Source organism: Taudactylus pleione, unplaced genomic scaffold (assembly GCF_031769625.1).
Source record: "Taudactylus pleione unplaced genomic scaffold, aTauple2 ptg000087l, whole genome shotgun sequence".
Classification (NCBI taxonomy): domain Eukaryota; kingdom Metazoa; phylum Chordata; class Amphibia; order Anura; family Myobatrachidae; genus Taudactylus; species Taudactylus pleione.
The window spans coordinates 2,040,909-2,112,997 of NW_028284489.1; positions in this window are offsets into that span (position 1 = coordinate 2,040,909).

Genomic DNA, 72,089 nt, shown 5'->3' on the forward strand with positions numbered 1-72,089 from the left:
TACCTGTTATAAAAAAAATAATTGCAAACAAATATTTTTTTCCCCATTGTTTAAAAAAAACAAACCTTCAGCATTTTCTAATTATAATTTAGATATAATTTAGCTGTCAGCTGTATTCCATGTTCAGAAAATATTGCAAAAGGGCACCCATTAAGCTGAAAGAAGTTTTGAACAAAGATGGTGGCTAATGTTGTAGCAGATAGTAGGCCTAAAGGTGGTATGAAATATGCCATTCTGATAAAAAGGTTAACCACTACCCAGAGAGATGTATGACTTTTAGAAGATAGAACGTCCATAGTAAAATCCAAGGACAACTATGACCAAGGTTTCTTAGGAGTAGGTAGTGGTAGCAATAGAGCTAGAGGTTTTTGAGAAGAGGACTTATGTTGGGCATAAATTGTCAAGTTGATGCAAAGGAATCTATCTTATAGTTTCTAAATAAGTTTCAGAGTTTTCTTGGTTCCAAGATGTGCAGCAAATTAGGTATTTTGAGCCCAGAAAATAGGGTTATAGCAGTTAAGTAGGTACAAAGGTTTTCCCAGGAGATGGAGATGTGTTTATGGTAGTCAGGGATGCCCATTAGTAAAGAGGGGAGCAGGAAGGACACATGTCTGGGGGGCCAAGCAGGTCAGGAAGGCCCTGCACAGTCTGAAGATATCTGTGCCACCTTCCTGATTAGCATTTATATAAACCACAGTCCCTATATAAAACTTTGTGTGTGAGCCCCTGTGCGGAATGATATAAACAGGCATGTGTACACTGCGGGCTGACACTGGCTCTGTATAGGATTATAGCTAACACAAAAGCAGGTCTAGGTACAAGCAGAATATGGTGTACTTGTTACTGGTGTGAGGCATGGAACAGTTTAAGAGAGGTCCATAGCAGGTCAAGGCACAAATAGACATTGGTATGATATTAGGCATGGTACAGTTTAAGGGAGGTCCAATAGCAGGTCAAGGTTCAAGCAGGAGTTAATACATTTGTTAGACTGGTGTAAGACAGGGTACAGTTTTAAAAAGGTCCAGAGCAGGTCAAGGCAGAAGTTGGTACATGTGTTAGGCTGATATGAGGCTAGGGCAGGGGGAAGGATTAGGAACAGTAGGAACTGGTACTGCGAGCACAGGAATTTTCAGAGAAGGCACCGTAGATGTCAGGAGCTTGCTGTAATAACTGGGTACTTAACTACTAGGAGGCAATAGGAGCAGTTAGATGATGTCAGCAGCAGAATGAGTAAGAGGCTGGCAGGAGCAACAAGGTTAAAACAGGAAATGGTGAAAGGGCAGCAGCAAAGGGCGGCAGCAGAGCATGTGTAAATACTTTCTATTTTTACACCATTAACCACACACCAAAAGCCACCAGGGTTGGTAGTTTGCTGGAAACGGGGACCATATTTTATTTTTGTGGCCCCCACTCTCCAAGGAAATCCAGCCCTGGACTGACCAATTTGGGACTGGTTAATGTGATGGCAAGGGGACACCATGCTGTGTGTCCCCCTACTATTGCATTACACCCTTCTGCTCCCCAGATGGGTCAGCCTGGTGCTGGTTATTGGAACATAGGGAGAACTGAGTAATATTATTAATAAAAAATGTTTTATGGTCATGGCAACTATATGAATGCTATTTTAGGTTTTAAATACAAGATTATTGCTGGCATTTCCCCAAATTTATTTATGTTCAGAGCACTTATTATCCGGTTAGGTAGGGACGGACATAAATATATTTTCACAAATATTTACCTCTGCTTTTTATTTTCAGAAGTGAGTGTTCCTTTAACAATGGCCAAATCATTATACTAAGTTTTATGTTCATTCCTAAATCCTCCCTCCACAGCTCTAAATTGTCAGATATTGGAAGGAAGCATATATTGCTTACAAGAGAACACTCTCGCACTGTGATACGGAACAAACTGCATTATCTTGATATATTATGCTATATTTCATCATGTTCTGAAGTGTAAGTGTGTGTTTTGCATACTACATGAAACCTCTATAATTTAAACACTCCAACATATCATATGCAGCGTTTGGTGATTTCTGGTCCAAGGTTATCAAAAGGTCATTAACTTTACCAGTTGCTGAAATGTGGTGCCAATTTAAATATTTATACATGCAAATGAGCAAGTGTATTCTCTTTTTTTAGCTCTCATTTTGCCATTCTGCATCTGTCTCATACGGCTGCTTCTTTAGTGCCTCCCTATAAAATGTAAATGTGAGCTATCTCTTTGGAAGACATATACCACACTGACCATCTGCTGCGTAGCCATAAAACTTTATTTTCTCTCATCTCAAAGATTCCAGATAGCATAGAATTGAGGGATGCTTCAAATCAATATGTTAAATATGAAAAATGTAAAACTAAAAGTACATTTATACATGACCGTTTTTTACCTCCTGCATAAAATCTACTCTTTGCAAACTGGTCAGCTCTGACTCAATAGATCTATTGGTTCTGGTTGTGCATTGTTCATTTTTACTGGATGCATTTTAAATATTTCTGTCCTTGTCTGTAATGCAGTGGAAGTTCAGGACATCATTTAGATAAATATTATATGGAAACATTACTCCTAATGTTTTCTTATGGTGCGTACACACGGTGCGATAAAAATGCACAATATGAACGATATCGATATCGTTCATATCGTTATCATTCAGATCATTCATTGTTTTGTGCCTTCCAACCTTGAAACGACCAGGGCACGTATGTACGATAACGATATCAACCATTGGCCATGCATGCAGGCCAACCTGGTTGATATCGTCCAGGTTACATAGGGACGCGCAATCGTTGATCGTGGGTCGCTGGGCCGTTGTTGGTGTGCTGGATGATCGATATCGATCATCCAGCATACCGGGAAGGTGCAGGGATATCAGTCAGTGATATTGTTATCGCTGACTGAACGTACCGTGTGTACGCACCATTAAGCTCTTACAGTGGCAAGCCTGGGTCAGCTTTTGGAATATTAGCTGAAGAGGATGAATGAGGTTGGCCAAAGGTTAAGCTATAATTCATGTGGTCATATATAACATTCGTAGTTTCTGGTATGACAATGTACAATGTACAATACAATAAATTATCTGAGGTGAAAAGGGATGTAACCTCAGGCTTTATCGCCTGAGGCTATTCAATTAGGCTCCCTTTTTCCCCTGATAATGTACTTGTGTTAATGCCCATTAAATGAACATGTTAACAGGCGTTAACACTGGTTATTGGGCATTAGCACACTGAGGGCCTGATTCAGAGCTAAACGCTCTGACCAGAGCACTCGCTCTGAATCAGGGCCCTCCTACCTTTTTTTGGAGCATCCTCATGGACGCTCACATAGCTGTGGGTTACCACCCACAGCTATAGCGAGCGTCCCTGATGATGGTCGCGATGGTCTTGACCATCGGGCTTGCGATGGAGACCCTGCGGTAGGGTCTCGCTGCCGCAAGCTCTGGAGTGATTTTGGCTCTATCAGAGCCAAAATCACTCCCACTGACATCACTAGTGATGTCAGTGGGGCCGGCTTCAGACGGTAGGCGTTCCCATGGGAACGCCTCCGTCTGGCAGGCACGCCCCCGGCACGCCCACCAAAGGGGGCGTGCTGTCAATCAACATCGACAGCACGCCCCCTTTGGTGCGAGCCCCGGAGCGACAGCTTGGCTGTCGCAGTCCGGGTCTCGCGCATGCGCACGACGGAGCTCCCTCCGTCGTGCGCATGCGCAGTGGGGAACATCGACCCGCTTGCGAGCATACTGCCGCTCGCGAGCGGGTCTGAATGACCCCCTGAATCCATGAAAAGTTCACAGATTTGTGCATTAACTGGCTGTTATCACCAGATAACAGCACAGTTATTGGGGATTTATTTTTGGGTCTCATGAGACCACAAAAAGAAGTTAAGTGGGGCTAATTGAATCGCCATCGGCGGTTAATTAGCCTGTGGTAAATACTGTCAAAGTCAACCAATTGGAAATGATCGCTGTACAATTATTATCTGACGATATAGTCGTCTATGGTCTGATGACATATTACTAGGACGCTACTTTGCGTTGGTGCAATCCAATGCGCACAAATGCGTATCCACAACACACATACGCTGATACACATACCGCACACATATATAAATACATATACACACAGACGCTCATATGCGGATGCACATACTTACACATGGACGCTCATCTGTATATATTCAAGTACATACACATAGACGCATATTTGCTATTTCAATACACAGACGCAAATATGCGAACGCATACATATAAAATGGTTCCCACACATTATAGTTAATAACCAGAGTTATTAAAGGTATTGTTAGCTAATAATTATGATGCAAGATGTACTTAAAAGAGATCTAAGGTTCAGAATATATTGGACATGTAGTGTTCCCTCTAGCTCCGGCGGCAGGCAGGGCGCCGGAGCTAGAGAGGGCAATCTTGTGCGCCTGAAAAGGGGGCGTGGTTATGAAAAGGGGGCATGTCTATAAGACGCGTCCCCTTTTCGGCATACTTGGGGGCGTGCCCTGCGCTTACGGACATGCCGGGCAGCCCCCAAGCGCTGCAGAAAGGGAGAATAGATGCCAGGCGCATGCTCCCGGCATCTATTCTCCGGCGGTGACCGGGTCACCGCATGTTTGTCCACCCGCGGGACACTGCGTCCCGTGGGTGAGAACGGCTCCCGCAAGCTGTTTGGGCAGGGCGCTTTTTGCCCTCCTCCTGGAGGGCCGGGTGCTTTTTGCCCTCCAGAAGGAGGGCAGGGCGCCGCGCCCCGCTAAAACAGCCTAGCGGGAATGCTAGACATTTCATGTTTGGTATCATACTAAATCCCTGTTTATTTGCAGACATCCGTTTCTATCGGCAAAGAAGTCGCATCATGCGTCCGCTAGTTATGGATGATAGGGAGTTATTGAATAACATGTTATAACTTGTATGCAGTGTTGTAGCTAGTATTAAACAGTTCTTCGGTGGAAAACTACACAATGTGACTGTTGGAGGATTGAGCCATACCCCTGATGACACCGTATGAACTGACCAATGACCAGATTGACCAGAAGCAAGAACCAATGAGAACCTGTCAATTTGTTCCATTGTTATATTTGAAACCTGTAAGGTATATAAGCTGTGTGCTCTCCTCAGTGTACAGGCACCTTCTTGCGACTGCAGATGTCTGGATTGATGACTGTATACTGGGACCAGTGCGCACACGTATGTATCGGGCTGTACTATTTTATTGCTTTTTACTCTAATTGTTAAATCTTACATCGTGTTAGCCCTTTTACATAAATAACTTTTTGTGTTTTGGAACCACACGATTGGGCTGGAAAGCAATTCTTTCTTAAGCAACTTGCAGCGCTAAATAGCGACTAATAGGAATCAATAATTGATACATGTAACAAGTTTGTTAAATGTCAAACATGGTTAACATATGTGTAAGACATTTTCAAAACATAAAACACAGTTCATGTAGGTCTAGCATGCACAGCATATGACTTCTGGCTGCCATTTTAAATACAATTTCATTATTTAGGCTGAGCCGTGACCAAACTGGCCAAAAAACACAAGTGAACCATAAAAAAAGTTTAATGTCATGTAACAAATCTAGTTCAATTAGATAATGATATTGCTTATTTTTACCAATCCAAAAGAAACCATTATTGTCCTTATGTAAGCATTGCAAAGAGGAAGTTATGCCCAATTATTGTATTTAGTTTAAACATGATGTGGGCAGGTCTAGGGTGTCACAGGGGGTTGATTTAGACCCGGACGCTAAGTTGCGCTCTCTCGCAGCCAAAAGGGGCCGGGTATGCAAATTCCGCAATCTCACTGTCTTGTGTAACAACGCCCTCTATTTTTTAGAAAGCGACAGCAAAGCAAACTCATGTCGGTCTAAAGACGCCCACTTTTCTTTCTTAACACACGTCATCTGCAGGAAGTGTATGATTAATCAGAACCATTGAGAGCTATCGGAGCAGCATGCAGCGCTTGAGGCAGACCCTACCCCGCCGCAAGCATTGCGATCACTGCAGGCTGAAATACAACCAAGTGATGTGTACAATGACACTTCCATGCACGATTCCCGGACGCAGTGACTGGTTCACGCATGCGTATTTTGCCACATGCGCAGATGGGCGACAATCGACAATTAGCATCCGGGTCTGAATCAGGCCCACAGATCTAATTAACTAATCAACCAGTCAGCAGAGACTGGGATGACCTCATCCAGAGTTGTGAGGATTATCTGATAAAAGGACTATGGGCCTGATTCAGACCCGCTCGCAGCGCTGAGCGCTCGCAAGCGGGTCGATGGTGCCCTAGTGCCCATGCACACGACGGAGGGAGCTACGTCGTACGCATGCGTGAGACCCGCATAGCGACGGCCAAGCCTTCGCTATGGGTCTCGCACCAAGGGGGGCGTGCTGTCAATGGTGAGTGAGGCTGCTCCAATTTTAGGTAGGAGGGCCCTGATTCAGAGCGAGCGCTCTTGTCAGAGCGTCCGGCTCTGAATTAGGCCCTGTGTGTTCTGGGTTCAAACTGAGGGATAAATGTCTGCATTGAAGTATGTAACCTGCATTTCTTACTATTCATCTTGGGCCATTTTTATCCATTTTCTTTGTAACATTTTAATAACTAAGCATTGTACACCTTTTTGAAATAAAATATCCCTTTTAGTCAAAGTCATATCGGCTCCAGAACCAGTCTTTGAGGACACAATTAAATCACTAGGGCTATGCTATAAACTGTCAATAATTGCTAGAAAGCATGGGGTTGACTGGCTTACTAACTGTGTGGTAGTCTGGTCACCAAGCCTGCACAATTGGTGATAAAATTTAAGGTATAACTGTTATTAATTACTAGAAGCAGTGGGCGGCCAATTAACTGAGTGGGTATTGTGTCACCGAGCCTGTGCAATAGTTATAGATGAGTGAGGGGACATGTGGTAGTAACAGGAGGGGACAGGTGGTGGCAGTAACAGGAAGAGCTGTACGTCTAAGTATTCAAATTACGGCACTCTGGCCATAGTCAGAGTGCACCCCTTCAGGAATACTTACTGAAGTCCCTGACACAAAACCACTTACCAATTAGACTAGGGTTTGCATGGCTCCTAAGAGAGTTTTACGGCTAAAGTATAAAGGTAAATAAGAGAAAACTACTTTAAAATAAATGAACCTTTTTGGAGGTACTGTACATGGACCTGTGAGTGCAATGTAGATTTCCAAAAGCTGACAAAGCACCTGATAGAGGATGAAGTGTTGGAGTATGTATACATGGATTATTTAACGTGAAAACTTTATTTTATATTATTTTGTTTCTACTCCAAATGACTCAGGCCCTGATTCAGAGCCGGACGCTCTGACAGAGTGCTCGCTCTGAATCAGGGCCGACCTTCCTAATTTTAGAGCGGCCTCCTGGCCGCTCGCATAGCTTGGGTGACCACCCACAGCTATAGCGAGCGGCCAAAAAGATGGTCGCGATGGTCAAGACCATCGCGACCATCGGGCTTGCGACGAGACCCTTGTGGTAGGGTCTCATTGCCGCAAGCCCTGGAGTGCTTTCAGCTCTATCAGAGCCGAGAGCACACCCACTGACATCACTTGTGATGTCAGTGGGCCCAGCCCCAGACGGTAGGCGTTCCCATGGGAACAACGCCCCCGGCACGCCCACCACTCACTCACCATCGACAGTACGCCCCCTTTGTAGCGAGACCCATAGCGACGGCTTGGCCGTCGCTATCCGGGTCTCGCGCATGTGCACGACGGAGCCGGCTCCCTTGTGCGCATGCGCACTGGGCCAACATCGACCCACCAGCAAGCGTTAAGCGCTCGTGAGCGGGTCTGAATTAGGCCCTCAGTCTCAGGGGTATATTTACAAAGGTTCGATTTTGATTTTAGTGTGATTTCACATTCGATTTTCATTCGATTTTGCATTTGGAGATTTACTAAAGGCATAATCGAACATAAAACCGAACTTCACTCAAAATTGAACATCGGTACTTTTACACAGACCAACACACAAATCCCTTATTTACTACTATTTGGTTTGAAATCGAACACAAATTCGAACTTCAAATCCCCAAATGCATAGACCTGCTTTATGCTTTCAATTTTAGCATGAGCAGTTCTATTTGACACAGATACATGCATACATCAGTGAGATGCATGCATGTATCTCACTGTAAAATGCTTGTTAAGTACCTTTAGTAACCATGTGGCTCTCACCATTGACTTCAATGGTGGGAGCCGTTCATTGGTGAGAGATGTGGGGGCTGACCTCTCTCAGCAAATGAACACTCAGACACAGCCCTACAAAGGGAAAAGCCATGTCTGAGCTTTTCATTCGGGAGGTAACAACCATCGTGGTTGTTACCTGGTGCGTGGCTCGGGTTTTTGCGTTTTTTTATTTTCCGAAGACCTAGGATGCCTACAGGGAGAAGTGGACCAGTCCAGGTAATGTAGGTGAGTGTGCGTGAGTGTGTATGTGTGTATTAAAACTATACTGTCACGGTGTGTGTGTATTGTGTTTATTTAAACATTTCTTTACAGGTGAACTACAGGTGCCAGTGGGTCCTTAATGCCCTGCATACTGGTACTTGTGATTTTCCAAGTACCAGCATGCAAGGGAGGCTTGCTGGGACGGCAGTTCTACTCGTAAAGACAATGTTTACACTTATCTTTTTTTACACTACACTTAAACTATCAACCCACCACCCACTGCCTATGTGTCACAGGGATAGCCCGGACTATCTGCCTATGCCTGGGGTGCCCTGGAGAGGGGGACCCCTTTATTGGGGTGTCCCCAACTCCCCAGGGATCCCTGGCCAGGGGTAATGTTTCGGCTGAGGAACCCGGTGGGTTTCCCTGGCTGTGACATTATCCCCCACTAGAAAGGGTCCGGTGCTGGTTGTGGAAATTACAGGGGAACACTATGCATATTTTCCCCTGTAGTTCCAGGGGTGTGGATCATTAGGTCTACATTGTCTAGATAGACAATGTTTGGGTAGACAGTGGAAGATAGACAGGCAATAGATAGACAGGGACTGAAGGTCGACAGGGTCTGAAGGTCGACACACTAAAGGTCGACTGGTGACAAGGTCGACAGATACTGAAGATCAACAGGCAATAGGTTGACAGGTACTGAAGGTCGACAGGCAATAGGTCAACTGGGACTGAAGGTTGACAGGCAATAGGTCGACTGGGACTGAAGGTCGACAGGGTCAGCAGGTTGACTGTTAACAAGGTCGACAGGTATGAACGTCGACAGGCAGTAGGTCAACAGGGACTAGATGTTGACATGGTCAGAAGGTCGACACACTTAAGGTCGTCTGGTAACAAGGTCGACAGGTATGAAGGTCAACAGGCAGTAGGTTGACACTCATATAGTCAAATGTCGACACTTTCTTTTTTTTAGGGTTAGTGTCAAGGTTAGGCACTTACTCCGACGGGTCGACTAGTAACAAGGTCAACAACTATGAAGGTCGATAGGCAGTAGGTTGACACTCATATAGTGAAATGGTTGACATTTTTTTTTTTTAATTTAGTGTTTGTGTCAGGGTTAGACACTTAGGGTTAGGCACTTACTCCGACGGTTAGGGTTAGGCACTTATTCAGATGGGTTGACTAGTAACAAGGTCGACAGGCAAATGGTCGACACTTTTTTTTTGTTAGGGTTAGGCAATTAGGGTTAGACATTTACTCTGATGGTTAGGGTTAGGCACTTACCCCGACGGCTAGGGTTAGGCACTTACCCCGATCGTTAGGTTTAGGCACCAAGAGGGAGGGTTAGGGTTAGGCACCAAGAGGAGGGTTAGGGTAAAGATTAGGGCTAAAAAACAAAACAAACCATGTGTCGACTATTTGCATGTTGACCATATGAGTGTTGACTTAATGACCATGTCAACCTTCAGTCCCTGTCGACCTACTGCCTGTCAACCTTGTTAAAAGGTCGACCCTTAGTGTGTCGACCTTCTGACCCTGACGACTTTCAGTCCCTGTTGACCTACTGCCTGTCGACCTTCATACCTATTGACCTTGTTACCAGTCGACCTTTAGTGTGTCAAGCTTCAGACCCTGTCGACCTTCAGTCCCTGTAGACCTATTGCCTGTCAACCTTCAGTACCTGTCGACCTTGTTACTAGTCGACATTTAGTGTGTCGACCATCAGACCCTGTCTACTTTCAGTCCCTGTCTATCTATTGCCTGCCTATCTTCCATTGTCTACCCAACCATAGTCTATCTAGACAATGTAGACCTAGTGATCGGATACCAATTCCAGAACCAGGACTGAATCTGAGCCTGGTGCTGGTTGTGCTAAATACAGGGATACCCTACGCAATTTTTTCCCTGTACTTACACAACCAGAAATGGATATGAAAAGTCCGGGGCTGGTTGTGTATTTACGGGGGGGCCCCACATAATCTTTTAAAATAAAATTAACACTTAACAAGCATTTTACAGTAAGATACATGCATGCATCTCACTGATGTATGCATGTATCTGTATCAAAATGAACTGCTCGTACTGAAAATGAAAGCATGAAGCAGTTCTAGTCATTTGTGGTATTGAAGTTCATTTTAAAGTGGGATTTGGTGTTCGATTTGTACATGAACATGCAAAATCGAACATCAAATCACTGTTTAAAATCGAACCAAATCGAATTTGAGTTAGAAAAGGCTTCTAAAATCGAATTTTAGTAAATGTGGGATATGAAGAGGGATTTCTAAAATTGAACTTTGATAAATATACCCCTCAGTCTCAAAAGTAGAATAGAGAATAAGTACTTGAGTTTCATGTAGTTAGGGCAAATAGTAGAACATATTTAGATGTACTGTATATCTGTTAAATAGCACTATGTCACGATCCTGACTAATTTTTCCCATATTCTATTCATTTCTCCTATGTTTTACCTCTGTGGCAGTGGCTTAACTAGGGCAGGGTGAGCGGGGCACCCCCCCTGGGCGCCATGCAAGCCCTGCACAGGGGGGTGTGCCGCTGGCCAGGACATCATATCCGCACGCCCTCCCCCCCACCACCATTGTGTCTTGAGTCTGCTTTTTAACGAGCAAGAAAGTGTGCCTACTAGCCTGCTGCTGCTTTGGCTGCCTCTAGTCTGCAGAAGAGGCTCGCAGCCCTTCCTAGGTAGACTTCCTACCAAGCTCTATCCTCCTCCTGACTAGATCTGCCATCTGCACTGGGTAAGGAGTGATTCTTCCCTCCCCAGCACCCTCCATCGCCGCTACCCACTCACCACCAGGGCCGCCGTTAGGGGGGGACTGTAGTCCTGGGCCTGGACCCTGGCTGAAGGGGAGGGGGCCAGCCGGCTCCTACCACCACTGCACAGCCTGCAGCCTGAACTAACCCCTTAAACAGCAGAAAGGGAGCCTGGCCGCCAGTGCCGCTGCTACTGCCTGCCAACCCGGTCCCCATAAATGGAGGAGACAGCGGCTCCTCTGCCAACCTACATGACAGACACCCAGCGCCGGACCTTATAGGCAATAAAGTTTGATTTGAAGTCAGCGAGCATGACGTCATGACGTCACGCCGTACCACTGGAGGTAAAGGTTGGAGGAGCCACAGTTCTAGAGGAGCAGCGTCTGCAGTGCATTGTTGTTACGTGCCCTGACTTGAAGAAGCAGAGGAAATAAGATAAAAGTGGAAAATAGCTGGACTGGATCTAATAACCATAGGAAAAAAATGGCTGGAAAAAAGAAGAAAGTGGGGAAGAAAAATGCTGTGCAGAGCTTGTTTTTAACAAATAGTGGGGGCGGGTAGTGAATTGGGAAAAAAAGGGGGCAGCTGGGCAGAGGCTATAAAAAAAAGTTGCTAAAAAAAAGCTGGCCAGAGACTGGATTTAAACAGGGGGGGGTAAAGTGGGAGGAAAAAAATCTGGGCAGCTGGTCAGAGACTGGATCTAATAACCAATGGGGGGGCCTTGCCTATTTTGTCAGTCCTGGGCCCCACAATTTCTGATGGCAGCCCTGCTCACCACAGGTAAGTTCTCAGGGGGGAAAGTATTGGATGACTAAACTGCTGCGGGGGGATTGGATGGCTAAACTCATTTGCCGCAGGGAGGGATTGGATGTCTAAACTGACATGGGAGGGAAGGGGGGGTGTTCACTTTTTTATGTGGGGGGCTGCTGGCTGCATTTGTGTGTGTGTAAGTGTGTATCTCTGTATAGGCTTTCAGTGTGTGTGTGTAAGGGTGTCTGTAGAGGTTTTGTGTGTGTGTGTGTGTGTGTGTGTGTGTGTGTGTGTGTGTGTGTGTGTGTAAGTATGTTTCTGTACTCTGTATAGGCTTTCAGTGTGTGTCTGTATGGACTGTGTGTGTGTCTCTGTCTGTATAGGCTCTGTGTGTGTGTCTGTATAGGCTTTGTGTGTAAGTGCATGTCTGTGTAGGCTTTCAGTGTGTGTGTCTGTATAGTCTTTGTGTGTGTCAGTCTGTATGTGTGTGTGTGAATAGGCTTTGTGTGTGCGTGTGTATCTATATAGGCTTTGTGTGTGTAAGTGTGTCTTTATAGGCTTCAGTGTGTGTATAAGTGTGTGTGTGTATAGGCTTTCAGTGTGTGTATAAGTGTGTGTCTGTATAGGCTTTCAGTGTCTGTGTAAGTGCATGTCTGTGTAGGTTTTCAGTGTGTGTGTGTGTGTGTGTCTGTATAGGCTTTGTGTGTGTAAGTGTGTTTGTATAGGCTTCGTGTGCATGTGTGTCTGTATAGGCTTTCAGTGTGTATCTGTATAGGCTTTGTGTGTGAGTCTTTATAGGCTTTGTGTGTGAGTGTGTGTCTGTAAAGGCTTTGTGTGTGTGTGTGTGTGTGTCTATCTGTATAGGCTGTGTGTGTGTGTCAGTCTTAATAGGCTTTGTGTATGTGTGTATAGGCTTTGTGTATGTATAGGCTTTGTGTGTGTAAGTCTGTCTGTATAGGCTTTCAGTGTGTGTGTAAGTGTGTGTCCATATAGGCTTTGTGTGTGTGTCTGTCTGTATAGGCTTTGTGTGTGTGTCTGTATAGGTTTTGTGTGTAAGTGTGACTGTATAGGCTTTCAGTGTGTGTATAAGTGTGTGTATATGCTTTCATTGTGTGTGTAAGTATGTGTCTGTATAGGCTTTCAGTGTGTGTGTAAGTATGTGTCTGTATAGGCTGTGTGTAAGTGTCTGTATAGGCTTTCTGTGTGTGCATAACTGTGTCTGTATATGCTTTGTGTGTCTGTCTGTATAGGCTTTGTGTGTGTAAGTGTCTGTCTGTATAGGCATTGTGTGTGTTTCTGTATAAGTGTGTTTCTGTATAGGCTTTGTGTGTGTGTAAGTGTGTGTCTGAATAGGCTTTCAGTGTGTGTGTAAGTGTGTCTGTATAGGCTTTGTGTGTGAGTCTGTCTGTATAGGCTGTGTGTGTAAATGTCTGTCTGTATAGGCTTTGTGTGTGTGTCAGTTTGTATAGGCTTTGTGTGTGTGTGTAGAGGCTTTGTGTGTATAGGCTTTGTGTGTAAGTGTGTCTATATAGGCTTTCAGTGTGTGTATAAGTGTTTGTTTAGGCTTTCAGTGTGTATAGGCTTTGTGTGTGTGTGTGTGTAAGTGCATGTCTGTGTAGTATGTATGTGTGTGTCTGTCAGTATAGGTTTTGGGTGTGTGTCTGTTTATATAGGCTTTGTGTGTATAAGTGTGTTTGTATAGGATTTGTGTGTGTGTGTCTGTATAGGCTTTCAGTGTGTATCTGTATAGGCTTTGTGTGTAAGTGTGTGTCTGTAAAGGCTTTATGTGTGTAAGTGTCTGTCTGTATAGTCTGTGTGTATGTCAGTCTGTATAGGCTTTGTGTGTGTGTATAGGCTTAGTGTGTGTGTGTGTGTATAGGCTTAGTGTGTGTGTGTCTGTATAGGCTTTCAGTGTGTGTATAAGTGTGTGTCTGTATAAGCTCTCAGTGTGTGTGTGTGTAAGTGTGTGTCTATATAGGCTTTCAGTGTGTGTGTAAGTGTGTGTCTCTATAGGCTTTCAGTGTGTAAGTGTGTCTGTATAGGATTTCAGTGTGTGTATAAGTGTGTGTCTGTATACAGACACACTCTTATACAGACACACACACAAAGCCTATACAGACAGACACTTACACACACAAAACCTATACAGACAGACACTCAAAGCCCATGCCGACACAGTTATAAACACACTGAAAGCCTATACTGACACATACTTACACACACATTGAAAGCCTATACAGACACATACACACAAAGCCTATACAGACACACACACACACACTGAAAGCCTATACCGACACACTTACACACACAAAGCATATAAAGACACACACTTACACACAAAGCCTATATAAACAAACACACTGAAAGCCTAGTGTGTGTCTGTATAGGCTTTGTGTGTCTGTGTCTGTATAGGCTTTCAGTGTGTGTTAGTGTGTCTGTATAGGCTTTGTGTGTGTGTAAGTGTGTCTGTATAGGCTTTGTGTGTGTAAGTCTCTGTCTGTGTAGGCTTTGTGTGTGTGTATCTGTATAGGCTTTCGGTGTGTGTGTAAGTGTGTGTCTATATAGGATTTGTGTGTTTGTCTGTCTAGGCTTTGTATGTGTAAGTGTCTGTATAGGCTTTGTGTATGTTAGTGTGTCAGTATAGGCTTTCAGTGTGTGTGTAAGTGTGAGTGTCTGTATAGGCTTTGTGTGTGTAATTGTGTCTGTATAGGCTTTGTGTGTGTAAGTGTGTCGGTATAGGCTTTCAGTGTGTGTGTGTGTGTCTGTATAGGCTTTGTGTGTATGTAAGTGTGTCTGTATAGGCTTTGTGTGTATGTCTGTATAGGCTTTCAGTGTGTAAGTGTGTGTCTGTATAGGCTTTGTGTGTGTGTAAGTGCGTGTCTGTATAGGCTTTTAGTGTGTGTGTATATGTGTCATTGTGTATATGTGTCAGTGTGTGTATATTTGTCAGTGTTTGTGTGTATGTATATATGTCAGTGTGTGTGCATATATATGTGTCAGTGTGTGTCATGGTATGTGTGTTTTAGTGTGTGTATATGTGTCAGTGTGTATGTATATGTGTCAGTGAGTATGTATCAGTGTGTGTGTGTGTGTATGTGTATGTATGTATATGTGTGTGTATATATGTCATGGTGTGTGTGTGTATATGTGTCAATGTGTGTGTATATGTGTCAGTGTGTATCTATTGTAGTGTGTGTATGTCTGTGTGTGTGTATCTGTATCAGTGTGTATATATGTCAGTGTATGTGTATCTGTGTCAGTGTGTGTCTGTGTGTTGAGAGACAGCGCGTGAGGGTTGATGGTGTGCTGAGAGTTGATGCAGGGGGGGAGATGATGGTGTGCTGAGAGAGGATGCAGGGGAGGAGGCGATGGTGTCGCTAAGAGATGAAGCAGTGAGATGATGGTGTGGCTGAGAGACGCAGGAGGAAGGAAGTTACACAGAGGGAATGAGTCTGGTTGAACCGTTATCGTATGATGATGACCTTGTTGATATTCCTACACAAACAGGCATCTTCTAGACGATGTGACCTATATGAATATTGAATACCAACTTAAGATGCCATCATCCCAGGGAGGATGTATTTCTTCAGAGGTTCCACATTGTGAGAAACCACTGTATAGGTAAGGTGCATATGGAATAGAAAGGAATGTTGCCAGACTGACAAGAAATTGGTGGCGTGTCATGTTGGCTCACCCCATTTTTAGTAGCCACGACCCTTTCATTGTTTGACCATGCCCATTTTTTTGCCTATGTGGGGGGGGAGGCTCCAATCTTAAATTTGCCGTGGGCTCCGAAGACCCTAGTTATGCCACTGCTCTGTGGTGTTTGTTCCAGCTAGTGACCACACATCACTCCAGGATGATGCAGAGGTCCACCTGCACTGCACATTGCATCCAGCTGGCTATGAGGTATGTCCACACTGTCCCTGCTCTGTGCCATCAGTGTGAATACTCAGCATGCTAGCACTCAGGCTGCACACCAGAGTTCCCTCCAAAACTCAGTATGGGCGCTGCCATGTTGGATTCAGTCACCTGACTCTCCTCCACCATGCAGAATGCTGCTCCCAGACCAGCTGATCGCAGCACCCAATCCCTGGAGTGCCACCCCTATAAATTCCATTTCCTGACTGGCCCACATTGCCAGTACAATGTCGCTTCTGCTGAAGTTACAGCTCTGTGTTGAGCTCCCAGGTACTCTGTATCATTCCAGTTCCAAGTCTGGTTATCAAGTCTCAAATTCCATCTAATACTCCAGTCTAGTTTTACCACAGAGACTTGCTCATCCCTACCACCATCGGTCTCAGCCAATATCTCCAATCATCGGTCCCAGCCGATATCTCCAATCATCGGTCCCACATGATATCTCCAATCAACGGTCACAGCCAATAACTCCAATCATCGGTCCCAGCTGATATCTCCAATCATCTGTCCCCAATCATCTGTCCCATCTGATATATTCATACATCGGTCTTGAACTGATCCAGTACTTCAATTCATCATCATCAGCCTCAAACCGATCCAGTACTTCAATTTATCATCATTGGTCTCAAACCGATCCAGTACTTCAGTTCATCATCGATCTCAAACTGATCCAGTTGTTCAATTCATCAACATCGGTCTCAAACCGATCCAGTTCTTCAATTCATTAACATCAGTTCCACCCTGACTGTTTCCAAACATCAGTTCCAATCCGATATCTCAAAACATTGGTTCCAATTCAATCCTGCATCACCAATTCCATATCATTGATTCAATTTAATTGAGTATACAACATCGGTTCCCATCTGAACCTGTTTCATCAATTCCATATCATTGATTCTACTCCGTGGATTCTACAGCATTGGTTCCAATCTGACCCTGCTTCATCAATTCCATATAAATCGATTCTACTACATCGGTTCCTATCCAATTCTACCACTATGGTTCCAATTACATTTCCAGTCTAAAAAAGTTGTTCCCTACTGTATCTGCCTTTGGGATCATCACTTCCAGCAGTTCCACTCTCTCTTCCCTCAATGCATTAGTAAGTCCTGGCTCAAGCCACCTAGATTCAATTCTGCCTTCCTGGTCTCATCTTCAGCCTCCAACGCCTGTTCCGACCAACCTCAACCCTCAGGCATGACAATTTGTACTGGTCCAAATGGATCCAGCCGAGGATCAGGCCCAAGCTGCAGGATTTGCATAAGACCTTGCAACTTGCTTATAACATTAGGAGGTGGCACAGGCTTACATGATACAGTTCCTGCAAGAACTGTATCATGTAAGTCTGACCAATTGGCTGGATAATATCCAAGCTACACTCATTGGTCCTGGGATGTCCAGGACAACTTTCCAGAATCCTTCTGCATCTTTTCCTACAGTTGCACTCCATCTTCAGATATTTATTTCAAGCAAACCCAGTGGCACTTATAAAGCAATATTTCCTGAAAAGGCTACTCATCCACTCAATTGCTCTCGCACTTCTCAGTCCTTAATTGCTTTCAAACCTGAACATCTACTGTAGGTTCTCTTCATCAACTGTTAGAACAGTTACAAGGCCTTCTCACCAGAATTTTTCTGATTATTCCTGAGTTCCTCGGTGACACTCCTGACACAATTAAGTCTTCTGCTCCATATCCTGTGTCTAAAGAGACTTTTGTTGCAGACTCCCCTAGAGCTAAGGTTTTTTTTCCAAAGCAAAATAAAGTGAGACATCAGAGTTGCCTGCGCCCCAAGCTCTCCGGCCAGTGGCACAAGGAATTACATCTCTGTCTCTACTGTGGGAGTTCAGATAATTTAATTAAAGACTGTTCCCTTCATAAGTCAAGCAATGTTGACAAGTGTCAGCATCACTGTGTTTGTGTCTAAAATTATTTAAATGTGCCATCTGTGGTTTCAGTTTCCTCAGTCCTGGACAAGGGGGTATTGACTCCCTTTCCAAAGGAGCTTCAAATGTACGATTGGGGTCCCATAACAAGAAGATCCTACTCCAAATTTGGGTATCAAAGGAGAATGTCCAAGTCTCTCATAATCAAAGAGACATCAGGTTTTCCAGACTCAGGAGAGACATATGACTCCTCAGCCTCAGAAGAGGTATGTCAGGGCTCTGCCGGGGATCAGCGCGGCCTTACCTCCTCGCCGGCTTCCTTTGATCTCCCGGGCGGTCAGGCAGCTGGCGTGGCGGCTGAGAGGATGCTGAGCATTCTCCCCATGCGTAGGGGACTGTGGGCGGTCCGGTGTCTGGACTCGGGGTTCCCGGCACGGGCGCGGCCATGTCAGTCGGCCCATGTGACTGTACTTCTGGCCTGGGATAGGTGAGCGTCAGCTGATCGCTGTGCACCTATCAAAGGGTTCTGTGGGGTATATAGCCTGCTTCCACCTTTCTGCAAACTGCCTGAACATCGGTTGTCTCCTAGTCCCTAGTTGAGTTCTGGTCCAGGTTCCTGGCGTTCTATTTCCTCTACAGTGTGTTCCATCTCTGCCTGTGTGCCAAGATGCTACTGTGATCCCTGTGTAACAGTGAGTTACCATCTGCCTGTGTGCTAAACGTGTCTCTAGTGAACTTCTTGCAACAGTGTATTACCATCTGCCTGTGTGCTAAACGTGTCTCTAGTGAACCTTGTGCAACAGTGAATTACCATCTGCCTGTGTGCTAAAACGTGTCTCTAGTGAACCTTGTGCAACAGTGAATTACCATCTGCCTGTGTGCTAAACGTGTCTCTAGTGAACTTCATGCAACAGTGTATTACCATCTGCCTGTGTGCTAAACAAGTCTCTAGTGAAGCAGGTGCAACAGTTAATTACCATCTGCCTGTGTGCTAAACGAGCCTCTAGTGAACTTCATACAACAGTGAATTACCATATCTGCCTGTGTGTTAAACGTGTCACTAGTGAACTTTGTGCTACAGTATTGCCAGACTTCTTTACATTGTTTGTGGATCACTCCACAGTGCCTTAAACCTTAGGCATCTCTTAGTAGGGCCACGGTTATTTGTGTCTCCAATTCCCACTGAGCTCGGGTACCTGGTCAAAGGACCGCGACCTGCTCACAGGCTGCAGCTAAGCCCAAATCCCGATTGGAGGGGTCACTGGCAAACACCATCCTGTGGGTTAGACTCCGCACCATTGCCCAGGTCTCGTCAACACTCGAGAGCTGTGGATGAGGAGAACATATATCCAGGCCCCTCGCCTTCGTTTCCTCCCGCAACCCGGACCCAGAGTTTCCACTCCCCCAGCGCCAAGCGTGACAGTTTGTTCAGGCCACACAATGGAAGCCGCTGGGTCCCAAGGTACAGGGTCCCTTCAGGACCTGGCCTCTCGGATGGATAACCAGGAAGCAGCCCAACAGCAAGTGGCCCAGTACCTGCAGGAGCTCTCTAGACAGCTGGTCTCGATCCAAACTACATTTTCATCTATTCTCCCGGTTCCACCAGCTGCAGCCGCTGCACCCCCTCCACCTGTTTTGCCTCAAGGGGCTTCGGGATCCAAATCTCGTCTCCAGTTGGCAACCCTGGAAAGATTTGATGGTAATCCCAGGCGGTGCCGAGGGTTTATTAACCAATGCGAGATCCAATTTGAATGTCTACCCCAGAATTTCCCCACCTCTCTAGCAAAGGTGGCATATGTTATTTCCCTGTTGACCGGGGCTGCTCTGGACTGGGTCTCTCCCCTGTGGGAATGAGCTGACCCCATTGTGTCAAATTATGAAGGATTTGTTTCAGCATTTAAAAGGATTTTTGACGAACCAGGCCACTCCGCTTCAGCCTCATCCGATTTGCTTCGTGTGCGCCAGGGGACCCGATCTGTTGGTCAGTATGTAGTTCAGTTTCAAACCCTGGCATCTGAGCTAAAGTGGAACGAGGAAGCTCTCAAGGCATCCTTCCTCCATGGACTATCAGAAAGGATGAAGGACGAGTTGGCCTCCAGAGATTTACAGGAGTCCTTTGCTGATGTCATCTCCCTCTGCATCAAGATCGACCTTCGCCACCGGGAACGCTGGGCTAGTAGAGGCAGGGGGGAACGCTTTCAGGTCCGTACTCCTCCTGTGAACCAGTCTTCTCTCTCTCCTAGTAGTGAAGAAGAACCCATGCAGGTCAATAAGTCCAAGCTTACAGCTGTAGAACACAACAGGCGTTTCCAAAATAAATTATGTATTTATTGTGCTGCTCCCGACCACATTTTGAAGAATTGTCCTCTGCTTGCGGGAAATGCGAGACCCTGACTGAAGTAGGGAGCATTCAGTTAGGGGTTATGTCCAAGTCATCCCAAATAACAGACAGTCTTCTACCAGTGTCGCTTTCCCATGGGTCCAGGACAAAGAGGGTTAAAGCTCTAATTGATTCCGGAGCGGAAGGCAATTTCATTTCAGATACTCTCGTTCGGACTCTAGGTATTCCTGTCGTTCCATTACCCAATAAACTAGTACTCTCCGGCTTAGATGGTAAAACAGTGCTAGGAGAATCTCTTTCTTCTCTCTCCCATCCAGTATCCATCAAGATTGGATGTCTTCATCAGGAATGGCTGGAATTATTTGTGTTACCTAAATCTCCCTATGAGCTGCTGTTGGGGCTACCCTGGTTAAAAAAGCACAACCCTGTGTTCAATTGGAATAAGATGCAAATTTTGTCCTGGGGATCAAGTTGTTTACAGAAGTGTTTGACCAAGGTGGTTCCTTTGCGTAAGTTAACCACAGTTACCTGTCCATCCGAGATGTTCTCTCCACCCTCTATCTCTGTGGATCCCTCTCAGTCCAATTTACCAGAACCCTACCAGGATTTAGCTGATGTATTCTGCGAACAAGCGGCAGATAAACTCCCTCCGCATCGACCATGGGATTGTGCTATTGACCTGCTTCCGGGGAAGACCACTCCTCGTGGCCGTGTTTATCCATTATCTGTTCCTGAGACTACCGCTATGGCAGAGTACATTAAGGACAACCTTGCTAAAGGATTTATCCGGCCGTCATCCTCTCCTGCTGGAGCAGGGTTCTTCTTCGTAGGAAAAAAGGACGGAGGGCTCCGCCCTTGTATAGATTATTGGGGCCTAAACCAAATTACGATAAAGAATCGGTATCCACTACCCTTGATTTCCGAACTTTTCGACAAGGTCCAAGGAGCTCAGTTTTTCACCAAACTAGACTTACGCGGGCCTACAATTTAATTCGAATAAAGGCAGGGGATGAGTGGAAAACCGCTTTTAATACTAGGGATGGACACTTCGAGTACCTGGTAATGCCTTTTGGACTCTGTAACGCGCCAGCTGTATTTCAAGGCTACGTCAACGAGATTTTTCGGGACATTCTCTATAAATTTGTGGTAGTTTATCTCGATGATATTTTAATTTTTTCTACAAACTTACAAGACCATCATCGGCATGTACTAGAAGTGTTGTCTCGTCTCCGAAATCATCGTCTCTTTGGAAAGTTGTCAAAATGCCTCTTTAATCAGACCTCGGTACCCTTCCTGGGGTATATAATCTCTGGAAAAATTCTTCAAATGGACCCTGATAAACTGAAAGCTATTGCCGATTGGCCTCAGCCTACTTCGTTGAAAGCTACTCAACATTTCTTGGGTTTTGCAAATTATTATAGGAGGTTCATTCCACATTTCTCCACATTGGTCTCTCCTATCACTTCTCTCACAAGGAAGGGAGCCAGCCCATCCTCTTGGCCTGATCCAGCAATACAAGCTTTTAAAAAATTAAAAATTGCATTTTCCACAGCACCAATTCTCCGCCAGCCTCAGCTGGATCAACCATTTACGGTAGAAGTGGACGCATCATCTGTTGGAATTGGGGCCGTATTGTCTCAGATCGCTGAAGATGGGAAGATCCACCCCTGCGGATTCTTCTCCCGGAAATTCTCTCCCGCAGAGAAAAATTATATTATTGGAGATCAGGAACTATTAGCTATACGCTTGGCACTAGAGGAATGGCGTTATCTTCTGGAAGGAGCTAGATTTCCAGTTACGGTCATTACAGACCATAAGAACCTAACTTATCTACAAACTGCTCATAGATTGAATGCCAGGCAGGCCCGGTGGTCTCTTTTTTTTTCCAGGTTCAATCTAAGGCTTCAATTTCGCCCAGGCATTTTAAACAAAAAAGCGGATGCTCTCTCCCATTCTTTTATGACTATGGTAGAGGAAGAGGACCATCCGCAGATACGTCCAATTCTTGATCCAATTGTTTTCGCTCCTAAACAGATATCCTCTCCGCCTCCGGGAAAAATTTTTGTTATTCCCAGTTTACGTAAAAAACTGTTGACATGGGCTCACGCTTCGTTATTTGCTGGTCATACAGGAATCACTAAAAGTTACCAATTCCTACTATGTTCCTACTGGTGGCCCGCCATGAAGGGTGATGTCAGAGAATTTGTCCTGTCCTGTATTAAATGTGCGCAGCATAAGACACCTCGCAGGAGGGTGATGGGTCCATTACGCCCATTACCGGTTCCAGTTGCCCCATGGACTCATATCTCTATGGACTTCATTTCCGAGCTACCTCGATGCAAGGGACACAATATGGTATGGGTGGTCGTGGATCACTTCTCAAAAATGGCACATTTTGTTCCTCTGGTTGGTCTTCCATCGGCTCCTCAATTGGCTAAAATATTCATCCGGGATATCTTCAGATTACACGGTCTCCCTAAGGAGATAATCTCTGATCGTGGGGTCCAATTCATGGCCAAATTTTGGAGAGCCCTGTGCAATACATGTGGAGTTAAATTAAAATTTTCTTCAGCATACCACCCTCAGACGAGTGGTCAAACCGAAAGAGTTAATCAAGAACTTGAGACCTTCATCAGGCTTTTTGTATCATCTTCTCAGGATGATTGGGTGGACCTTCTACCATGGGCAGAATTTTCTCACAATTTTAAGTATCATTTGTCATCCAAGTCCACACCCTTCTTCACTGTCTTCGGTAGACATCCCCGAGTCCCTGACTTCGAACATCTTCCAGCGGTAGAAGTTCCGGCAGCAGTCAAGGAGATTGAGTCATTTTCAACTCTGTGGAATAAGATTCACCATTCCTTGGTACAATCCTCAAAGAATTACAAGAGATTTGCCGATAGGAAACATTTGGCTGTTCCCTTTTTAAAAGTTGGGGATAGGGTTTGGTTATCTTCCAAGAACATTCGTTTGAAGGTACCCACGATGAAACTTGCTCCACGCTTTATTGGCCCTTATCGCATCATTAAGATAATCAATCCAGTAGTGTATAAGTTGGAACTTCCTCCACAAATGAAAATCTGCAATACATTCCATATTTCTCTTTTACGTCCTCTGGTGCTCAATAGATTTCAAATTGTTCCTCCCAAATTGCCTCAAGTACAGACTTTACAGGGTACTGAGTTTGAAGTGGAGAAGATCTTGGATTCACGCCTTAAGTTTAATACTCATCGATTGGAGGGGCTATGGTCCCGAAGAAAGGGCTTGGGTCAAGGCTTCCGATGTGCATGCTCCACGGTTGGTCCGAGACTTCCATAGGAAATTTCCAAAGAAGCCTATGGGGTGTTCGGTGCCCACCCTGAAAGGGGAGGATACTGTCAGGGCTCTGCCGGGGATCAGCGCGGCCTTACCTCCTCGCCGGCTTCCTTCGATCTCCCGGGCGGTCGGGCAGCTGGCGCGGCAGCTGAGAGGATGCTGAACATTCTCCCCTTGCGTAGGGGACTGTGGGCGGTCTGGTGTCTGGACTCGGGGTTCCCGTCATGGGCGCCGCCATGTCAGTCGGCCCATGTGACTGTACTTCTGGCCTGGGATAGGTGAGCGTCAGCTGATCGCTGTGCACCTATCAAAGGGTTCTGTGGGGTATATAGCCTGCTTCCACCTTTCTGCAAACTGCCTGAACATCGTTTGTCTCCTAGTCCCTAGTTGAGTTCCAGTCCAGGTTCCTGGCGTTCTATTTCCTCTACAGTGTGTTCCATCTCTGCCTGTGTGCCAAGATGTTACTGTGATCCCTGTGCAACAGTGAGTTACCATCTGCCTGTGTGCTAAACGTGTCTCTTGTGAACTTCTTGCAACAGTGTATTACCATCTGCCTGTGTGCTAAACGTGTCTCTAGTGAACCTTGTGCAACAGTGAATTACCATCTGCCTGTGTGCTAAAACATGTCTCTAGTGAACCTTGTTCAACAGTGAATTACCATCTGCCTGTGTGCTAAACGTGTCTCCAGTGAACTTCATGCAACAGTGTATTACCATCTGCCTGTGTGCTAAACAAGTCTCTAGTGAACCAGGTGCAACAGTTAATTACCATCTGCCTGTGTGCTAAACGAGCCTCTAGTGAACTTCATACAACAGTGAATTACCATATCTGCCTGTGTGTTAAACGTGTCACTAGTGAACTTTGTGCTACAGTATTGCCAGACTTCTTTACGTTGTTTGTGGATCACTCCACAGTGCCTTAAACCTTAGGCATCTTTTATTAGGGCCACGGTTATTTGTCTCCAATTTCCACTGAGCTCGGGTACCTGGTCAAAGGACCGCGACCTGCTCACAGGGTGCAGCTAAGCCCAAATCCCGATTGGAGGGGTCACTGGCGAACACCATCCTGTGGGTTAGACTCCGCACCATTGCCCAGGTCTCGTCAACACTCGAGAGCTGTGGATGAGGAGAACATATATCCAGGCCCCTCGCCTTCGTTTCCTCCCGCAACCCGGACCCAGAGTTTCCACTCCCCCAGCGCCAAGCGTGACAAGGTATTTGATGTTTTAACCCCAGGAGGAGTGTCTGATTTGGCAGCCTCAGGAGAGGCGTCCGGGTTTTCAGCCTCTGGAGAGGCATCCATTATTTCAGCCCCAGGAGGGGCATCTGATTCCATAGCCTCAGGAGACGCATCTGATCTTTCAGCCTGCAGAGGCATTCGATGTTTTGACCCCAGGAGGGGTGTCTGATGTTCTAGCTCCAGGAGGGGCAATCAAGTCTCCAACTCCAGGAGAAACATCTAATCTGCTAACCCCGGGAGGGGTGTCAGAGTTGTCAACCCCTGGAGGGGTCTCCTCCTGAGAGTACCACCCTATTGGACACCAGTCTGAGTACCACTTTATCAACTCTGTCTTTGAATTCTGCACAGTCACTCAAAACTTCAAGCATGGGTCAGGTCAAAGAAGGGTCTTCTGAACATTTGGACTCTACCCATCATGGTTCCAGCCAGATTCTACATCCTTCAGTTCCATCTGATTCAAATTCCTATGGACTCAATATGGGCACATCCGTCTGTCCTCCTGTTCCTCCGGTTCAAGAAAATCTGATTCCATCCAGTTCAATCTGTTTCAGTTCGAACTCATTGAGACTAAGGATCCAGTACTTAAACTTCAAGCTTTCTGTAAAGAAGTTAAGGAAATATTTTCCTCCAAGGAAAAATTTAAATCTGCCAAAAAAGGAATCTGATTTTGTTTTGTCAACAGAGAAATCTGAGTCCATAACCTCAGAAGGAGGTGGAAAATGTCTCAACCCCAATGGGGGCTCCTAGAATTCTGTCCCAGGAGAAGACTCCAAGTGTCCATTCCCAGTCGGGACAAGCTTTCACCTCCCAGAACTCATCTAATGTTTCAGCATGTGTCTATTTCGACTGAGATTTTACTCAGTTCTGTGCTGTGATATACCAATACCTCACTCATTTTGAGTCAGGAACATCAACGTGTATTACTCCTGTCTGCTGTTAAACATTTGCTTCTATCCTATAGAGGTAAAGCCTTGGAATGAGCTAATCCACTCATTGAATCCAAAGATCCACTACTAAATGATCTCTCCACTTTCATTAAAGCTGATTCAAAGAGAATTTGCTTCAGAATCAGTCCATTTGAGACCATCTGAGTATCCTTCCCAATCTGCAAAAAATCTGCCTACTGCTCAGTCCTCCCAGGCATCACTGCCTGAGCAAGTTAAGGTCTTACTTGATCAGTGTATTAAAAATCTTCAATCCGTCAAGGGACGAGACATTCCAAAGTCTATACAAAGGTCTCAGTTCGTGGACTTAAGAGTTGTATACACTTCCTTGTCTTCTTCTTATGGCAGCTCCTCTGAAAGTACTACTACTATTCATCATCTACTCAGCCCTTTAAATATTCTTCTAGCATTCAGTTTTCCAATACACTGCTTCCTGAACAAAGTCAACCTCTGTTGGACAGCATCAGAAATTCTCAGGCTCTCAAGAATGGAAGTACTCCAAAAACAGTTCAAATGTCAGTTATGTTTTCTTCAGTTCATCCTCTGACTCCATGGGGTATTCCAGTTAAGTAGATGCGCCATATGTCTTAGACTCTGCTGTTTCCAGAAGAAATAATCCAATGCTCACTTTGGATATGGACTTTGATTCTGATAGCGAGTATATAGATGACTCAAGACTCAGCATGGTAGCACCTCTTATTATGTTGAAAATTAGGATGTGCAGTCCAAGCCTCCTCCCCCTTTCCACTATATTTCTGTGTTTTTTGTACACTTGAAGACTGAGACTTCTTCTGCTTGGTATTTGCACCCCACCCATCTGCCCTTAGGTGCTTTTTATCATCTGCACAGGTTCCTACATTGCTGTCTACATATTAGAATGGGCACTATTATAGGTAAGTCCTAGATAAATTGACATTATGGTCCAAATCTAATAGGATGAGAGTTTAGAAAAGTGAGAGTTTCTGACACTTTTTAAACTTTGCCAATGTAATAGAGTCCAAAAACAAAGTAACAGAGCGAACTTGCATGTTTTTTTAGACTTAAAAAACTCTCACGATTTAAAATTTCATTCAGATGTTTTCCCATTTTGAAGATAAAACTCAACCAATGTGAGAGTTTACTGCTAAACTCTCACATTTTCTAAACTCTCACCCTATTACATTTGGCCCTATGTGTTAGTATTAGGGATGTTAGGGACCCATTTTTGGGGTTCACCTTGACGTGGTGGATAGGCAGACATTTTTGGCCAAACATGTACTAGGAACCTTACTTATACTCCATTTTAATTGTAGAGTTGATGAGGATTATTTTGACTATCATGGTTCTTAGTACTCAGAGTGTGCATCTGTATTCTTTGTCAAGCATAGTGAGCCCAAAATGAATGCAATTCAGGTTGAGTCTCCCATTTCCAAATATTCCGAAATACGGAATTTTTTTGGCTTGACTGAGAAAATGAAACCTTTGACTTTTGATAGTTCAATGTACACAAACTTTATCTAAGGCACAAATTATTAAAAAATATTGTATAAAATCACCTTCAGGCTTTGTGAATAGAGTGTATATGAAACATAAATGAATTTCATGTATGTACACAAACTTTGTTTGAGCCACAAAATTATTGAAAATATTGTATAAAATGACCTGCTGGCTGTGTGCATAAGGTGAATATAACACATACATGCATTCTGTGTGTATATTTGGGCCCCATTCCCAAGATATTTCATTATTATATGCAAATATTCCAAAATACAGAATATTCCGTTATCCAAAATACCCCTGTTCCCAAGCATTTTGGATATCGGAGACTCAACCTGTATATGAAACCCGTCACAATTTAGCCTCTGGCACAGGTATTGTCACTTTCCTAACATGTTACCCTGTATTTTATATTTTGCAGTTGACTAGTTCATCATTAGTTTATGTCCAAATAAACTTGTTATAGTTATCTCTGGCTTTCTGTCTGAACTGTCTGTCTTTTCTTGCTACAGGGAGGAACCAGGTTTCTTTCTTCCTAGTCCCTAGTGAGGTGTCTGGTTGAGTTAGACAGCCATGGTACCAAAAAATATTTACTCTTCTTCTTACCTTTAGGATAAATGTTGCCAGCACTCCACTGAGTGAGCAATTAGAATAAGAGATGTGTCAGTATATGTTGTTGCTCTGATTGATCAATATATAGAAAACTACAGACATCCACATTGCAGTGATCAGTACTTTGGTCATCATCTTACAATGGGGATACTTATTCCTATTGGAGGTATAAGCTACCATATGCATAATTGCAAGCAAGAAGCATTCACTCAAATATGCATTGCACTTAGTAAATTGCTGTAATTAAGTTAATCTGTGTCAACTGATTTTGCTTCTCTTAAAGCCTAGAAGCTGAAATAATTGAAAAACATTTTTTGTTTAATCTCAAACGAATTAAACGAAAAACACACAAAAAAAAAGTAGGAAAAAGGGTGATTTTGGGGTACTTTGAGGGCACCTTGAAAAATAAAACTAAAAAATTATTGTAATTAAATTTGGGGTACCTAAACTAACGAAAAAGTAGATTTTGGGGTAATTTGAGGACATTTTTTTTACCCCAAAAATTGACATGCAATTATTGGATTAATTAAGCTAACTGGAAACTTCCAATTCCCTAATCAGTCATTAGGGGGTTTAAAATGTCAGCACAGTGTCCTGACATTTTAAACTTAAAATAAAGATTTTCCTTTCCTTTTCTCACCCTCAGGGAGGTGCGAGTGGAAAGTTGCGAATTCAGTTTGACTGATTCAGTGCGAGTTGCTAATTGGATTGCAAAATTAATTTGCTATGCGAATTTGAAGTGAAAATAGCAACTTGCACCTCGCAATTCGCACCTAATAGGATTGACCCCTTAGAGCACAGGTTCTCAAACTCAGTCCTCAGGACCCCAAACAGTGCATGTTTTTCAGGTCTCATCACAGAATCACAAGTTAAATAATTAGCTCCACCTGTGGATCTTTTAAAATGTGTCAGTGAGTAATGAATACACCTTTGTACCTGCTAGGAGACGTGGAAAATGTGAACTGTGTGGGGTCCTGAGGACTGAGTTTGAGAACCACTGCTTCAGAGTATGAAATAGGAATAATGCTATATTAGTTTTGACTCAGCATTACACCCTAGTACTGAGATTACAATGTGGGCTTTTTGTGCATCCATCTGATTCTGACATCTAAAATACTATGGGCCAAATGTAATAGGGTGAGAGTTTAGAAACTGTGAGAGTTTAACAGTAATCTCTCACATTGGTTGAGTTTTATCTTCAAAATGGGAAAACATCTGAATGAGATTTTAAATCGTGAGAGTTTTTTAAGTCTAAAAAAACATGCAAGTTCGCTCTGTTACTTTGTTTTTGGACTGTATTACATTGGAAAAGTTTAAAAAGTGTCAGAAACTCTCACTTTTCTAAACTCTCACCCTATTAAATTTGGCCCTATATGACTGATTCTGACATGTTTTTTTCTTACTCGTGTTACAATTTTACCAGGGCAATAAAGATGACCACATTTGTTCTTCCTAGGAGTATCGTACCTGACATTATAGAAAGCATTTATGTATTGTATAGTATTCTGTATTGCCCTACTACTGTTTTCCTGAAGTATGACTTGAGAAATCCACAATTATTGTTATAGCAATGCAATTAAAACTAAGCTATTATACACTATTTTAAAATTAAACTTAAATGGCAGTCTTTTTAAGCCATGCCGTTAGTTTCATAAATAAATGATTTTGATTGTTGAGAAACAGTTAGCTTCTTAGATCCTTATTATTACCATTTAAAAACAAAATACTTTTCTAATGGTACTATAGAGTGGAATTCATAAAGTAGCAGCATTACAGGTTGTGGGTCCTGTTTACAAATATTGTTTACTTTAGGAAGCAATAGCACAACACCATAAATGTTGTTTTGAGAACTAACATAAAGTGTATGTTGCGAATTACATATAACAAATAAAACAACTTTTTGAAAATTGAACTGAAATTGAGAAAGTATTTACAATAAAATGTAGGCATTAAAGAAAAGTTGCACTATTGAATGACGATTAAACAATGTTAAATATGAAGTTCTTAGCAATTTCATATGTATCATGGAAATTCTTATAAATATACATTTGGTATACCTGGCATTATAGTGAGTGTGAAATTATAAAGAGGGAATTGAACTATTACATTTTAATGCGGTTTTAAGTATGTAAACTGGGGTGAGCAAGGATGATGCTAAAGGAGCTGTGGAACAGTATGAAAAGGTAACAGTGAGATTAGATATTTGTGAAGATCATCTCAAACCATTCCAAATTACTTTGCAAGCAAATGGAATAAGAAGACATATATAAGTACTTCTACAATAAATTCTTCAAAGAGACTACTGTGACCAAATGGTGCCCATAACTCACTCAAACTAAATCCACTGGATTTTTTTTTATTTCACTTCTCAATAATTGATTCATTTACCTTTCAGTATGGGGTTATATATTTCTTTGTAATAGTTTAACTTTCACATGTACTTGTTAACGTTTTGATTTGCACCATCTTGGTGTTATGTGGCATTTTAATATATGTTTTATACCTTTTCGGACAGAGATATACTGTATAAGTAGTCTGAAAAGCTTGCAGCTAACAATTACTAGGTTACCGGGTAAAGGTTACACCTGAATTACACTTCAAAAATGTGTTAAAGTATGGAAAATGACAGTCCACATAAAGACCCCAACACTAAACTCATTTTATAGAGAGCAAAAATCTGATACAAAGTGCATTACCAAAATGAGAAAAGAATGAAGACTTCTGGCAGAAATGATTTTTGAAGCCGGTAATTCTTAAGCAGGGTTGTTTGGGAAATGGCTACATAACATAAGCCCAGGCCGGCCAATATACCTCTGCACATTTTATACATTTTCTTTCCATTTGAATATAAAGAATGTATTAATTGCATAGCATATACATTTAACCATGAGCATAATAATTTCCATATATTCATTTTACACAGATGGTGTGTTTGGAGAATTATGGCTGGGGGCAGTGGTGGTTTGGGTTGGTGCAGAAAATGGGATATAGGGCTGCAAAATATATAATCCTACAGTATGCCTGTTCTTACAGCCAACTCACCCATGCCTTGTTTCTTACATATGCTATGACTACTACTATACTATGCTATGACTACTACTATACTATGCTATGACTACTATTATACTATGCTATGAATGCTACAAGCACACATTCACCACACATATGTATTATACATATCAAACCCCCTTTAGAATGTAAGCTCTTAGGAGCAGGGCCCTCTACCCTCTTGTGCTTTTCCTTACTTATACTTTCATCTACTTCTTACTCCCCACTAGGTCACGTAACACTTGGCTGCTTATGCCCTATTACTTATTTCAGTATTATTATCACTAATGCAGCAATGTACAGTCAGGTCCATAAATATTGGGACATTGACAGAATTTTCAGATTTTGGCCTCTATTCACCACCAAAATGGTTTTGAAATGAAACAAACAAGATGTGCTTTAACTGCAGACTTTCAGATTTAATTTGAGGGTAATTACATCCAAATTGGGTGAATTGGTGTAGGAATTACAACAGTTTCAATATGTGCCTCCCACTTTTTAAGTGGCCAAAAGTAATGGGACTATCAACTCAAAAGCTATTTCATGGACAGGTGTGGGCTATTCCCTCGTTATTTCATTATCAATTAAGCAAGTAAAAGGTCTGGAGTTGATTCTAGGTGTGACATTTGCATTTGGAACCAGTTGCTGTCAACTCTCAATATGAGATCCAAAGAGCTGTCACTTTCAGTGAAGCAAGCCATCATTAGGCTGAAAAAGCAAAACAAACCCATCAGAGAGATAGCAAAAACATTAGGTGTGGCCAAATCAACTGTTTGGAACATTCTTAAAAAGAAAGAACGCACTGGAGAGCTCAGCAACACCAAAAGACCCGGATGACCACGGAAAACAACTGTGGTGGATGATAAAAGAATTATTTCCCTGGTGAAGAAAAACCCCTTCACAACAGTTGGCCAAATCAAGAACACTCTCCAGGAGGTAGATGTATATGTATCAAAGTCAACAATCAAGAGAAGACTTCACAAGAGTGAATATAGAGGGTTCACCACAAGATGCAAACCATTGGTGAGCCACAAAAACAGGAAAACCAGATTAGAGTTTGCCAAAAAAAAATCTAAAAAAGCCATTACAGTTCTGGAACAACATCCTATGGGCAGATGAGACAAAGATCAACTTGTACCAGAGTGATGGGAAGAGAAGAGAAGGAAAGGAACTGCTCATTATCCAAAACATACCACCTCATCAGTGAAGCATGGTGGTGGTAGTGTCATGGCGTGGGCATGTATGGCTGCCAATGGAACTGGTTCCCTTGTATTTATTGATGATGTGACTGCTGACAAAAGCAGCAGAATGAATTCTGAAGTGTTTCGGGCAATATTATATGCTCATATTCAGTCAAATGCTTCAGAACTCATAGGACGGCGCTTCACAGTGCCAATGGACAATGACCTGAAGCAAACTGCAAAAGCAACCAAAGAGTTTTTTAAGGCTAAAAAGTGGAATGTTATGCAATGACCAAGTCAATCCCCTGACCTGAATCCAATTGAGCATGCATTTCACTTGATGAAGACAAAACTGAAGGGAAAATGCCCCAAGAACAAGCAGGAACTGAAGACATTTGCAGTAGAGGCCTGGCAGAGCATCACCAGGGATGAAACCCAGTGTCTGGTGATGTCTATGCGTTCCAGACTTCAGTCTGTAATTGCCTGCAAAGGATTTGCAACAAAGTATTAAAAAGTGAAAGTTAGATTTAGGATTGTTTAGTTTGTCCCATTACTTTTGGCCCCTTAAAAAGTGGGAGGCACATATAGAAACCGTTGTAATTCCTACACCGTTCACCTGATTTGGATGTAATTTCCCTCAAATTAAATCTGAAAGTCTGCAGTTAAATCACATCTTGTTTGTTTCATTTCAAAGCCATTGTGGTGGTGAATAGAGGCCAAAATATGAAAATTCTGTCAATGTCCCAATATTTATGGACCTGACTGTATATAAACCTTGCCTTTGTCTTGCATTGTATTGTACTGTAGGTCACTGTCTTCTTCACTTATTTATTTATGTACTTTGTAAGGCACTGCAGAACATTTGTGGTGCCATATAAATAAACTATAATAATAATAATATTATTATTATTATTTATTATTAATAATAAACCATCTTTGTAGTCTGTTTTGCCAGGATTCCACAGTTTAAATTGAGCAAACAGGAGCCTCATGCCTGTGGTAAGAAATAGATGAGGTAGGTGAACACATATGAGAATAATGGGAGCCAGGGAAGTTTCTGAGGCAAATACGATATGAAACACTTGTTTACAGTCTCTAGATCTCACATAAATATCTCAGAGCATACACTCACTCTCTTGACATCTAGTCTAACACAGGCCAGATTCAGCTGCATTCTGAGGCTTTATTTTCACATGCTCACCATGTCACTCCACTTTCTCTTCTCTCTGTCTCTCTCCTGACTTAAGCTGGGTACTGTAACAAGCCACAGTCGTGTCCTGTTGGATGGTGCTTCTCATGGACCGGTTGCTGGGAGACAGAGACGTCACGCTATGAACTTGTAAAGTTCCCCCATTTGGCTGACATCATCGCTGTTGGAACTGGATTGGTGCGTCCTCCTTTTTCTACCTGGCTGATGAATTGTTCTGATGCCGGTGATAGCGTTTCACGTGTTTCTGGTTCAGCTGTGAGTCTCCTGTTTCCAGTTGAGTGTCCAGTTGACCTGCCTGCCTTGTTTAGCTCCTGCCGTTTGTGTCATCCAGGCGGCACGGTCCACATTACAGTTACCTGTGCTTGTGTCAGTCAGGCGACACGGTCCGCATTACAGTTACCTGCCACTTGTGTCAATTCAGCAGCACAAGTCGCACCTCTGCATCAAGTGTACACAAGCCTCTGTACTGCCGCTTGTGTCAACTCGGTGGCACAAGCCGCACTTCTGCACCAGGTGTACGTGAGTTAGTGTACTGCTGCTTGTGTTAACCCGGCGGCACAAGCTGCACGACAAGGCCCCATCTTGCCAAGGTCTACCAGCCCCAGGGCTGCTTCATGGCCCAAAGGCCGCATCTTACTTCAAGACCCAAAGGCCGCATCTTGCTTCATGGCCCAAAGACCGCTTCTTGCTTCATGGTGCAAAGGCTGCATCTTGCTTCACGGCCCAAAGGCCGCATCCCACCAAGGCTCGCCAGCCCCCAAGGCTGCTACATGGCCCCAAAGGCAGCATCTTCTTTTACAGCCCAAATGCCATTGGTTGCAACATCCTTTCAGCCCTGAAGGCGGTAACGACTGCAGCTTGCGAAGTGTTCCAGCCCTCAAGGCTGTAGCAGTAGTCTTCTATTATAATACCTCTGAGTCTACTATAGCTATATTGCCAGGGGCTGCATATCAACCACCTTTCCTCAAGGGGTACCCCAACCATCCGCTTAGCACAATCCTCTGCTCTGTATTAATTCAGTGTTGATTCCATCAGGGAATTGTGACATGTACACAGTGGAGCGATGTGTACCCGGACAATATGGCGGCCAATGGGCTGACATATCGTAACCGCTGTACACATTAGAATGCTGTAATGAAGGACAGAATGCTCCTTCGTTCTATCTGTCATCACCTGAAACATCACAAAACTTTCATGTTAGAAACAACTTGTTTTATTATTATTAGTATTATTATTATTATTATTATTATTATTATTAATAATAATAACAAGTTAACAACATATTCGCAAAACACAATTTATTTTTGTGAAGCCTTGGGATTTTGCTTCTATGAGGGAAACACACCAAAAGGGGTATAGCTGGGATACTCCGAGAGGTAGTAGTTTGGTGGCATACAATATAGCACACACGTACCAGTGGCGGAACTAAAGAGTAGTGGGCCCAGGTGCAAGAATATGCTTTGGGCCCTCCTATGCAGTGCCCCCAGCAGTGGTCCCCCTGTACTGTGCCACCAGTAGTGCCCCTTATACAGTGCCCCCAGTAGTAGTCCCCCTATGCAGTGCCCCCAGTAGTGTCCCATATACAGTGCCCACAGTAGTGGCCCCCCTACATATATAAGACAAACACACACACACAAAAAAAACAAAAACACACTTACCTGGATCCCCGCTCGTGCACCCGCCGACGTCAGCTCCTCTGTCCTCCCGCTCTGCACGATGGTAGAGATGTCATGACATCTCTCCCATCACCCACTGTGGGAGCTAGAAGGCGGAGCTCATGAGTGAGCTCCAGCCTGGCTCCCTCAATGGATGCAGCAGCCAATGACAGTCTGTCTGACTCTCATTGGCTGCTATAACAAACACACCGCCGCCGGTGGCATCAGTGTGTTTCTTACTGTGTAGTGCGGACCGCTCTCACTGCGGTCCGCACAACACAAATACTGTGGGACCCGGGAGACACTGGCGGCAGGTGCAGTGGCGCTGTTGAATGCAGGCAGCTATGGGCCCCTGCACCACAGTGGGCCCTGGTGCAAGGCACCGGCTGCACCACCGCTAGTTCTGCCACTGACCGGTACACTGGCACTGTTTGCACAGTGCATAGCATGTAATATGGTAAACGGAGGTGTTGACACAGTGGAAACAGCATGTATAGGGCAATGAGAGGCACAGATGTGTTGGCACTGTGGGAACAGTGCATAGAGGGCCTGATTCATATAGATTGAACAATTGTTAGGCATTGCGCATGCGTGGAAGCCGCACTGTGCACGCACAGCGATTGTGTCACGATTACGCTCGCACAGAGGATTAATTTGCAAAGTGAGTGACAGGTAGTCAGCATTTGTGGGAGGAAACCGGATGGCTGGAGAAACACAGACGTGTCAGGACCATTTAAACACTGTTTTCTGGGCATGCATACATTAGCCACTGCACTGTTGATAGCAGCAGGAGAGTCCTCTGCGTGTCCGGAGACCCACTGTGTCTGCGGCAGCCTAGACTTAATCAGAAGCTGTGTGGCTGCTAGATCTGTGTCGATGTTCCTGATTGTAACGCTGTTGCATGTCTTTAGATGAGAAGACAGCAGTGGGCATCCCTATGCTCAGATAAGCTTTGGAGACATTAGCATGTTTCGCATTTGCGATCCATGAGAGATGGCAATTGTGATGGCATTCATGTGCTGATCTGAATCAGGCCCATAGTGCACTGAGATACAAAAATAAGTTGGCACTGTGAGAACAGCATGTAGCATGCAATGAGAGTCATAGATGGGTTGGCTCTGTGGGAACAGCACATAGCGTGCAATGAGATACACAAATGCATTAGCACTGTGGGAACAGCACATAGCGTGCAATGTGAGGCACGGATGTGTTGGCACTTTTTTTTTGTCATCATTAAATTATAATTGAATATATAAAAAAAACATATGGGTACAGAAAAAAGAATAGGGGAGAACAGAAACATAAAATGGGGGGATAAGGAACACAGGCCCTGATTCAGAGCCGGACGCTCTGACAGAGCGCTCGCTCTGAATCACGGCCGCCCTTCCTGATTTTAGAGCCACAGCTATAGTGAGCGGCCAAAAGGATGGTCGGGCTTGCGACGAGACCCTTGTGGTAGAGTCTCGTTGCCGCAAGCCATGGGTGCTTTCGGCTCTATCAGAGCCAAGAGCACTCCCACTGACATTACTTGTGATGTCAGTGGGGCCAGCCAGCAACGCCCCCAGCACGCCCACCAAAGGGGGCGTGCTGTCACTCACCATCGACAGCACAAACCCTTTGTAGTGAGACCCATAGCGACGGCTTGGCCGTCGCTATCCGGGTCTCGCACATGCGCACGACGGAGCTGGCTCCCTCGTGTGCATGCGCACTCGGCCAACATCGACCCGCTTGCGAGCACTCAGTGCTCGCGAGCAGGTCTGAATTAGGCCCACAGGTCATCCATAATCAACAGTAAACAAATAATCCAAGAATAACAAAATATAATAATCAATTGTCTGAATCTACCATCGGAGTTTCATTTAAATTGAAAGGCAGGGAGAGGGTCTGAGGAGTAGCGTGTGCAGGGGGGGCACCCTTACCCTCTGTAATATATATATGTCATGGAAGCCACTTCATAACAGGAGAAGAGGCTATAGAGTAAGGAGCCTCCTTAGTCCTTATCTCAAAGTGGAATTGAGTCTTGGAGATAACTTTCGCAAATGGGGGGAGGTAAGGGGATTTCCAATGTTGGGCTATGGTGGCCCTAGCCGATACTAGAATGTGAGACGTAGAGGGCAGATTTAGGAATAGTGGAAGGATACCAATGTAGAAGGGCTAAGGAAGGGTCTAGGGACAAAGTAAGACCTAGGGCTCTATTTATTAACATTATTTTTACTAAAATAAAGTGAAAAAGGTTGTTTTCACACCCTTTTCACATTATTTTAGTATCACCTATAGTTATTACAGGGCAATTGGAGTAGAATTTGTAAAATTCTACTCCAACCCCTAAGTGTCACTTATTTTTAGTAATCAGATCGCATTTCCCATAATTGTAATGGGAAATGCGATCTGGGGATTCGCAGGGACAGAGTTTTATTGCAAGCTCTGTCCATGCAAGGGATTTGTAGTAAATCCCTGTGATATTGCCTGAATTCGCAATGCGAATTCATCCAATAATATCACACTACAATCAGCATTCAATATGTGGATTGTAGTAAATAGAGCCCCTAATACGTCATATATAAGGGTGAACACTTCCGTCCAAAAAGTGCTTAAAACAGGGCATTCCCAAAAAAACTTGGAAATTAGAGCCATGAGAATGACACCACCAAATGTTGAGGTCGCAGGCCATATCTTATGGAGTTTAGAGGGAGTTAAGTACAATCTATTTAATAGCTTGACATACATTTTAGTATGGTTGGTGCATTTAGAGAGGGAGAAGAAAGAGAGGTGGATAGATTCCCACTGTTTAAGGGTAAAAGTACACTGGAGATCATTCTCCCATTTAAGCTGAACTAGGGACTTATCCGTCAGATCTGGGGGCGATAATAAATCATAACAATAAGATATGGCACCACGAGAAGAAGGTCTAATTAATCTGTCTAAAAGAAGCTTTATTTCCAGCAGTATAAAACTTATGATGGAGATGGGCAAGGGCTAAATGCATGCAAACTTGCAAAGCATGAAAAGTGCCTACAGCTGGTATCTTACCTCTTGGAGCTGTTTACACAAAGTCATAGTTGGGCGGATTTGATTCTGAGGCTCTAAAGACCTGAGGGTTGACTCTATATCACTCTGCACTTTTCGAGAGCGAACCTTGAGCTGAGCTCCCTTCTGGATAGAAGTACCACGGAGTACTGCTTTCAAAGCACACTAATAAGTACAAATAGAAGTTTCTGCAGGGAAATTAGTTTGCATATATGATGTAAAGGAGTCAGTAAGGGGCTTCAGACTCTCAGGATCAGTTAATTGGTATTCAGGAAAGCACCGGAGGTGTGCTAAGGGGAAGCATTGACCCATATCCCAGGTCCATAAGACAAGAGCATGATCAGACCATGTAATGGGAAGAATGTTAGTCTTCTTAGTACACTGAAGGACTCTCTTATCTAATAGAATAAGATCAATGTGTTGGCACTTTGAATGCACGTTATGTGCTATTGCCAGTGACATGGATGTGTTGTCACTGTGGGAAAAGTGTGTACAGTGCAATGAGAAAAACGGAAGATACAAAAACCCTGGAGCTCAAAACCAGACAGTGAGTGTATTAGAGTACACACATGCACATATACCATATATGCAAACAACTGAAATTGGTACAAGCAAATGCACTGGCATAGAGTCTAAGACTCCCACCGATCTTCATAAGGCATCACCACAAGAGGATATGTACTTTACTCAGTGAGCACCCAGGTCGCGGCCCAGTGTAGTTGGATCCCGCTGTGAAAGCAACAGAGTATTGATGATATGTTGAGCACCCTGTCTAAAAACACAGCCAATGGAAATGCAGGTATGGATATGCTGCTGTTGAGAAGACCAAACACAGGAGTTGAAACAACACTGGAAGCAAACGATACTGGAAAGTATAGTTTTTAATGCATGTATGAAAACACATTTGATACTAGAGAAATGCACTGAGCAGGCTTTTAGTTAACTGTGTCATCAGTGCTTGTTGTTAGTTGTAACACCTGTGAGAGGTGATATGTTATCTATAGCCTGGGGCTGAGCCCAGTTGGGTTCTGTTAAGGATTCTGAATGGAAAGGTCAGCAATCACTAACCTGCTGAGTGCTTGGAATCATGTCCAAAACTGCAGGTACTGACACTTTTCTAGTGAAAATGCTGGAACCAGGAATGCCGAAACACTCTCTTTAAACAAAATAAAAAAGCCACTTTTGTGAATTCTCCCTTTAATTTCCATTTATGGAGATAATTAGCATGTTGAGTAACACTTTACTCAGTATTATACTGTCACGTTTTTAGTAGTCAGATCCGAGTCAGGACCCGTGGACTGGGCTGATGAGGTGTGTAGGAATCTAGAAGGCTAGATTAGCTGTATACTCATGTGGTATGTTGCCTAGTGCCATCTAAGAGGTCAGAGATCTTTGTAAGGCTCAAAGTTTGTCCCTGGAACCAATTGAAGGGAACTCAACCCCTAGCCCTGAATACAGGATATAGGAGCTGGAACCAATATTTGAGAACTCAGAAACAGAGCAGTGAATAATGCAGCAGATCAATAGCCCACCTGGAATTTTCTGAAGATAGTACAGAGCTGGGTACCTGGAGTCTACACCCTCAAAGAGGGATATAGATCCAGTGCCCATCAACCGGAGTGACAACTCCAGCAGAAACTCAGTATGAACCCAAATACTCAGAGAGAGGGCCCTTAGAACAACTACCACCATCAATGATAGTACTGATGGTATGAGGAGCAGAGAGTCCTGAAAACAGGTAGTAACTGTGATGCTGACATAGGCAGTAGCCTCACTGCGCAGTAATACAGTCTGAAGTGCATCTGTACCTGCAATGAGCAGGTGAGTTGTAAACAGGAGACTTGCTTGAAGTTAGGATAACAGCAGAATTAAGACTTAGGAATAGAGTAAAGGTGCCCACAGACATAGCGATGTGCTCACGATCACACGATGTGTACAATTTGCCCTGAACCCTCCCTGGGAGCTCCCTGGAAGACGTGGTCATGATTTGGTCAAAAAAACAGCCAATTTGATATACGATCTCATGATGTATCTGATCGTACACATCGTCAGATCGTGCATGATACATAGTGAGTTTTAAAAAAAACCACAAGACCCTCTTCATGATTGGTGGGAAATTTAAATAATCATAACAATGGGAGGGGCTAGCTAGGGGGTATAAAAAGCAGGAGCCATTTTAATCCTGTGCACATTCTGCTCTGCTACTAGTGAGGCTAGGTGTATACCTGCTGAACCCTGTACATTGCTACTGTGCTCTTTGTATTTGGCTTGCCTTTTACAAAGTTTCTTCTACCTACAAGTGTATGCTACCTGCATTCTATCCTGTTCCTGAATTCTGTGCTCATGGATCCCTATCGGTATAGAGTGTTGGTCGCCCAAGCTGGGGTCAAGGTGATCCATAAGAGTGCCCAGTGAAGGAGGAGAAGAACATGCTGGACCAAGGACTAGCTGCAGCAAAGGGATACTCGCTCTCACATGTCCCTGCTGATGGAGATCAAGGATAACAACACAGAAGACTACGCAACTACGTTCGCATGGATAACACCACTTTCCAGGAGTTGCTGCATCTGGTGACTCCCCACATCCGGAGGCAAGACACAAGGTGGCAGAGGGCAATCCATGCTGAAGAGAGGCTGGTGGCTACCCTGAGGTACCTGGCTACAAGAAGGTAATTTGAAGACCTGAAGTTTGGGACACTCATCTCACCTCAGTCATGGGTGTCATCATTCCGGAGACCTGCAAGGCTATCGTTAAAGTGCTGCAGTACCAGTATTGCAAGGTAAGGGAAAAAAAACACACTACACATTTGTTTCTTGTCAAAGAAAAATAGTTTTTTATTTTTTTTGTAGTTTTTTAAAATCAACGCTTTATCATAATTGTGACAGCCAATAAGCCAGCATTAACAAGACTGTGCTGCATTAACATATGTGTGGTAACAACACTACATAGTAGTTAATTAAATATTTTTTTTTATTTTATTTTTTTAACTCCTTATAAAAAAACTGACAGGCACTGTGGCAATAACACTGCTCTGCACTGTGGCAATAACAACAAACCAGACTGTGCACTGAACTGTAGGCAATAACATAATTTTTAGTTATTTTTTATATAGAAATCAATATGTATATTAATTGTACAAAGCAGCATTATCACCAAATGTTATCAATCCCAATAGGTAGCCAGCTGTATGTTGTATGGTGTATCAGATACCAGATTGAAAAGGCCAATACACACATGGCACAAGTACAGATTGTAGCCCCGGCTTCCAGCAATCTGTACTTGTACCATGTGTGTAGTGACCTTGTCCAATTAATGTCATCACCACCATATAACATACAGCCATCACCTATTGGGAGTGATAAAATTTGGTGATAGTACAGGCAAGAAGAAGAAAATTAAATATAAATTAAGAGTAACGTGGTAAATCTTCCTGTGACTCAAGTAGAGGATTATAAATGATATGGCTTGTGCTTGGGGTGCTGGGTGGGGGAGTAATCTCCAACTGGGCTGGGGGGGCCTGACATAGGTGTTTGGGGCAGGCGAATAAAGCAGTGGGTCAGCAATATAAGTGGAGTCGTGCAAATTTCTGTTGAGAGACCTACTTAAAAGGTCATAGGTGAGCCTTTGGAAATTTTTACTAGTTATCTCATCAATTTTTCTAATTTGACTATTAATATGTGTAGTAAAATTGTCGATATCATCTGACAGTTTATGAAGGATTATTTCAGCTTGCTGGAGAAACAAGTCCTCCTGTTGAGTGTGCTGCTGCTGTATTCCCTGTTTTTAATTTTTTGGGGTGGTAGCTATGAAGATGATGGTCCTGGTAGAATGGGTGTGTACACTGGGGTCAAATTATCCCCTTCGCTATCCCCGAGCAAATTTAGGTCCGGCGTGGAGGACATATCAGGCTCTTGGGTGGGAGTCTATATAGGAAAAAGAAAGAAAAACAATATTATAGTCATGTTTTAACACATTTTTTACTATTTTTCCAGTTTCCTAACACCGTGGAGGAGTGGAAGAGCATCGCTGAAGAGTTTGAACAACGTTGGAATTTCCCTAACTGCAGAGGAGCCATCGATGGAAAACACATCCGCATCAACCCACCTGCCAACTCCGGATCATGTTACTACAACTATAAAGGATTCTTCAGCATCGTTCTCATGGCAGTGGTGAATGCCAACTATGAATTTTGCTTGTGGATGTTGGCAAGAATGGCCATGCTTCAGATGGTGGGTCCTTTAAACAGACGGCTTTCTACCAGAGACTCACCAACAAAACCCTCAACTTGCCGTCACTGGACGAGACAAAGCACGGCCTAAATTACATTTTCGTCGCAGACGAGGCTTTTGCATTACATGAACATGTGATGAAGCCATTTGCACGGAGGGGCCTGACCAGAGAGAAGAGGATCTACAATTATCATCTATCACGGGCATGGCGCATTGTGGAAAATGCGTTTGGAATACTCAGCAACCGGTTCCGCATTTTTCACACCACCATAAACCTACTCATGAAGCAGATAGACTGGGTCGTGATGGCATGCTGTGTGCTGCATAACTTTCTGCAAAGAAAAACTACCCAACGAGGACCAGTCCCAGCTACACCAGAAGATGTAGGACCTCCGGAGGACATTGCCCAGTTTACATCTGTGCCTGCACCACCAATTTCTACAACATCAACAGCACATGCCAAAGAAGTGAGGGATGAGTATATGGCCTATTTCAATGGACCTGGTGCGGTGCCATGGCAGAAGGACTGTCTGTGAGATAAATGACTATATTGGACAATTGGGATTGAACTACAAAAACAATAAAAGGTTTTGGTTTATGAATTGTGGGCCTGATTCAGACCCGCTCGCGAGCGCAAAGTGCTCGCAAGCGGGTCGATGGTCCCCCACTGCGCATGCGCACGCTGGAACAGGCTCCGGTGTGCGCATGCACTAGACCCAGCCAGCGACGGGCGCTCCATCGCTACGGGTCTCGCACCAAAGCAGGGCAGCTGTCGATGGTGATTGACAGCTTGCCCCGTTTTGGAGGCAGGCAGGGGGTGTGGCTGGGCAAACGGAGGAGTTCATGCAGGAATGCCTGCCATTTGTGGGCGGCCCTACTGACATCACTCATGATGTCAGTAGGTGGACTTCCTGCTCTATTAGAGCAGGAAGTCCACTGGGGCTTGCGGCCACGAGACCCTACCACAGGGATCTCATCGCAAGCCCAATGGTCGTGATGGTCTTAACCATCGCGACCATCACCTGGCCGCTCGCATAAGCTGTGGGTGGTCACCCACAGCTATGCGAGTGGCCAGGAGGCCGTCTTTAAAAAAAAAAAAGGGATGCCCTGATTCAGAGCGAGTGCTCTCAAAGAGCGTCTGGCTCTGAATCAGGCCCTGTGTCTGTACTTACCAAAACTTCCTCAGACAGTCCACTCACTTCTTCCGCCTCCTCTTCTCCCTCTTGCTCGGCCATCAGGACAACTGACTTGCGTCGTGGCTCCTGTTCACTAATGAAGCTGATCAGGTGATAGTACCAGAGTGTTGGCTGGTACAAGTCAGCGGTGCCTGCTCCAGACCTTTTTGAATCGTCCACTTTTTTCTTTTCTTTTATGTAGATGGTACGCAGGTTCTGGATTTTTTGTCTGACTACTTTTAGGTCAGTGATTTGTTGTGTCGACAGGATATTCACCATAGACAACTCCTTTGATTGGAGGATCTCTAAGAATCTCGTCACAAATTCCCATTCACTATCGATAGACATTGCTAGGAAGAAAAAAAAATAAGGACATTTTATTAATCTAGAAAATTGTTTTGTAAATTTTTAATGTATATTTCTACAGTTTTTCAGATTTTTTTGGTAAAAATTGTAATTTCTTTTTCTGGTTTTTAATGAATATTTTTTGTATTTTAATATGTGTTTTTTAAAAGAATTTAATGTTTTTACAAGTATTGTAATATTTTTTTTCTGCTTTTTGATGTTTTTTTGTATTTTAATATGTTTTTATTTTCAGGAATGTAATGTGTTTTTAAAAGTATTGTAATATGTTTTTTATTTTATTGGTGCAATGTATTTGTTTATGTTGTTGATATACATTTGTTTATAGTGGTATATTCAACCATCATAAACAAATGTATCACAAGAACAAAAACAAATGTAATATATTTATTAGAGATGAGCGGTTCGGAATCTGTGGAATCCGAACCGCTCCGAACATTGGGGATCCGAGTCCACCCGAACCCTGTTCGGGTGTTCACCGCCTGACTCGGATCCCCGTTCGGGGCCGAACGGCGGCCGCCTGATGTCGGATTCTCACTAGAGAATCTGACATCAGGACTCCTATTGTGTAGGGCAGAGCGCTGTGATAGCGCTCTGCCCTACACAGACACAAACACACAGCCGCCAGCGGCAGCTGTGTGTTTGTTACAGCAGTCAATGAGAGTCACACAGACTCTCATTGGCTGCTGCACGGAGGGAGCCAGCTGGAGCTCACACATGAGCTCCGTCTTCCGGCTCCCTCCTCAGCGTGTGACAGCAGAGCGGACGGCGCGGGAGCGGGGATACAAGTAAGTTTTTATTTTATTTTTTTACTTGTGCAAGGGCTGGGAGTGCTACTGGGGGGGTCTGCTACTGGGGGTGTCTGCTACTGAGGGTGCGGGGGGCTATACTACTGGAAGGGCCTGCTACTGGGGGGGCTATACTACTGGGGGGGTCTGCTACTGTGGGGGCTATACTACTGGGGGGTCTGCTACTGGGGGGGCCATACTACTGAGGGGCCTGCTACTGGGGGGGCTATACTACTGGGGGGGCATACTACTGGGGGGCCATACAACTGGGGGGGGCCATACTACTGGGGGGGCATACTACTACTGGGGGGGCCTGCTACTGGGGCAGCCTACTACTGGGGGGGCCATACTACAGGGGGGGCTACTACTGGGGCAGCATACTACTGGGGGGGCCTGCTACAGGGGCAGCCTACTACTGGGGGGGCATACTACTGGGGGGTCCATACTACTGGGGGGGCCATATTACTGGGGGGCTGCTAATGGGGGGCATAATACTGGGGGGGCCTGCTAATGGGGGGCATACTACTGGGTGGCATGCTAATGGGGGGCATACTACTGGGGGGGCCTGCTAATGGGGGGCATACTACTGGGGGGCATTCTACTGGGGGCACTGCATAGGGGACCCTACTACTAAGGGGACTGCATAGGGGGCACCACTGCTGGGGTCATTGTGTAAGGGACACCGCTACTGTGGGCATTGTGTAAAAGGGGCACTACTGTGGGCATTGTGTAAAAGGGGCACTACTGTGGGCATTGTGTAAAAGGGGCACTACTGTGTGTCATAACATAAATAAGAGACACTACTTTATGGTGTAATGTGAATCAGGCCCTATGTGCGGTGTAATGTGAATAAGATTGTGCACTGTGACTCCTTGGGCTGTAGCCCACTATGTAAACAAGTACTGTGATTCTGCTGGCCGTACCCCACTGGGTGGGTGCACTACTTTTCATTTCTGCCACTGCTGTGTGGCAATGTGTCATAGATATGCTTTATACTGTGGTGTCTGTGTCGTTGTGCTGCTGCTTTGTCGCTTAGTAACCAGTCAGCTCACTGCAACCTTTGGCCAATAATGTTGAAAACAATATTATAAGCTGTGATATGGTCTAAATTGACTGGAATTAATGTTATTGAGGTTAATAATACTCTAGGAAGAAAAAAAGACCAATTTATGTGATTTTAGCTTTTTTTGTAAATTTTTGTAAAAAAAATCCAAATCCAAATCCAAAGCCAGTCACCGCAGTTTGGCAAATCCAAATCCAAAGCCAGACGATGAATTAGAACCAAATCCAAATCCGGCAAAAATGGTCCGGCGCACATCACTAATATTTATTGATATTGTTGTAATGTTTTATTTTTTGTTGTAGAACTAAATATGTTTTTGGCATTTTATAAAATTTTTAGTGTTTGCTGATTTTGAATGTATTTTTTAGGTTGTCCATGACATTGGTGGCCAGTGATTGTCTAGGTGGGTGGCACACATTGGTGGGCAGTGGGAGGTTGATGCATGACCCAGCCACCGCCTGCCTCATTCCGGCAGGCGGTGGCTGGGTCATGCAGTTATAGGTGGGCGGCACACATTGGTGGGTAGGTGGGTGGCACACATTGGTGGGCAGTGGGGTTACATTTAATACAGTACCAATACTCACCAAAGTGCTGAAATCCAGACTTGTTGTGCAGGCTCCTGATCGTGCTTCCTCTTCTTGCAATAACGATGCTGCACAAGATGGCGGTTGGGTGTGTGCAGGCTCCTGTCTGTCAAATTCTGCGATGTATGATGAATTGTACGATTAATCGTGACTACAAAAGTACTCACGATCGGCACCCATCATGTCCCACATTGGCAAATCTGCCCTACAGCTATGGGCAACATCACTTCTTAAATAGAACTCCCATCTTAGTAAATTTACCCCTAGATAGGGAATGAGAGACACAGGCGTTACTATGCAGGCTGATTCTGGATTGGATCTGAACTGGAATCGGACCAGAAATGAATAGCAGCTTGAACTAGAATGGAACCGGAGACTTGAACCTTATTGAACCGGAGGAGAGCAGCAGCTTGATCCGGATTGGCTTGAACTGGAATGGGTCCGGAGGAGCAGTAACTTGATCCAGACTAGAACCAGAGCTTAAACCAGTGGGGGACTGGAAGAGAATGGTAACTTGGTAACTGCAATAGAAAAGTACTAGAATTGGACTCTTGAAACAAATTGGGACCGGAGGACAGTTGCAGCTTGAACACATGCTGGTAAAGGTGAAGACTGGTGACTGGTACTGCAAAGAAGACGAGGCAGCAGCAGCTTGCAGCATATACCCACTGGTGTGTGAGCACATTGAGGAATACTGAACCACATTGTTCTGACAGTGTACTACTAGGAGGTGTGGCTTTAAACAGGGCACTCCTGGCTATCATTGAATGCAGAGATCATGTGAGCACAGCATTCAGAATCTGACTGGACGAATTAGTCACCTGACATGGCTGTACCCATGTTGTCCAGAAAATGAAAACAAACAGGGGAACATGAAAGCTGCAGAAGGCCAGGAGAGATACAGCCCACCCGAATAAAGTACCAGACAGGGTATGAGTCAAAAAGTCCCAATTTTGTGACATATACTCTACAAAGCTAATTAGCATGTTGTGATACTTGGGGTTAACTAGCTCGGTAGACTGGGGTCAGTGGTGCAGTGAGTAGGTACAGAATTAGAGTCCACATGTAGCATTCCAGTTAAATAAACATAAGTGTTGCTTTACTTCCAACATGTGAAATCAGGAAACAGAAAAATAATAAACAAACCTAGCCCTTGTTTAGGGCACTAGCTCACTTCTTGAACCCTCTCTACAGAAGCAGATACTCTGCATGAAAGTCTCTCACAGTCTCTGAGATTGATGGTCCTTCCTGCCACATGCAGGACTGGACACTGGCCTCCTGGCCTGGTATAGCTTCCTTAGCTTGTTGGCTGCTGCCTCTCACAATCTGGCCTGCTTCCTTGCAGGTACCATAGTTGGATAGCCTTCCCTGTATCTCACAGTCTAGGCTCAGGCCTCCTGGCCCTCCCTGGCTTGCTAGCACAGTGAGCTCTATCTGACTGGTCCGCCTCAGTCCTCCCTGTACTGAGTTCACCCAGCAGTCCTTACACCTCTTCCCAGAATCCTTTTCTTCTCTGTGTGGATGGATCTCTCCTGCCCCACACAGAATCTGCTGCTCACCAGCACCATCTCTGGTGATACTGCCACAATGTATAAAACTGAAGTTAATGTAGTTTAAAGTCTTTTCCAAAATACTGTACATAGGGCCTGATTCATTATGGATCGCAACTGCGATTACGTACACAGATGGCAGATTATTGCGTACTGCACAAGTGTATGCATTGCAGTGCGTGAATGCTCTACTGCGATCACTGCAGTGTCCACGCAGACCCATCGCAGAGTGATTGACAGGAAGTTACCATTTGGGGGGGGTTGGGGAAACACAGGCGTGTTAGTGCATTTGAATCATACTTACTGACTATCTGGCTGCCCCTTCCGGGAAGAAGAAGCCAGATCGGCATGACTGGTGGAGCATGGCCAGCAAACGGGGGCAGGGCCGGCCAGACGACAAGTGTTTGCGGGAGGGGTGGGGGCAGAGCCACACAATCGTGTCATTTTGGCCCCGCCCCCGCTACACACTGCCAATCTTACAGGCAGTGTGAAGCAGGGGTCGGAGCCAAAATGACACGATTCCGCGTGAATCACGTCACTGCCTCCCCCCGCTGCAGGGGTTTTACATGTAATTGCGGGGGGGGGTAGGAGAGGTCGGCGGCAGCCGGGAGGCTTGCCTGCCTTCCCGGGAGGTCGGGAGCGGCACCCGATTTTCGAGAGGCTCCCGACCAAATTGGGAGGGTAGGCAAGTATGGTTTGAATGTCGTGTACAGGGGTGTGCATAAATTAGCCACTGCGATGGCATATGCAGCTTGAGCTTTCACTACATGCGATGAGGTTAGCAATTTCTGAGTAAGGTCAGAACTGTTCTAATTGTGAGTGAGGCTCCGATGGTACTCGATATCACCGATGGTTTTGCAGGCTTGCAATGTATTATGGATGTAACGGGAGGTGGGCGTCCTTATGTTAGGCTGCGACAGCATTGCGATTGCAAACTTTAGCATATTTTCGCAGTGGGTCTGCATGCGTAATCGCAGCTGTGATCACAATAGCGATCTCTAATGAATTAGGCCCATAGTGCTATTATTTACCATTTTTATATTCAACTAACTAACTCAACTCACATGAACTTGACACTGTTCTGGATTTTTTGGATTACAGGAATGTCTAATTATTTTTTTGGTGTGCAAACATCTGGCATTACATGAATCATACAAACTAGGGAATCCTGGCGGTAACTGCCTTAGTTATGGAGGATATTATGGATATTAGTTATTGAAGATATTATGGAGATGAGTCTGTAATTTGAGGGTATTTGTCAAAGAGTTCTGCTAAATATGGTGGAACAACCACATTGTGATAGCAGTCTGAAAAATGGCCGTTAATCTTCTCTACCAAGAAGTGCAGGGCACCACAGTTCACACATTGCACGTCCATAGGACCCAAAGAGTAGTATTGCGGCGAATAAGTCATGTCCAATGCAAGTGGCATACCAACTGATCTTGTTATACGTTGTTTAAGATCTTTGAAATTCAAGCTCTGGGCGACCTGGAAGGGTTCATTTATGTCAATGTCCTCGAGGCCAGCCTCTAGGCATGTTTGGTGTAAACAATGTGAGGATGAAATGAATAATGAATAACACAGCAGTCGGTGATTGTGGTCCCCGCAAGACGTGCTGACATATGTGACTGCAAATAACTGTCACAGTGTACAGCAGGTCACATGTTCCAGGTCATCCAGCAGGTGCACAGGGAGAGTTCACCAACTGTCACACTTCCCAGAGTACAAAGGTGATGCATTGTACATGGCGGGCTGACATTTCGCCACACACAGTAACTCTAAAACAAAGCAACCAATTACAACACCAATATTTTTCTAGAAATCTATGGACTAGGTCCTGATTCAGCACAGATCGCAACTGTGATCGCAGCTGCATAACTGCATGTAATGAATCTGCGAAAATATGCTAATGTCTGCCACCACTCAGCCAGCATAGAGATGCCCACTACTGCCTTCTCACATCCGTAATACTTAGCAGTCCTGCCTATACATCGTAGAACATCGGCCCCTCATGCACAATTACAGCAGCTCTGACCTGTCCCAGAATTTGCAGGTCTCGTTGCAAGCAATGAGTACCCAGGCTGCATATGCAATGGCAGTGGCTAATTTATGCGCGCCAATGCAACTGCGTTCAAACGGAAGTCACGTCTGCATTTTTGCAACCACTCTCCCATCACCACCCCCAAATTCTCACGGCCTGTCACTTACTCTCAGTGCGATCGCTGCGCACGTGCAGTGCAGTTCATAAGCATATGCAGTACGCAACAATCGTCCGTTCTGTGTATGCTGTGGCAATTGCGATCCATGCTGAATCAGGCCCCAAGACCCTTAAACTGGCATATGATGTGCTCTGCTTAGACAAAGGCATCATAGAAATATGTCACATATAAAATTCACCCTTCTGCTACTAATATATAGATTAGTGATACAATGAAGGTGGGTGGATCCATGTAAAAATGTTGATATATGCTTTAGCATTTGTATTTTCCTATACAAATGCTCATTCATTACAGGGGCAAATGCAGGGTTTTCTGGAGGAGGCTTCTAATATATATATATATATATATATCTATATATATATATACATACAGTATGTACCCAGCGTTCTTTCATTGCATTAATACTTTAGCTGCAAAGAAACCATTCTTTCCTTTCAAAGTTCAACTATTACAGGCAAATTAATGAATAAAAAAAATAAAATTAATGAATAAAAAAAATATTTGACATAATGGCAGGCGAAAGCTGAATAGGCTTGAGAATAGATAAGAATCTGGGTTTTTTGCTGATTGGCTGGCTTGACAGCTATGTTGCTAGGCAGATTAGTTTAGGATTTGGTCAGCTGGTATGTTGTTTGACCAATGGGTTAATTGGAGGTGTGTTTATGAGAAACTTAATATACTTTGGGGTTTTTTCCTAAGCACAGCCTCTTTTTCAATTTGGAGCCCACCTTCCCACCGAAAGCCTTTGCTGCTTTTGTTTTGTCACATTAACTTTTTTTTCCCATTGAGGGGAGGCACAGCATTGGCGGGAAAACATTGTGAGGGTGCTGGCCCTCAATGTACATGGCAAGTTTGCCCTTCTCTGTGCGGTGGGACCTGGACGCTTTTTGTACGGAAGCGTTTGGTCTGTGCCCAGTAGGGAGGCAAGTCCTTCGCAAGTGTATCTATAGGGGAGGGCGTTTCAGTTGTCCCCTGATTTGTTCGCATCTAGAAAGCTGGAACTGAGATGTAGTATCTGTTGGCCACCTTGGTTAAGTGAATTAATTTAATTGATAAATAAAAGTTGTGACCTTTGAGCCAAGCTGTATTGTGTCCGTGCATTTATTAGTATAATGGTGCGTACACATGATCAGATAAGCTGTCAGATTTTAACGATAACTATCCTATCGTTATCATTAAAATCTGACTGCTTCTGGCCCCTGCAAAAGACCGAAACGATTGTCGATGCGCGGCCACGTATGTCCGTTATCGACCATCGTCCGTAGTCCGTGCAAGCAGGCATACCTGGTCGATATCGACCCGGTTAGCTTGTTTACTATAGGGACCTGCGAACGTAGTCCACGGGTTGTTATAGTCATATGCGCCAAACATGCATGTGTTGGATGTTCGACAATGATCATCCAACACATGCAGGAAGATCAGGTAATGATCGTTATCTGATCGTCCCATGGTATGATGGTGTGTATGCACCATAAGTCTAGTGTTAAGCTAAGATAAGGTTGGTTTAGAAGGTTAATTAGCAATAAACCAATGGAGGTCTTATACCTTCTGAGTAAAGATTTTTTTTTTAACTAGCTGAAGTACCCGGCGTTGCCCGTGTTTAAATCTTCAAGTTATTAAGTTTTATTATGTGATGTTGTCCAAATACATCCCAGTACAATCTCAAAGTACAGGGTCAAAGTTCTTCCCAACACACTCCACAGTGAGGTCCAACCGGGTCCACAATCACTCCATTAGTCATCCCAGACCAATTGCCATCCCTCTGTGAAGTTTTCATCCAAATCCATCCAGTGAAACACCAAGACAAACTATTAATAGCTTATTTTTCAAATATACCTGTGGTTATAATGGCCACTTTTCAATTCTTTTACAAATCTCTCTATATTTAACAAGTGTGTTCATCATATCTACCTTCAGCAAAAAATAAATAATAAACAAAAGAATACATTACAAAAATATAATAATTCTAGGAATATATATCTCCAGGCATCTTCTCTGCCATTGCCTCTTCCTGCTGGATATTGCAGACCTGTGTTCTGTTACAGCAGCACTGTGCCTTTCCCCCAGCAGCTTCTGCCTTTTCATTGTGATCCTTTCCTCTGCTTTCAGTACTATAACCAGCTAACAGCCATCCTTTTCCCTTTACCTAAATCATATGGTGTTACTGTACGTGTACTTTGCTTTATAGTATTGGTTCAGGTATCACAGAGCAAATGATGATGGCACCCATGTAGCTCCTTAAAAGTCTTTAGACAAGAAAGACAGTGCGGGGATAAAGGCTATTCCACTTACTACATCACATGCTCTGTGATACAGGGACTGCAATGGGTGTTATTGCCAGGGTAATGAGTACTGGGAGTTAGTGAATAACTAAGACAATAAAAATGATTCACACAGAGGTTCCAGGCCTAACTTTTGACAGATGCATGTGCCTAATGTGCAACACATTGTATTTATTTATAAACTTGTTGAACTAAGTACTGATGTGGAGTTGAACATACCCCCATTCCAGATCAGATATTATGTGAATTCAGTGAAAATTGGCACACGGACATACAGGCAAAGCAGAGTCATATGCATTCCGTTTGCACCTACATGTACAAATGAAGATGAGGATTTGATATGTGATGAGGTCTTCTCACATAGGGGCCTGTTCATCATTGGGAGCCGGGTGGCCCCCCTGATAAGCTGGGTGGCACCCCAATTAGCAAGCATCCAACTCGCTGTGAGTTGCGGCGATGGATACTTAAATACCAGATCAATTCAGTGTTACTCCTATATGGGGACAGCTGCTCTGAAAAGCAGGTGTCCATGTAATCCTTAACACTGGTACCGAAGTAGCAGTTTTACTTACCGGTGTCGTGGTGGCTTACTGAACGGCAGCACGTCTCGCAGTGCAGAGACATTGGAGGGAACTGATCGGATTCCTCTTCGTAACTCTGGACCTCCTTCCCATAGGAAAGAGTGGGGCTCCGGTAATCAACACCATTTGAAGATGGCATTGGTTCCTGCAAGCAAACTTTGCTGAATACTAGGTGGCCCCATCGGGCCCCTAATAGTGAAACAGCTTGTTACAAATAACATGTTGAACTAGCATTGTGCAGATGCATACAGTACTGTCTGGCAAGGCAAGAAGACTCTCTTTACCACTACTAGCATGTATTGCCAGGAAACGGTGATAGAATATCTTTATTTACCATCTGGTGCTAATGATAAAAGCAAAATTCCAATCTTATGGTTACTATATGTAAAGATCCTATAGATTGTAAGCTTGCGAGTAGGGCCTTCCTACCTATATATCTGTATGTTATTACCCAGTTTTGTTCTATTAATGTTTACAATTGTAAAGCGCAACGGAATATGCTGCGTTATATAAGAAACTGTAAATAAATAAAGATCACCAATCTCATGACTAATGTAAGTCAGAAATCCTTCAGGGCCGGATTTATCAAGCGTTGCATCTTGCATATGATACATCCCACCACTTACCGCATTCATAGTGACTTTTATAAATGCCGTATTCATGTACAATTGCATTTAAAGCTGCAAAGGACAGCACTTCTAATAAGAGCTGTCCTTTGCGGTGTGAAGACTTCCAAGTATATGACCGGGTAGTCCTTCTGCACATGTGTGGTCATCGGGGAATTATTAGAAAATAAGCCATAGGCTTCTATTAGGCAATTCAATCTATTGATGGTGTTGCCTATCGGGTGCAAGCTCCAGAAATTTTTGCTTTCTGGAGCTTGATACACATAGGAAATGCAGTCAAACATCTGAAAATTTCAGTTTTCTGAGGTTTAACTGCATTTTAGTTGGAGATGAGCGGTTCGGTTTTACTGTGATTTACTCAGGTATGTGCAGATCTTAAAAATGGCATCATATTGGCTATCCAGCTCTGACATGTTTTCGATAGCCAATAAAATAAATCCGAACTGCAGTACTCCGAACTTGAACTAATTTGGTGAAAAGAACAGAGTCAAAACCGAACAGCTCATCTGTAATTTTAGTGTTCGTACATCCCGCCCCCAATACCTTAAGCTAGGTACATACTTCAGATGCAATTCTTCTTATGATTACACTTAAGATCTAAAGTCTCGATCAACATGCATATTCGTGCGTACATGCCTTCACAATCTAACTTGCGGTCCACGAGCCTCATAGCCTTTTAGCCAATCAGCAGCCGCTGTCATATGACAGCAGCCACTGATTACCTAAGAGTGTTCTGACTCTTAGCCAATCATGGCTAAGGTGCAGAAAACCTGGTGGGTCCTGTCAGTCTTCAGGGAAGCGCTGTATGCACACACAATTTGTATATACAACGCTTCTACGTCTGCTGAATCGGGGGTTTGTTTGTTTGCCAAGCCCCCCGGATGACTACTGGAGAAGAGGACTGGCCAGCGCCATGGAGTACGTAAGTATGTAGTGTGAGTACGGATGAGTGAATGTGTAATTAAGGTTAAAAATATACGGTGTCGTGTCCTGTCTTTACTCTAATATTTTCTTCACATTGTGGGTACAGGTGCAGGGCAGGCTTGGTGGGACCTGTAGTCCCACTATGAAGAACAATATTATTTATATATTTAACCATTACCCCTGCACCCACTGCCTCCAGGGGACAGGGAAGAGCCCTGGGCTTTCAGTCCAGGGCTGGTTGATCCTTGGGAAGGGGGGACCCCATTTTATTTTTGGGGTCCCCTCTTTCCAAGGATATCAAGCCCTGTTCTAACCAGCTTGGGGCTGGTGAATGCTTTGGCAGGGGGACCCCACACTGCGTGTCTCCCTGCTATGGCATTATCACCCCAGCGGGTTCAGCCCAGTGCTGGTTATAAGAAAATAGGGGAAACCCCATGCCAATTTTTCTCCCAATGTCCCTGTAACAGAATCGATTCAGAGGTCCAGGGCTAGTTATGCTTCTCTTTTTTTCTTTCTTTTTTTTGGGAGGGGGGGAGGCCATACAACAATTTTTAAATTTTTAACTATTAAATTGCTTTTAACCCTAAAAAGCCTCCACAGATCATTGTGATCTGTGTAAAGCTTCTCCCAAGCTCGACTGCATGGGACATGTCTCTTGTTTGAATGATTTAGCAGTCCGTTTTTAGTACAATCTTTGTTCATTTTTAAAACCAACTGGTAGTAAATCTGGAGATCCTGTAGTTTTCTATGTAAAAGTATAGATCTTTGGTTGATATTCGTTTCTTGTTGGGATTTGGTTTCATAGTCTATTTTATAGTTGGGATTTGCAAAAGAAAAAATTAAAATCGACTGCAAATAGAACAAAAACCCAAAATCGACATTTAGTAAATATACCCCTTAATCTACAAATATGACACATAAATAAAGACCACTGTCCCCTGGCTCTCATACATATTTGAGTTATAGAAGTAAGATTTTAGAACACAAAAGGAATAAATGGTAATGAATTAAGGAAGTGGACCAAATTGTTATGCTGGGTACACACGTAAAGATTTTCTGTCCAACCATCCAACTAGTCGATTGGTTGGAACGAAAATTTGGTAAGGTATGAAAGCAAATGACAATCAGCAATTTTCTCCCAAACGCCAGAAAATGGACAAAAACTGTTGTTTGAACAAATTGTTTAGAACAAACATTTAACAAACTTGTCTGACGACCATTTTCATCTGTTTTCTGGCATTTAGGAGCAAATTGCTGATTGTCATTTGCTTTCATACCTTACCAGATTTTCATTCCAACCAATCAACTAATTGGCTGGTTGAACAGAAAATCTTTACGTGTGTATGCACCTTAACAGTGCATGTTTTCCAGATCTCTTAGTTGGTGCACAGGTGCATTTATTACTGACTGACATGTTAAAGATCCACAGGTGATGCTAATTATTTAATTTGGGATACTAAGAAGAACACGCAGCACTAGTAACATTCTATTATATTACTATTTCTATTGTGGTCATGGTTTGGGCAGGAGAGAGGGGGGGTTCCCAGGCAACCAGAAACCCCCCCTGCATTTGCCTATATATAGGGCAGTATAATGGCTTGATCCAGATATGTACACTAATGCAATTGCAGCTGCAATCTCATATGCAGCTGCTGTGCAAAAATATGGTAATGCTGTAGCCACCTGGCAATGTAATGAGACGCCAACCAGCAGCTTTGCAGATCTATGCACGTGTGTACAAATGTCAAGCAGTGATCGCAGATCCTTTGATAATCAACGATCTGAGTAACCATATGGTCGCGCAGAATGGCCGCCATGATTTTTAATATGGGCTTGCAGTAGTATGCCGAGACACACCCCAAAAACAGCTGTAATATGTCTGCGTTTTTACTGCCATGTCCTGTACCCACCCCCGAATGGTCCCTGAATGTGAATTACTTTGCAAAGAAATCCTCACTGCGAGTGGCATCACTAAGGTATCTTGGCATGCATGTGCAGTCCGTCGATAATTGCTCCTCTGCGTTAATATCGGCATTGCATCCACATCTGAATCAGGCCCTATGTTCTAAGGAGAACCCTCTGAACCCAAAAATGTGCCTACTGTAGGTGTATGAAGACGTACAAAAGTCTAAACTGGGTCACTGGACAAAACTTTTATCCTATCACATCAGAGTCTCACTTACCTTACCTTAGTTCAGCCCTCTAGTGTTTCAATAACCTCACAAATATGAAAATAATTTTCGGTATCGTGTGTGCTTAGAAAGTATCTCCCCCAATACACCCAACATCTCCCTTTACTGCACGGACTTTGGGATAACTTTAGATCCGTCTGCGCCACCAAAGAATATGTTGCACTGCACTTTGCACATTTGATAGTATAAATTATAATAATAATAATAATAATAATAATAATAATAATAATAATAATAAAAAAGTAATTGTAGGGTAACATATTAGAAGTAATGGAACTACAAGGTTACTTTTGTCATACCTACTACTGCTTACAGAATTTTGTATGTTAAAATATATAATTTACATCTCTTTACACATATTAAAATATACAAATTCCTACCAGTAAATGAAACAATTAGCAGTTACCACTAAAGACTGAATAAATACATGCTTAAATCAGTGCTTGGCTTCCTTTATCAGAACAGTATTGCTGCTTTAATACAGAAAAAAACAAAAACAAAAAAAAATACTTTATTGTATTCCAAAAGCTGTGTAAATATTTGGAAACAAGTTCATCTTTTAGCATTATCGGTGCCAAGAGAAGCAATTTCAGCAGCTGCTTAATGAAGCTCCTTGGGCAGGCATGCCAAGCTAACACTGTCAGTCAGCAGACAATATACCACATGAATTTTGTACTCCTTCCAGCATAACAGCTATGGTAATTTCTGGAGTTCAGATCAAAATCCTTCTCTCTGTATTAAAAGCTTAAGCTTTGTTTGGTTAGCTAAGCCTGTCTCCCCTGATACCTTTGAAGGTGCTATATAACTAAGCTACCTGTTTTTGGAAATGCAATAAATGGTGAACACTGACCACAAAACACAGAGCCTAATTCAGAGTTGTACATTATGCCTATATTTATGCAGGTGGACAATGTTTTTATTACAACGCATGCGTCTAAGTCACCCGACACATGTGTCCCAGTGACGCACGCAGAGAGGATTTAAATGTAGAGTGATTCACAGTTGTGGGCCACTTGTGGGTGGTAACGGAGGGGTGGGTAGAAAAACACGGGCTTGTCACAACCGTTTTATAGATGTGTTGGATCCAACGGCTGTGTCCTTGTACGCAACATCACTGGTACTGGCGTTTTACTTCCGTCGTCCATTCTGGGTAGCCACAGGGTTGTGGATGCAACATTTGCATAAATTGCAGTCGCAATGGGATTAGTGTACAACTCTGAATCCGGTCCATAGTCAGTTATATTTATAAAAGTTTCATAAAGGAAACATATTTTTGAGAATGTTAGGTATGGGATCCCACAATGCCGTCGGTCAGAATATCGACCGCGGCATCTTGGCAGATTTTGGTAAGTATTTTAACCCAAGTCTTAACACTTACCCTAACCCACCCCTTTTGCAACCTAACCCTAACCCTCCTCTCTCTCAGCTTAACGCTAACCCACCTCTCTCTCAGCCTAACCCTAACCCACCTCTCTCGCAGCCTAACACTAACCCACCCCTCTTGCAGCCTAACACTAACCTACCCCTCTTGCAGCCTAACACTAACCCACCCCTCTTGCAGCCTAACCCTGACCATCCTGTCCCACAGCCTAACCCTCCCATACCACAGCCTAACTCCCCCTAGTGCTTAACCCTAATCCTCCCCCTAACCCTAATACTTACCATCGGAATCTATCTGGATTGTGACCACCAGGATGTAGCTGACGGTATTGTGACCATCGGCATTCTTATGGTCGGGATCCTCACTACATCTGATTTGAGATACAAACTCCAGGAGTATTTGTGAGGGAGAGATATGTTAGCATGTATTAGCCACCTATGCTATATTTGTTCATCGGGAGGCTTGCCACCTAGCAACAGTTGGTGGGTAGGTGAACATGCTTTCAGATTGCCATTGGAGAAGGTAAAGTGAAAAAAATTTCACTTACCTTCCTCAAAACCCCAGAGAGCAGGTTGGCCTGGCTGCTGTGATTTGCGCATGCATGTGTGCATCAAAGCGCCCCAAAGCCTTCCTCCTGCAGATTTTACTGTGGCTGAAGATTGAAGACACAGGGCCTGAATCAGAGGTGAATGCATTGCTGATTGCTCACCCCGTTGAGTGATGTTTTGCTACTGTGCACGCACAAAAAGTTTAAGAAACCTTTACTGCACACACTTGAAACAATGCGTGCGATGCCATATGCATTTTTAGACGACATCACTATTACTTTAGCCACAGCCACAGACCATATTTAGAGAGAGTTACAAGGGAGACTGTGCGCCAGGCAGGGGCTACTAGTGTTGATGTTGCGACCAATGGTGTGTCAATGGTGGAGAGAACTGGAATTCCAGCGTAGGTGAACATTGTTCAGATATGCAAAATGGGTGTCGCGGAGCTTGCTCAGTCCGTTGCATTGAAGTACACAAGCGGAAGTCTCAAGCTGACATTTGCACATTTTTCTTGAGAAACCATAGCCGTGCATGATATACAACCAGCTCTACATCAGGCCCGCAGTCTCTGTGTCTGCCACAGATACTTTGCCTGTGTCCCCATCTGTCAGCCAGGGCCGGACTGGGGCTAAAATTGGCCCTGGCATTTAAAGCACACAAGCCCACCTCATTTCTGCATCTGGTTCCTCCCCTTACTATTCCCGACTTCTCCCACTTCTTAGTCTATGCTCTTTTAAATATAATTAATATTAGAATAACATACAAGTTATACATCATTCTCTGGATTAAAATACACAAACAGAGCTCATCTTCAATTCAAACATGTGCCTTAGTCAGACATTTGGTTTGTTATTTCAGTTAAAGCTGGCACTACGTTGGTGTAGGTCACACACAAAGAAAATGGAATGCATTTTCCCAATTGACCAAGTCCTAGCTTAGCAGTTGTAGAGGATTAGATAGTGTTCACTGTAGGAATTTTTTAGGGCAGGGGTGCTGAACAAAAAGGGGGACACATCTGTGCACACCAAAGCAGAGCCGTAACTACATATTTTGGTGCCCTGTGTACATAAAGAGCATTAGTACTGCTATCCACAACTGAGGTAAGGAGAAAAAAAAGGTGCGGTCTCACTGGGATGTTCGTAACCACTCAATAGCACCCCCAATTCAAATTATGCCACACATTAGTGTTCCTTAGACACAGTACGCCACATAGTAGTGCCCCTTAGTCACATTACATCATGCAGTAGTGCCCCTTAGTCACGTTACATCACACAGTAGTGCCCCTTAGTCACGTTACACCACACAGTAGAGCCCATTCACTTTATGCCACAATGAGCCCATTCACTTTATGCCACACAGTAAAGGAATACTCCATATAAACATTATGCCACACAATAGTAGTGCCCCTTATAACACATTATGCCACACAGTAGTAGTGTCTCTTATAACAAATTATGCCACACAGTAACACCCCTGAAAACACCTTATGCCACAGTAATGCCCTTATAACACATTGTGCCACATATCTCTCCACCTAACACAGCTTTCCCTGGGCCCTGACACAGAATATCCCTCACACAGTTTATCTTCCCTCATGTGGCTTCCCGCCTCAAGCAGCTCTTTCAAACTTACCTCTCTCTTACGTTCCTCATGTTGTCCTAAGAACTCTTCCTTCAGCACTTTCTCCTGCATGGGTGCTCTCTCTTTTCACAGCACTGGTAGCTTCTCTTCATGCAGCAGGAAAGACAAACATGTGGTGATGTTACTGCATCGTCTCATTCTTGCCTGCACAATGGGATGGGTACTGATGGAGACGGGTTGAGTCTGTCTAGTGCCGCCCGCCAGCCACATCTATGGATGTAGGAGTGGTGGATGCGGGAGGAAGCTGCTCGGTGCACAGCAGGACTGGAGCTGGCAGTCACATTACTGCATGTACAGAGTGCTGTTGCCAGGCATATCTGGCCATCAGCCCTTCTGGCATCTACCAGAACTGTCAGATGGGCAGTCTGGCCCTGCTGTCAGCCATAATACTAGTAATAGTAATCTCATAAGAGGAAATACTTTTTAAAAGTAGAGACAACAGCAGGGCAAGTTCTGAGGCAGAAAGGTGCCTCATGAAGTTCACTCAAGCTCATTTCGCCTTTTCCACACAAGGTTGTGAGTTAAAGTACCTCCAAGAGGAAACATGTGGGCAATATTTCTTCAAGAGACATTTGTTCAAGATGAAATGTCTCTCTTCCAGGTATTACCTATAGCTGAAATACCTCAATGGTGTATAGCTGACCACCATCTCTTGCCCATGGTATATATCTCCATTCACTGACCAGAATCACAACTGCAGGTCGAGAAGCAGTATGAGGGCAGCAGTTACCCCTCTGTGGTCTGAGAGTCAGAGAAGGTTACCAGAACTTCAGTGCCATCCATTAGAGGCAAGTATAGTGATCTTCAAACGGCCAGAGTGGCATCAGGGGGCATAACACCTCTTAATACTATTTACTACTCTCACTGGGCATCAAGCAAATGCTCCCAAGTATACAATTTTGCTTAGTTAGTTTTTAGAACTGCCCTCATAAAATATGAAATGGTTTAACATAATTATACCGGGATCCCAGATATCTCTGCTATTTTGCCCCCGAAATTGACCCAGCACTGTCATCGCCCAAAGTATAAATTACTGATGAATTACTTAGAAAAATTTAATTTAAAGTATCAGATGTTGCTGGCCATCTGCTGTTTGTACTGGATAAAGCAGAGAAATAGGGAGCTTCTAGCAGCTTCTTAGACTCCTTAGTAGCTTATGATGTGGTCCTTCTAAAGGCTATAAATAGAGCCAACTTAATGATAGGACAGGTTTTTGATTTCATATCAAGCACTCATAGAATCCACTGGCTGGCTAGAGCAGGTCTGTTTAGCTCCCAGGCCAGTAGATGTCCCTAACCTCATAGACTCTGATCTATTTGGCCCAGAATGTATTGACAAAGTTAAGGTTTGTTACAAAGCCTGCTAGTCCTTTGTGGACATTAGAGGTTACCAGTCCTCCAAGTGGCCCTTTCACCAGGAGGTTCATTTGTGGGAGTTAGCAGACCCCCTGAGGACAGGTTGGGGAGCATGAACACACAAAAAGCCAGTAAGAGACAAGTGGTCTGCAAAGGAATTGGAAGCCCACATAAACCTCTTAGAACTAACAGTGGCCAAGTTACTGTAGCCTTGTTTGCTCTGCTCCCTCCTCAGCTTCATTAAATTACCATTCAATTTTGTCTGGACAACAGGACTGCTGTATTATACATACACAAAATGGGTGACACACAATCCCTACTGCTTTGCTAAAACACAATAGACATCTGGTGTTGGTCAGTACAAAAGTCTATTTGTCTGTCTACCATGTTCATACCTGGAGAACTAAATGAACTCGAAGATGCCCTCTTCAAGACATGCCTCACATTAGAAAGAGTATCCCTGAAGTCAGAGATCTTTCACAACATTGTTACAACCTTTGGCCAGCCACAGTTGGACCTGTTTGCAACCCCGTCCACTGCTCAAGTTCCGACCTTTGTTTTCAGAATCTGTTCCTAAGGTGCCTTCAACATGGATGCAATGTCGTTTCCATGGAAAGATCTTGTCCATGCCATTGAGGGTACTTTACAAGATAAGAGGAGACATAGTACTCCAGATCATTCTAGTATACCCAGTCTGGCCCTTCAGAATTTGGTTACCCTTAGTCAATCACCTATGTAAAAGACCCAAACTTACCCTAGCACTATCCAAAGACTGCTTCCAGGGGACACAAGACTTATTTCAGGAGTTATCACAATGTATGTGGATGGTGATATTGCTCGGTTGTTAACTGACTCAAATATCTTGGCCACTGCTACTACTCTAGTAAATGTATCATTAAGTCCCAGAAAGAGATCTAGTTATCATACAATCATCAAGGGATTTATTTCTTGGCACACACCCTACCTTTTACCCATCTTCAGCTGTCAACACATTTCCATGCTAACAAGTACAAAGCATTGTTGACTTCTTTCAACATATGCTCGTATGGCTATGCCCTTACACTCCTGATTCCCAGACTTTCTGAGAATAAGCTGTTACAACGTTTGCTTAAAGGCCTTTTATTATCTAGGCCATCATGCCCATGCTACTCTACCACCTGGGACATTGAACTATTTATTGTTTTTTTAGCTACTATGCCTTCTACCTCTGATAATTCCTGTTTGTCCCTACTGGCCTTGGCTTTTGCAGAAAGAGGAGCTGAACTTTCTTACATAGACATCTCAGACTAGTGAGAAAACCAAAGCTATGTATCTGTACAATGTAAATGCCCAAACAGCAAGCACATATGTACATGTATACAAAGAGGGCAGCGCTTGTAATAAACAACACAAGGGTACTAATTATAAATTTATTACCATAAAAATCACAACAATATTAAAATCAACTTTCACATATATAAACTCCCGGATCATAAAAAGTTGACAAAACAAACATATTACTAAAAAATTTTAAATATATAATGATAACACATATTATGCATTCAAAAAATTCTAAAAATGAAATTAAGACAGCTTGTCATGACCAATGTTTTAAATGATATGGCCCTTAATTCCACACTGGATCACTGTCTCACATGGCCTCAATGTAATTCACTATAGCCCATGTGTGGTTAATACATGAAGAGGTTTACTGGTAGCACTTGTATCCACAAACGTTCACATGAATCACTGAGTATCCAATAGTGGTAAAGTCAATAGCCAGTTTATAGCAGCATATAATCGTGAGTGAGATATAATAGCAACCGAAGCCCCAGACTCCCTGCCGATGTCCATACTCACAGTATTAGCTGTGTAGCTGCAGCCAAAACTTCACAGAGGCCAGGTATCAGTGTGCATATATTCAGTCCACTGTGGGGGATGTACTGCTGGAGCCTCGATGATCCGTGCTGACTATTAGCAATGCTGTATTCTCCAAATGAACCAATGCACCGCAAGTGCATATGCAATAAAAGGTCAGGAGCAAACCACCCTCCGTATCCTCAACGCATTTCCCTGCAACTTGAGCAGCTTTTTCAAGAAACTAGGATGACTCTGACCCCAGTCAGTTTCCACTTTATATTGTGGGGACACACAGAAAACAGTTCTATTCAAAACCCCTTAGTAGAGTTTGACCTGGTCAGATACCACTCTTTGCCTAGTGAAGTTATCATCCTATTTCTTTATCACAGCTTCACACAGAGGTCATTTTTCCCAAATAAGCCTTTTTGCCCTGCCAGACCTTCCATGAGCCAAGGATGGATAGTTTTGGTTATGTGAGATTCTGGTATAGACACTTCAGTGTAATATATAGCAAGATGTCTATTCCATAATTCACAGGAAAGTGATTTATGCAGTTGAGCGATTATCGGATGGCTACGCATGCAACACAGTCACATTGCACATATACCAAGGTACCTTTGCGATGCCGCTTGCAATGAGGATTTAATCGCAGAATGATTGACATACAGGGACCATTTGGGGACAATTATGGGGAGTGATGGCAAAAATGCAGGTGTGTCATGACCATCTTTGGGGCGTGTATCTGCCTACATCTGCGGCCCCGTATGCAGAAAATATGGCATTAGTGTCTCAGTTCCCTCTGCCATTCTATGCAACCATATGGTTACTCAGATGGTTAGTTATTGAAGGATATGCAGTCACCACTGCATATTTTTACACAGTTGCTTGAATCTGCAAAGCTGCCGGTGGGCACCTCAATACATTTCCAGATGACTACAACATTAGCATATTTTCACACAGCAGCTGCATACAGTTTCGCAGCTGCGATTGCATTAGTGTCCACTTCTGAATCAGACTTACTGTACAGTACTAATGCAGAGACAAGATTGAGTAAACCGATATGATGCTGCCCATATCTCAGCAAGTGACATCTGTAGGAGTCCAAGTCAATGATGAGGAAGTCACATTGGTTATGCTACAGAATTTAACACCAGAATATTATATATATATATATATATATACACACACACACACATAGACACGCATACATACATAAATATACACACACATACATATAAATATACCACACATATATACACACACCTTACAGAAGGTAAAGATTGTAGATGGGGATGGGACCTGGCAGGCTGGCACCAGGGCCAAATGATGCAATTCTAATAGAATATATGGTATAGATGTTTCATATGTCACAAAGTGGGACTCAAGGCCTCTGAATGCAAACTGAAAGATACAAATGCAGTGCAAATTAAATGTGACAAGAAAAATGAGTCAGCCTTGAGTGTCAGAGACAATTTCAAGAAAGATTGTTGGTACATGGACTCAGGAGCCACAAGGCATTTCAGTTGCAATCAAGAATGGTTTAAATTGCTAAGCATATGACACCCTATAACAATCAGAGGGATTGGAGATGAACTACTTCTAGCCACAAAAGTCAGGACAATCAGTGATTTGTGCAAAATAATAGAGGGACTGTGATAGCAACAGCAACCCAATGCCAGTAACTGTACATCCTAGACACAGAAGTATTGTGCGATGATGGCATCTAATTCAAGCCAATCTATATTAGCTATTACACAGTGTAAAGATGCCCATCCACTAGAAGACATGAAAATGACTGCACGATTATGACATTGTAATCAAGCAGTCATTCAGTGTAGGCACATCAATCATCTGCAAATATGCTAAACTTGATGTTATCGTCAGGATGTCCAGCATGTTTGCCCGATAATAGATGTCTAAACGACCAGTGGGAGTGTGCATCGCTGGTCATTTTAGATATTTTTGCAAATGATTTGCAAATGATTTATGAACGATTGAACAATAGCGATATCATTATCATTCAGTCACTCAATTAAATTGTCTAGTGGATGGGCACCTTAATCAATATTTCCTAACATTCAGTGATGGTTTCACAAGAATGACAAGAGATCAATGGAAACTCAAACTGGTATGAACCTAAAAGCCTTGAGATCTGACAATGGTGGAAAATATGAAAATGGAGATGTAGCAGCTGTCCTAAAGAAGTACGGCACTGAGAACCAACTAACCATTGCATACACACCAGAGCAAAGTGTGCCAAATACACAATTATGTAAAGACAGTGGACTGAAACAGGCCTAGAAAAATGGTTTTGGGCAGAAGCAGTATGTACCGCAGTATACCTAAACAATCATGCACCCACAGTTGCTATGAAAGGCAAAACACTATTAGAGGTTTGGTCTGGAAGTAAGCCAAGCATCAATCATCTCTCAGTGTTTGGATTCAAACCATATATAAAGAAATAAGACATAAGCTGTATCCCAAATTAGTAAAATGTATCATGCTTGCATACTGCCAAGAAAGTAAAGGATACAGACTCTGGAACATTAGAAATAAAAAAGCTTAGAAAGTCAAAGGATGTTGTATTCCTTGAAACTAAAGTTTGAACAACAATTGCAACAACAGTTTGGATAAACCAGCAGCTGGAAGCGTGTCTGAGTTAGACACTGCCAGTATGACTACCCACTTACAATGCAGACATTCTATGAGAAACAACAAAGGAGAACCCCTTAAAAGATATTATGAGGAGTTGCAAATACCACTTTCTGTGTACTCCAAAATATCCAAGAAGCAAAGTCAAGCAATGACTGGGAGGAATGGAAATCAGCAATAGATAAATAATGGCATCATTGAATGACAAGAAAACAGTTAAACACAAGTCGGTCTTCTGTAAAAAGTTGAATGCAGAGAAAACCATTGATGCTATAAAGCTTAACATGTCGCAAAAGGATATACACAGAAATTTAGTATTGACTACTGTGAAATCTTGTCACCTGTGGCAAGGTACAGTACATTTACATTTAGTCACTGCTATATCTGCCATACATGATTTGTTACTCTACCAATTAGACTTTAGCTGGGTACACACTAAACAATGTGTGTACCCAGTGATGTCGCTGACGGGCCAACATATCGGGCAGTACATACACACTGGGTGATCTAGTGCCCGACCACCGGATATGCTGCCCCCACCTGCATAACGCTGCATGGGAGTGTCAGCTGCATCACCTGATCTTACATGCAGTACATAAGATCAGGTGATGAGGCTGATGGCCCCACAGGAGCATGCACTACATGATGTAGTGCATACACACTACACATTTTTTAAAGATTTGTCACATTACATCCGTCACATCACTTACGGTAACTTCCCGGTCTATATAACTATGGGAGCCAGAGGCGGGCTGGGCTGGGGGCAGAGTGCCAACTGCCCCCCGAGCCGGTACACTTTTAATATTCCAGGGCCGTGCTAGGCTGCGGCAGGGCTAAAAGAAAATGGCTGCCCCCATATCAAGCTACAAAAAGATGGTCGCTGTCGACCAATGGGGAGCAAGGTTTCCCTACCAAGAAACCCAAGAGGCTAGAGCATGGAAAAGGGGGTATGGCTTATCGGAGGAGAAGAGGAGCTGAAAAAAATTAATTATGGCACTGCACCCATGGAGGAGAGAGTCAGAGAGGGCAGAGATGAAGAGTGCCTCAAAGTGGAGGAGATACTTCTTGTATTCTCCACCCATACAAGGTAAGTGGAGGGCGAAGTGGGGCATATATTATATATGTCACAGTGGCATAAACTTTGCAGGGGGCGTTCTTTTGTTATTTCAAATATGTGTGTACTAACTGTGTCTGTCTGTGTATGTGTGTTTCTGTCTGTGTATGTGTGTTTCTGTCTGTGTGTGCTAACTGTGTCTTTCTGTGTATGCGTGTTTCTGTCTGTCTGAGATATATATATATATATATATATATATATATATATACTGTATATATCCATAATGGCGGCACTCAGGAATGAAAACAGGCTTGCAAGTTGAGTTACCAGCACTTCAATACTATATTTGGTCGTACATTTTCCAAATACAGCATTGAAATGTTGGTAACTCACCTTGCGAGCCTGTTTTCATTCCTGAGTGCTGCCATTATGGATATGTTATGAAGTCTCTGCACCTTGTGTACAGCTGATTGGAAGGCACCGGCTTTAGGTATTTAACGCATTATTTGCACATGTTGAGGAGTGCCGCTTCCAAGATATATATATGTGTGTTCCCACTGTCCATTTTGTTATGTGTGAATTAGGGGTCAGCGGGTTTGGATTTCTGAAATCCGAACCCCCCCGGGCCCCCCCGATCTGAGGCCGATCCGAGTCAGGCTCGACTTTTCCCGCCTGACTCGGATCTGAAATCGAGGCAAAACGTCATCATCCCACCTTCCGGGTCTCGCGGGTTTTGGATTCTATATAAGGTACCCGCATCGGCGCCATTTTCTCACTCGGCTGTGGACAGTGAAGAGGGAGGGTGGGAGTTAGGGCTAGCTGGGCTGTGTAGTGTAGTGTAGTGCAGTGTAGTGTTGTGCTGTGCTGCTGTTGTCCATAGGGGCTGTGTCCACTCCTCCAAAGTCCATAGGGGCTGGCTGTGTTGTGCTGTGCTGCTGTTGTCCATAGGGGCTGTGTCCACTCCTCCAAAGTCCATAGGGGCTGGCTGGATTGTGTTGTGCAGTCAGTTTTCCATAGGGGCTGTGTCCACTCTAAAGTCCAGTGCAGTGTCCCAGTCCTAAAGGGGTGCTGTAGTGTTGTCCAGGGGGTGCTCTGTCCATCAGGGGTGCTCCCCCCAAGTGCAAAAAAATAAATATTTTTTCTGTGTTTGTGAATTGTGTGCACAGTAGCCGCATGTGCAACAAAGTAGTGCCAAGCGTGCGCCTGTGTCATAAGTTAAGGGCCGGCTGGCTTGACCATTAAAGGGTGCTGTAACCACCAAAGTGCACTCCAAACCAAATAAAAAAATATTTTCTGTGTTTGTGAATTGTGTGCACTGTGGCTGCACGTGCATCAACAAAGGAGCAGCGCCAAGCATGCGCCTGTGTCCAATAGGTAAAGGGCCGGCCGGCTTGACCGTTAAAGGGTGCTGTAACCCCCAAAGTGCACTCCAAAAAAAATAAAAATAAATATTTTTTTGTGTTTGTGAATTGTGTGCGCAGTAGCCGCACGTGCATCAACAAAGTAGCGCCAAGCGTGCGCCTGTGTCATAGGTAAAGGGCCGGCTGGCTTGCCATTAAAGGGTGCTGTAACCCCCAAAGTGCACTCCAAACAAAATAAAAAAATATTTTCTGTGTTTGTGAATTGTGTGCACTGTGGCTGCACGTGCATCAACAAAGGAGCAGCGCCAAGCGTGCGCCTGTGACCCATAAGTAAAGGGCCGGCTGGCTTGTCTGTTAAAGGGTGCTGTAACCCCCAAAGGGCACTCCAAACAAAATAAAAAAATATTTTCTGTGTTTGTGAATTGTGTGCACTGTGGCTGCACATGCATCAACAAAGGACCAGCACCAAGCGTGCACCTGTGTCCCATAAGTAAAGGGCCGGCTGGCTCATTTCTTAAAGGGTGGTGTAACCCACAAAGTGCACTAGTCTCCAACAAAAATAAAAAATTATTTTCTGTGTTTGTGTGCGCCTTAGCCGCACGTATATATATCAATATAACATAAATGGAGGACCAAACTTTCTCTGATAAAAATAAAATAGGGAAAGATCAAGAACCACTTCCTCCTAGTGCTGTTGCTGCTGCTGGGAGTTGTTCATCATCCCAGAGAGGAAGTAGGAACACCACTACTTTTACTAAACAATTGACCCTCCAACAGTCCTTAGCGAGGAGGATGAAGTACGACAGCAGTCATCCTGAAGCAAAACATATAACTGAGGCCTTGATTGCTATGTTGGTGTTAGACGTGCGTCCGGTATCTGCCATTAGTGCAGTGGGATTTAGACAATTGTTGGAGGTAGTGTGTCCCCGGTTCCAAATCTCATCTAGATTCCACATGCATCCTTAAAGCAGCAGCGACAAGCGTCTGTCTGTTAAAGGGTGGTGTAACCCTCAAAGTGCGCTCCACAAACAATAAAAAAATTCTTTTTTTTCTGTCTTTGTGAATTGTGGGGGCTGTAGCCGCACCTGCATCCTCAAAGCAGCAGCGACAAGTGTGCGTCTGTCTGTTAAAGGGTGGTGTAGCCCCCAAAGTGCTCTCCAACCAAAATAAAATAATCTTCTTTTTTTCTGTGTTTGTGTGTGAAATGTATGTGCAGTAGCCGCACCTGCATCCTCAAAGCAGCAGCGACAAGCGTGCATCTGTCTGTTAAAGGGTGGTGTAACCTTCAAAGTGCGCTCCACAAAAAATAAAAAATTCTTTTTTTTCTGTATTTGTGAATTGTGTGGGCTGTAGCTGCACCTGCATCCTCAAAGCAGCAGCGACAAGCGTGCGTCTGTCTGTTAAAGGATTACATCAGTGACAGCATCCAAGTAGGCATGTCAGACAGTCCGTACATGTACTGGCAGGAAAAAGAGTCAATTTGGAGGCCCCTGTACAAACTGGCTCTATTTTACCTGAGTTGCCCCCCTCCAGTGTGTACTCCGAAAGAGTGTTTAGTGCAGCCAGGAACCTTGTCAGCGAAAGGTGTAGGAGGTTGCTTCCACAAAATGTGGAGAAGATAATTCATAAAAATGAATTATCAACTCTTCCAGGGAGACCAGCCTCCAGAACATACAGAAGGACCTGTGGTGGTGGATTCCAGCGGGGACGAATTAATACTCTGTGAGGATGAGGATGTACACAACACTGAAGAGGGTGAGGAATCGGTGAATGAGGAGGATGAGGACGACATCTTGCCTCCCTAGAGCTAGTTTGTGCAGGGACAGATTAATTGCCAGATTGTTTTGTGGGGGCCCAAACGAACCAATCATTTCAGCCACAGTGGTGTGGCAGACCCTGGCGCTGAAATGATTGGTTTGTTAAAGTGTGCATGTCCTGTTTATACAACATAAGGCTGGGTGGGAGAGCCCAAGGACAATTCCATCTTGCACCTCTTTTTTTTCTTTGCATTATGTACTGTTTGCGGCCTAGTTTTTCAAACTGCCATCCTGTCTGCCACTGCAATGTCACTCCTAGATGGGCCACGTGTTTGTGCCGCCCACTCGTGTCGCTTAGCATAGTCATCCAGCTACCTCGGTGCAACCTTTTGGACATAAAAATAGTATTGTGAGGTGTGAGGTGTTGAGAATAGACTGGAAATGAGTGGAAATTAAGGTTTTTAAGGTTAATAATAGCATAGGAGCAGAAAAATCAACACATTCTGTGATTTTAGCTGGTTTTATAAAAAATACAGATCCAAAACACAAAACCCAGAACCCAAAACACCGAAGGGTGGTTTTGGCAAAACCAATCCAGATCCAAAACACGAAGAAAGATCCAGATCCAAAACCAAAACACAAAACACGAAAAGTGGCCGGTGCACACCCCTAGTGTGAATTGCACCCTTCCCATTTTGTAATAGATGATTTCCACCCCACCTATTCCACAGTAGACACACAATGCAAAAAGGATAGGTGGAACAAAGGGCCGGGCGCAGCTACTCAACCCAGCCCCTGGGAGGCACACACAATAGAGGGTGAAACCCAGGACTCCCACTACATGCCTCCAGCAGCCTAATCCACAAAAGCTGTACAGCTACCCCCGTGACTGCGAGACACCAGAGTTGGGACAGCACATGATTTTCCCTAAAGGATATGGAGCAGACTGAATGCTTTGGGCCAGTATCAGCATCAAAGCATTTAGATATATCGGCATCAGCTGTGTTGCAGGGCAGATGCGATATGTCTGTGAATGACGTAGTTAATAGACATATCATTTTTACACACTCACCGATCATGCTCTACAAATATATTGCCTGTTCAACAGAACAGGCGATATATCTGTCAGTGTGTCCCCAGCATTAGTCATATGGGGCTGGTACATGATATATTTGTTTATAGCTCTTTGTCTTAAAAAAATGTCATATTTCATTTGTTATTTAAACCATATCCACATTACTCAAACCACACCCCCAACATTATTGTCACGCCCATTTTTAAAATTTCATTAGTTGGTAGAAAAACTGGGCCACCTGCTCTTGTTTGCCCCTTAGGCTGAAAGTTGCCAGCCAGCCCCTGATTGGAGCGGCCAAACAGAGACCGGAAGGTTAAGGGAAGTGACATTATGTTAACTAGGCTGGGACAGTTTTGTGGATACAACCATACTAATTAAGGTGGTAAAAATTGCCATTGCTTAGGAGATCAGGAACCAATTGGATTGCGCTGTGGTGGCTTCCAGGATGTGGCGATGACTTCCGGTGAGCTACCCTTAAATAACAGTAGTCATTCCTGCATTCTTGTCCCTTGAAAAAGACTCCTTGTCGAGTCAAAATGCGTTGGTTAGAGTGCAGGGATTATATACATTGCACTTTCAGGTTTCAATTCTGTGAGGTGGAAGTGTTTTTAGCATGTAGACATATTTTTTAGCATATGGGAAAGATTTCTGGACTGCACAACCTGACTATATATATGATGGGAGGTGCTACCTAATGAGACTAATTGCAGGCACAGAAACAGACAAATATCAGGTGCACAACTCCAAATTATTAATAATATATATAAATGCAATAAAATTTTGCAATCAATAGAGGTTTTTAGCATAATCATGGCCAAGGTTATGGGCCTACCCACCATATCCAGGTAACCTCTTTTGGGTAGGTCCCTAACATACTAGGGTTCAAATCCAGAGTGCAGGACCCCCAAAAACTGGCCCAGCCAAGTCGCCCCAGGGCACCACCATAGTAAGAAAAGTGTAAAGAGATGTTTAGGAGCAGCTGCAGCTGCGTTTTTGGGGGTCCTGCGCTCTGGATTTGCTAAAAACCTCTATTGATTCAAAATTTTATTGCATTTATAT